At 46.8% G+C, this 72,089-nt stretch overlaps 1 protein-coding gene across 1 annotated transcript; it reads left to right on the forward strand.

Moving 5' to 3' along the window:
- Window positions 1–17,781: 17,781 nt before the first annotated feature.
- On the forward strand, window positions 17,782–59,739 carry LOC144130233 (uncharacterized). Its single transcript, XM_077664209.1, has 4 exons — window positions 17,782–17,897; window positions 47,794–47,881; window positions 49,125–49,185; window positions 58,073–59,739. Exons 2-4 carry the CDS (start codon window positions 47,804–47,806, stop codon window positions 59,143–59,145), a joined length of 1,212 nt encoding a protein of 403 aa, XP_077520335.1. The 5' UTR covers window positions 17,782–17,897; window positions 47,794–47,803; the 3' UTR covers window positions 59,146–59,739.
- The last annotated feature ends 12,350 nt before the right edge of the window (window positions 59,740–72,089 follow it).

Genomic DNA, 72,089 nt, shown 5'->3' on the forward strand with positions numbered 1-72,089 from the left:
GTCAAAGATTACCTTTGGACACACTTTTCTTTCTGCTGGCCTTGAGAAAACACATCCAATGAAAAAAACACGTGTCCAATTTTTGCCGCATCATCCTACTTCTTGAATGACGCCGCGCGCTCAAATTGGTCCAGCCATTTTTCAGGGCCTTCGCCTAGGGATCCTTTGAAAGTTGGCGGCACCCGCGGCTGCTGCAGTATGATCGGTCTCGACATCTTCGGCGAGGTCGCGGTGCTCGTAGCAGCGTCTTTTCGCTGTCTAGTGCGGTCCGGCAGTTTCCCGAACTCAGGCTCCTCCCCCTGGAGACGTCGGCTGGCTCGCTGAGCTGCTGATTCGTCCTCGGGTGCGAAGCGCCTAGGGCTGGCTTCACGACTTGAAGGGGGCGTCCGGAACATGGCGACCCAGCACCTCCACCAGATGTCACGTAGTGGTGACGGCAGTCGAAGCAGCGATGAAGACGGACGAAAGGGTCTTCTAAAAGAACTGTTTATTGAGCTGACCTGCACCCAAAATGGACTGAATCACTCGGCGGCGGCGAAGCGACAAGCGTGCTCGGCGGTCGTCGAACAGAATGCCGGCCGCTGTCGGCCGTGCTCAATTTAAAACTGATAGCGAACTTTCGAGATAAAGAGCGCGAAGTTACTAGAACATTCCAGAACAACGTAGAATCCGCTCTGCGTGGCTGAGACCAATCGAGATAAATCTAGTCGCGTCTTGAGTAGCAAACAAAGCGATAAAGTGATGTGGCGGCAGATTTGAAAAACAAACACACTGCAAATATTCGCGGATTACTCCCCTCTCAAAGCAGCATCGACACGATGCATTAAAACAAATAATGCGACTAGTAAGAAAAAAAACGGATCTTGCGAAAATAGAGCATGGAAATGCAGCGGCCTTTAGCGCGCATAATACGGCTTCAGACGGACTACATGGACAACTTCTGGTCGTACGCGGCGTCGCTGGGATGCAGTCATTGCGTCAGGGATGACTTCATAATCCAGTTCACCCAGCCGACGAAGAACCTTGTACGGCCCGAAATAGCGGCGCAAAAGCTTTTCACTCAATCGACGGCGGCGAATGGGCGTCCACACCCAGACTTGGTCTCCTGGCTTGTATTCCGCATTGCGTCTTCGTAGGTTGTAGCGTCTGGCGTCGGACCGCTGCTGATCTTTGATCCGTAATCACGCAAGCCTTCGAGTTTCTTCTGCGCGTTGAAGGTAGGCGGCAACGTCGACGTTCTCTTCTTCTATAACGTTGGCCAGCATGGCGTCTAGCGTGGTCGTGGCCTCCCTGCCATGGACGAGCCTAAAAGGCGTCATCTGGGTGGTCTCCTGCACTGCGGTGTTGTAGGCGAAGACGACGTAAGGCAGGACGACATCCCAGGTTTTGTGTTCGGCATCGACATACATAGCGAGCATATCTGCGATGGTTTTGTTCAGGCGCTCGGTCAGTCCGTTGGTATGCGGATGGTATGCAGTTGTCCTCCTGTGGCTGGTTTGGCTGTAGCGCAGGATGGCTTGCGTTAGTTCTGCTGTAAATGCTGTTCCTCTGTCCGTGATGAGCACATCGGGGGGTCGTGTCGAAGAAGAATGGACTCCACGAAAAATTTGGCGACTTCTGCTGCTGTTCCGTTCGGTAGGGCTTTCGCCTCGGCGTAGCGGGTCAGGTAGTCGGTCGCTATGATGATCCACTTATTTCCAGATGTTGACGTTGGAAAAGGGCCAAGCAAGTCCATACCGATCTGCTGAAAGGGTCTTGAGGAAGGTTCAATGGGGCTCAGAAATCCTGCAGGTCGTGTGGGAGGAGTCTTTCGTCGCTGACAATCTCGTCAGGTTTTCACATAGTGTGAGACATCGGCAGACAGTCGGGGCCAGTAATACTTGTCTTGAATGCGGCGGAGGGTGCGAGTAAACCCGAGATGTCCAGCTGTCGGCTCGTTGTGTGAAGCCTGTAGAACTTCTTCGCGGAGACAAGTAGGTACAACAAGGAGGTAGGCTGTTTTGTTCGCTGTAAAGTTCTTCTTCATAAGGACCTCATTCTGCACACAGAAGGAAGACAGTCCTCACTTGAATGAAGCGGGGGGTGAAGAAACCTTGCCTTCCAGGTGCTCGATGAGGCCTTTTAGGTCGGGGTCCGAGCGTTGCTGCTGAGCAAAAGAGCTGGGGCTGATGAGTCCCAGGAAGGCGTCCTCATCGTCGTCCAGCGGCGGTGCATCTACAGGGGCTCGTGAGAGGCAATCGGTGGGAGAGTGCTTGCGTCCGGACTTGTAAACGACGGTGACGTCAAACTCCTGGAGACGCAGACTCCATCGAGCGAGTCGGCCAGAGGGTCCTTCAAATTGGCAAGCCAGGAGAGCGCGTGGTGGTCGCTGACCACCTTGAACGGTCGCCCGTAAAGGTAGGGGCGGAAATTCGACGTAGCCCAGATGATGGCAAGGCACTCCTTCTCAGTTGTCGAATAGTTAGCCGCGGCCTCGGAGAGGGAACGGCTAGCGTATGCGATGACTTCCTCCAGCCTGTCACGTTTTTGAACGAGGACGGCACCTAGCCCCACGCTGCTTGCATCAGTATGAACTTCAGTATCGGCGTTTTCATCAAAATGCGCAAGGATCGATGGGGACTGTAAACGACGCTGAAGTTCTTTGAAGGCTTCTGCTTGCGGCGATTCCCATTTAAACGCACGTCTGCCTTCGTCAGTTGGGTCAGGGGCTCGGCGATGCGAGAAAAGGTTTTCACAAATCGTCGGTAATATGCGCATAGTCCGAGAAATCTGCGCACTGCTTTCTTATCGGCCGGCGGTTGAAACTGTTCAATAGCAGCTGTTTTCTGCGGGTCTGGGCGTACTCCTTCCTTGCTAATGATGTGGCCTAGAAACAGCAGCTTTTCGTAGGAAAAGTGGCGTTTCTCTGCTTTCAAGGTTAGGCCAGACGACTTGATTGCATCTAGTACTGTTCGAAGTCTTTTGAGGTGCTCTTCAAAGTTTGAGGCGAAGACAACGACGTCATCTAAATATACCAGACACATTATCCACTTCAGGCCTGCCAGCACTGTACCCTTTACTCGCTGAAACGTCGCTGGTGCGGAACATAGAACAAATGGCATCACCTTGAACTCAACAGCCCATCCGTAGTGATGAATGCTGTCTTCTCGCGATCTCTTTCGTCGACCTCAATTTGCCAGTAGCCGCTCTTGACGTCCATCGATGAGGAATATTTGGCATTGCAGAGGCGGTTCAGTGTGTCGTCGATGCGGGGGAGGGGGTAGACGTCCTTCTTTGTTATGTTGTTCAAGCGGCGGCAATCCACACAGAATCGAAGTGCGCCGTATTTCTTTCTCACTAGAACAACCGGTGCCACCCATGGGTTGTTTGAAGGCTGGATGACGTCGTCGCGAAGCATTCCTTCGACTTGGTCCCGGATGGCTTGTCGTTCTCGCGGTGACACACGGTAGGAGCTTTGACGGAGAGGTCAGACGTGTTGATTCGTTATAATGCGATTCATAAGAAGGGAGACGCCAAGGACTTGAAAAATTACAGGCCGATCAGCTTACTATCCGTTGCCTACAAAGTATTTACTAAGGTAATCGCTAATAGAGTCAGGGCAACGTTAGACTTTAATCAACCAAATGATCAGGCAGGCTTTCGTAAAGGATATTCTACAATAGATCATATTCACACCATCAATCAGGTGATAGAGAAATGCGCAGAATATAACCAACCTTTATATATAGCTTTCATTGATTACGAGAAAGCATTCGACTCAGTGGAAACCTCAGCAGTCATACAGGCATTGCGTAATCAGGGGGTAGAAGAGCCTTATGTCAAAATACTGGAAGATATATATAGCAACTGCACAGCTACTATAGTCCTCCATAAAGTCAGCAATAAAATTCCAATAAGGAAGGGCGTCAGGCAAGGAGACACGATCTCGCCAATGCTGTTCACCGCATGTTTGCAGGAGGTATTTCGAGGCCTGAATTGGGAACAGTTGGGAATAAGAATAAATGGAGAATACCTAAATAATCTGAGATTTGCTGATGACATTGCCTTGCTGAGTCACTCAGGAGGTGAACTGCAAATCATGATCAACGAGTTAGACAGGCAGAGCAGATCGATGGGTCTAAAAATTAACATGCAGAAAACCAAGGTAATGTTCAACAGCCTAGCAAGGGAACAACAGTTCACAATTGGCAGCGAGAGCCTAGAAATTGTGCCGGAATACGTCTACTTAGGGCAGGTAGTGACAGCTGATCCGGATCATGAGAGGGAGATAACTAGAAGGATAAGAATGGGGTGGAGCGCATATGGCAAATTCTCGCAGATCATGAGTGGCAGTTTACCAATTTCCCTCAAGAGGAAAGTGTACAACAGCATAATCTTACCGGTACTCACCTATGGGGCAGAAACGTGGAGGCTAACGAAAAGAGTTCAGCTTAAGTTAAGGACAACGCAGCGAGCCATAGAAAGAAAAATGGTAGGTGTAACGTTAAGAGATCGGAAGCGGGCAGAGTGGGTGAGGGAACAAACACGGGTTAATGACATCCTAGTCGAAATCAAGAGAAAGAAATGGGCTTGGGCAGGGCATGTAATGCGAAGGCAAGATAACCGCTGGTCTTTAAGGGTAACGGAGTGGGTTCCAAGAGAAAGTAAGCGTAGCAGGGGGCGGCAGAAGGTTAGATGGGCGGATGAGATTAAGAAGTTTGCAGGCAAAGGGTGGATGCAGCTGGCAAAGGATAGGGTTAATTGGAGAGACATGGGAGAGGCCTTTGCCCTGCAGTGGGTGTAGTAGGGCTGATGATGATGAATGCGATTCTTGGCAATTGGCGTCTGTCGCACCTTCGGGATGTCGAAAAACACTCACTGTAGCTTTAAAGCAGATTGCGGATCTGGTCTTGTCTGTTCCGGTGCAGGGGTGGGTTGATGTCGATAGTGGGCGAGTTCTCTTGGTCAGGCGAATCTTCTGCGGCGGGTCGGAGAGGGCGAATGAGTCTCGTACGTCAGATATTTCGTCGAAGAAAGCAATCGTCGTTCCTCTGGTAATGTGCCTGTATTCTTCGCTGAAGTTAGTCAGCAGTACTTCGGCCTGGCCATTGCGGAAATGTGCGATGACTCTTGCGATGCTGATTCCTCGGTCTAGAAGCAACTGCATGTTGCCCTCGATGACGGCTTCAGCGTTAATGGCTTTCCTGGCGCCCTACGGTCAGAATAACGCTTGATCGGGGTGGGACGCTCACTTCTTCCTCCTGGACACTCAGAGCAACGTGATTTTCCCGAGTTTTCATCAAAGCGATGGCTTCGTCCGTCGAAAGTGTGATCAGCTTGGATCGCAGGTCGATGATCGCTTGATGCTCATTAAGGAAATCCTTACCCAAGATCACTTCGCGGGAGCATTGCGGTAGCACAACAAAGGTCGCAGGATAGGTATGTCCTTTGACAGTCACTCGCGCTGTACATCGTCTTGATGGCGTATGCAGGTGGCCCCCTGAGGTGCGAATTTGTGGGCCGTCCCAAGCCGTTGAACTTTTCTCAGATGCGCAGCGAATGTTCCATTCATCGCCGAGTAATCGGCTCCTGTGTCGACTAGAGCGGTAACTTTCCGGCCGTCGATAGTCACTTCTAAGTCAGAGGTTCTGGCTCTTGCATTGCACGTCGCTCTTGGCGTCGGGTAACGGCTTCGTCTCGTATGCGAGTCGCGGGTGGTGCGTGTGGTCGAAGCTCTTCTGGGTGGCGGCGTAGTTTTCAAGGCAGCCTGCGTCGTGTTCGGGGTTCTCATTGTGTGCGGCGTCGGTGCAGCGAGTGCCGGTTCTTCATGCGGCGTCGCGGGTGCAGCGTCTTCATGGGGCGTGGTGGGTGGAGGATCTTCGGCGTTTCGCTCGTGAGCAACCTCACCTCCAGAGGTTGCTGCCTTCAGTTTCCCCTACGGGGGCTGGGAGACCTTCCTCGTACCGCGGCTGCGTAGCTGCGGCGTGGCGACGCAAAGCGCGAGGTTGACGGCGATGGTGAGCGCGAAAAGCGGTTCGGCGTGTACTCTTCTCGACACAGGTACTCGTCGATTTCCTGCGGACGTTGCCCGAAGCGTGGTCATGGGGCGTTAATGGCAAATCCTCGAAGAAGACCGATACGTCGGTACTTGCAGTGACGAAGAATATGGCCGGCCTCACCACAATGGAAGCACAACGGCCGGTTGTCGGAAGTCCTCCAGGCGTCGCATTTCCTGGGACTTGAGCGTCGGTCATAGGCTGGGCGGGCGGGGGCTGGGAGGCGGCGTTGTGGAAGAAGTGGCTCATCTCGGGGAGGACGTGGGGATTGTCGTTGGGGCCTGGCAGTCCTTACTGCAGCGGCGTAGGTCATGGTCTGGGGTTCTGTGGCCGTCGGGGTGCCAAGTGCCTGTTGCACTTCTTCCAGTACCACGTACATCAGAGTCGCTGCTTGTGGCTGTGGGGAGGATGGCAGTAATCGGCGTAGCTCCCCTCGGACGATTTCGCGGATAACTTCTCGCAAGCTGTCGCTGGTGATGGGCGGCGTGTCCGAACGGATTGCACAGGCAGAGGAAGGACGATTGTGCTGCCGAGCTCGGACGTCGAGAGTCTTCTCAATCGTGCAGGCTTCTTACATGAATTCCTCGACTGTTTTTGGCGGCTGGCGGACGATGCTTGCAAAGAGTTGTTCTTTTACGCCGCGCATTAAAAACATAACTTTCTTTTCCTCGGTCATCCCGGGGTCGGCGCGGCGAAATAGGCTTTTCATCTCCTCGACGTAATCGCGGACGGGCTCATTCGGAAGCTGGATCCTGGACTCGAGGAGTCGTTCGGCTCTTTCTTTCCTCACGATACTGGTGAATACCTTCAATAGTTCTCTCTTGAATAGCTCCCATGTCGTAAGGGACGACTCGTGGTTTTCCTACCACGTGCGTGCGGAGCCATCCAATGAGAACAACACGTGTTCAATTTTTGTGGCATCATCCCACTTGTTCAATGACGCCACGCGCTCAAATTGATCCAACCATTCTTCAGGGTCTTCGCCTAGGGATCTACTGAAAGTTGGCGGCACCCGCGGCTGCTGCAGTATGATCGGTGTCTCGACATCTTCGGCGAGGTTGCGGTGCTCGTAGCTGTGTCTTTTCGCTGTCTTGTGCAGTCCGGCAGTTTCCCGAACTCAGGCTCCTCTCCCTGGAGACGTCGGCTGGCTCGCTGAGCTGATGGCTCGTACTCGGGTGCGAAGCGCTCAGGGCTGGTTTCACGACTTGAAGGGGGCGTCCGGAACAGGGAAGGCTACCCAGCACCTCCACCAGATGTCACCTAGTGGTGACGGCAGTCGAAGCAGCGATGAAGACGGACGAAAGGGTCTTCTGAAAGAACTGTTTATTGGGCTGACTTGCACCCAAAATGGACTCAATCACTCGGCGGCGGCGAAGCGACAAGCGTGCTGGGCGGTCGTCGAACAGAATGCCGGCCGCTGTCGGCCGTGCTCAATTCAAAGCTGATAGCGAACTTTCGAGATAAAGAGCGCAAAGTTACTAGAACATTCCGGAACAACGTACAATCAGCTCTGCCTGGCTGCGATCAATCGAGATAAATCTAGTCGCGTCTTGCGTGGCAAACAAAGCGATAAAGTGATGTGGCGGCAGAATTGAAAAACGAACACACTGCAAATATTCGCGGCAATATGGACCCTTCACTAATTTCTTTCACTTGTAGCTTTCTTAAATCGCGCGTTCACTTCACTTCTGCTAATGTTTTTAGCTCCTCCTTTGCGCCAATGACCTCAGGCAAAGATTACCTTTGGACACAGTTTTCTTTCTGCTGTACACTTATGACCTAACTACTAAAGTTACATAAATGTGCGTTTATTTTCGGGTGGTTGTGTGATATAGATTAAACTTGGCACTGACTCTCACGTAACAGCTCTATAACTTGTCATAAAGAAAATAAATATGAAGTCTCATGTATGAAAATTGCAACTCGACGTTAAAAAGTTCAAACCTTCGAGAGTTTTTTGCACTGCCATAGTTATCCTAACTACTTTCTGGATAATAATTTACTAGAATGCGTGACCTGATACCATTGTTTACAAGTGACCATAACTAACAACTTGTCTTTGGAACTGCAAAGTAAGAACGTAGTTTGAAAAGCTCATCATATTTCTTGGTACTTCGGCCGAAATTTTATGTACGCACCATCAACATTGTAACAATTACTGTCCATTCCTTATGCTGGCAGGCAGCTTGAGTGCGGCTCGTGGACCGGGAATTCCTGCCATGCAGCACTAGTAAATATTCTGGAGGCTGTACTTATTATTCAACCCTTCCATCTCATCCGGCGTGCGAAAATATCCCCACACATCACAATATTTATTATTATAACAACATTTTGTTCGGATTTAGCCTAGAAGGTTTTCCTTTATCGTTTTTTCCATTTCCAGATCGTTGGCACACCACCTTTCAACGCTTCTATGGGTGCTAGTCATTTCCAAAGGCTTTTAAAAACTCGAACAGCTCTTCACCTTTACAAAGAAGCACAGTCAGTCGGCTTATGTTTACAAATGCATTTAAAGATGCATTTTCGTGGTGCACTGACAATTATTTTCACCTACGTATATATAGTGTTATACCATATCATAATAATACTGATATCATTGTGACATATAATTGCACGCACGATTTATTGACCAAATCAGTGCGTTTTTGTTCCTTCAAAAGAAACCACAAAAACAACTGTGTAGCACGAAATAAGGGGCTTTCTTATAGCAAAATTATACCTAAAGTATAAGATAGCTTAAGATTTGTCATAAAAAAAGCACGACAGATGTCAGAAAATTTCCTGATTCCGAAATGGCACGGAAGTTCACCACTACCAAAATTTCAAACTTAAAATTTAGGATGGCGGTAAACTGGGAACCAAATTGGCCATCCCCCATATTTTTACGCCTTAGAACATATTATTGACTCAATGCTTTGCGGATTGCAACCGACTATTTGTCTTTACCGTGACTTCCACTGTCTTTGCTTCCTTAGGCGACGCTGGGCTCCAGCTTAACCCTAAGAAGTGTCCATTCGACCGTCATCAGGTCACCATCCTCTGCCGCCTCGTTGTCGCTTCTGGAATACGTCCTGACCCGCCGTCAAATATTTTAACATTCCCAGTTTCCAAAGAATGTCCGCAGCTTTTGTAGCCTTGTTCGAAATTTTGTCGTTTCGTTGAAAAATTTGCATCGATATCCTCTTCACTCAAATACCTCGAGAAAGGTACTTCCTTTACCGGGGGACAAACCTAATCAGAAGTCATTTGGTCATCGTCACTTTTCTGGCCGCACCAACTATCTAGCGCACTATAATCAATAAGCTCTTTGTTACGTTCGCAATCACGAGAGTGGGCACAGGTTGGTGCTGCGCTAGACAAGCAGCAGCGGAACCACAACCGTGTCAATGCATACGCCACCGCGTTCTTTTTGCCGCCGAGCGCAATTATCATTCATTTAGCTTGAATTCTTGTGTGCTATTTGGCGGTTGCCAAATTCTTCTCCTGCCTATCTGGCCTGGGTTTCGCTGTCGCGACCTACCCCTACGCGCTTTGATAAGTCGTGACCTACCCCTACACGCTTTGATATCTTTCGTACCTCAAAGACCAAAATGAATGTCTGGGTCTTGATCGTTGCACTTACACGAGTGCTCCTTCAAAGTAGCGTACGAGCCCGAACGTCTGCACAGCGACGGCGACTGTCTCTCTCAACCCCTGGAGCAGCCTGATCCTGGTTACTATGATCACGGCACTTTTTTCTTCACTATCTTTTATATGTTTGACATTACGAACAAGCAACGGCAGGATGCCTATTTGCGTCTACTCATTGACTGCCTCAAATGTGACAGCCCAGTGTCACCCGCGGTTCGCTATTCAAGACGGCATATTATACCACCGCGACCTTTTTTCTGAGGGACTTCTACTACTGCTTATCGTCTCCCACCGCCTCCGTTCATCTTTCGATGTGGATCTTCAAGATCTGCCGTATGAACGGGATGCACACCGGCCAAACAGGATTGGGGCGCAGACTCCATGGACCGGGATGACCACGGTGGCGGCAATTTCGATAGGTCCTTTGAACGCGCGAGCACCCCACGAAAACAAGGATGTGCTGGGAACCTGCCTGCGTAATATTTTTCACGCTAGGCTCACGGGGTGTGGGGGGTGGCCTTCCCTTTGTCTGGTTCCTCGCAAGAAGCTACCGACGGTGGACAGTCGACTGGGGAAGAGAGGAACGGAGCCTTCCTTTAATAAACCATGTCAGACAAGAGCCTTCTCGACCGGAGAGAGCCCGCCGAGGTTTTAGCCACGGCGTCGCACCTGTGTTTGGATGGACACGTACAGGTTGGGGCGAAGTAGCAGCGGACCTCCGCATCCTTGTCGCCATTTCCCACGAGTGCCTCCACGTGCTATGTGCTGTGTTCATCTTCCTACCTTTGCCTCGTGTTGAATTGGCCACCACCTTGTGAAGGGGCGGAGCCTCCGGGTATTTAACAAGCGGCCTATGTGAAAACGAATTCTCTGGGCTGTGACGACAATGCGCATCCAATCGCTCGACGGTACGACCTTTTAGATTTTGACTGTTTGCTATTTTCGAAATCATCTAACAAGCTTCTTCAAAGCGCCAGTAGACCCACCTATTTTAGTTGCCCTAAATGTCCAGCTTCTATCCTTTCTCGACCCTTCTCCGGCCCAACCACGCTACTCTGCATCACAACAAGTGGTCATTCTACCCCTTCTATGACAACTGGCAGCAGCGGTAGTATACCAAGCCTGATAGCCCCAAATGTGGATCAGCGATGGGGATCTGAAGCAACAAGCGACATGTAGATGGAAGCTACGGGACTGACGGCGTAGCCATACTCGACAGAGTGAGTGCCCGATGTTTGTCACTCTTTTCGCCAGGCCGCACTAGCACAAACAGACGTTAGATGTGGGATTTTAGTTTTCTGCGAAATGACATTTTGGCTGTTTTCTTTTCTTCTCTTCAAGCTGGAAGTTGTAATTTAGTGGGATTAGTGCTACGAGGTGCTATCTGCGATGAAGAAGTTCAATGTAGAGGACCTCTTTGAAATTCTGGAAGATCTGGGCATTGCAGTAGGAGTAATTGAAACAAAAGCAGTGATTTGGAGGACATTTGGGCAGACTTGGTGACCGTCGAGGAGGCAGATGAGACATGGTAATTGATTCTGAAGCAAAAAAAAGAACAGGAAAGGCGAAAACTGCGAGGAACGAGAAAAATAATTGCAGGTAAAGTATAGCGAGAGACAAGCTGAACAAGAGAAACTACGCGAACAGCAGCAGCAGGAGCTCACGCGTAAAGTGCAGTTAGAGAATTGGGAAAGAGCGAGAGCCCGTCTGTGAAATTGTGAAAGAGGAGAAAATTTCATAACTTTCTTCGCAAAACTCGAGCGGATTTGTTCTAAGGAAGAGCTGGACCAGAGCTACTCGTCAATGATGTTGTATGCCATCCTCCTAGTTGATGTCGGCGGCGTATTAGCGCCTGTTCGATGAGGAGGTTGACAACTATGAAGCCGCGAAAAGCGTTCTGTGCGGGTATTTTGGTATTCGTGGGAAGGCGGATCTAAGGTCCGAAGTGATGGAAGCGGGAAGCGCTCCAACAGTGTGCCAGCGAGCCGCCTAGGGACCCCGCTTATACAGCTGGGGACGCAGCCGTTTCTCAGGGGAGTAACGGCAGGGAAAGACTAAGCACAGAAACAAACGCTAGTTCGGAAGCTGCAGGGGCAGCATTTGTCGATTTAGATACGGAGAGCAAACCCGCCGAAAACAAAGCCGTGGGACCTGCTTTGTCAGCGATAAATGACAACGCGAAGAAAGTCAAAGCGGCCGTCCCTAGCCCAGAGGCAGAGGCTGCTTTAATAAGTGAGGCTGATGCTTTCTCTCAGGAAGAGATTAGTGAGCTCACATGCCAGCGCATTGAAGGAGTCAAGGGACGCCCTCCTTCGATGCAGCTGGCAAGCAATATTAGCGCCGTATTAGATAAGATTTACTTTAGAGATAGTGCCCGGATTCACCTGAGTTCGCTGCTGAAACCCCAGGCCAGAACGCAACGTTAGTCAAAGAGTGTGGTTCAGGTAAAGTTGCGGGTGAGGTAGTTAGGATAGTGGTGTCGGATATCGGGCCTCAGGAGAGGATGGTGCTAGGCTCAGCGGAAAGTAAAGAGGACTCGGAACAAATTTCGGGCTACGGCGTGCAGTGACTCATTGAAAACGCAAGCCCATAGTTCGAATTCAAAAGGGAAATGCGACTTGGTGCTGAGTCAAAGAGCAGGGGTGAAGGGTGAGGGCACCGCGAGAAAGGGAGGTGCCCAATAGAAAACAGCTAGGGCAGTTTCTGGAAAGCGGTCGTTCGCAAGGAGAGCCCAGCCAAGGGGTAGTCCGCAGAGAAAGGACGTAGGACGGGTCCAAAACATTGTAAGGGTGAAGTCCGGTCAAAAGTGTAATCGTCCGGGACAGTCACCGCGGCATTCCAGATGCGATAGACACCGCACGAAGGCCAGACTGACTAGACGGGTTCGAACAAAGCGAAAGCCACCTGCCCCATTCTGGCGACGCTGCGGAAGCTCTCGGACGACGAGTGAAACTCGCAGTGGGCCACAGAGAAGCACGTACTGCTGTTACCAGAAACAACGCCTCAGGATGCGCGACTGAGAAAAAGAGAAACGAAGGATATTCCGGAACAGAGAATAGAATGCGCGCAAGCATTTTTTTTTTCATACTCGATCGTTCCCCTCTCGCGTTTAACTTATCAAGTGCTGGTCGGGTGTTGGAGACACGCGGCCGCAGTGCGGAACGAATCATTGTGGCGTGGCGTCCGGAGCTCGCAGGTGTCAGCATGCACTTAAGACCTTCGGTTCTAGGTGGCTGAAAAACATACAACCTCTTCCCAGACCTCTGGTGCTGTGGCCTCGCTTTGGAGCATGCAATTGTAGATAATTTTAACTGCTCATTGAGACAGTGTCCGTTGACGAGCGGAAGTACAGTAGAGTAACACATGGGCTAATGTGACGCAGTCTCTCGCGTAGGCGCTACGGGATAACTTAGAACGATAATTTTGTCAGCTTGTTATTTGATTATACAAGTAGAGTTACGTGCAGAATTAGTTTTGCAGTATGTTTTCTGTCGTATTATGTTAAGTGGTGCTATGCAAGCAATGTTTTCTGGTGCAAGTTTTGCACATCGTCAGGTGTCGCAGTGTTTGCTGTTATGAAGGATAGAAAGGAAGACCGCAATTGTGCGGGTTACAAATTAAGAATAGGTTGGGGCAAATTTTTCTCTTTCTGACTTCTCGGTGGATGTCTCCCTGCCCGGGTGACGTCCGAGATTGTTTCCACCCTACCGACCAATTCCAGAACAATCATAATTGTCTCGAAGTGTCACGCATAATGAAAACTCTTTTGAAAGGTCCGAACACCTGAACCTAGCATCCAGTTCACGCTTCGTGTTCGTTCGGGGAATTGCGGCTTAATTTCAAAGGTGTTTTGGAGGGATCTCTACAGCGTAATCACTTTTGTTTTTGTAATGGTCTGGTGGGAATAGTGGGCTGCAGACGGCACTTGCTTTTGTTGTGTGTGGCTTAGCGTTTGAGGTTCCGCTTGCCTCGCCTCGCAGAGAAATTCCCAGAGCTGGGCTTCAGACACCACTATGAGAAAAGGCCTGAAGGATTGCGGAACGAAAGCCCATTCTCACACGTCCGGTCAGCCGAGCTGCGCAGGAACAGCTCATCTTCCGTAGGTATTATCTGGCCGCGGGGTGCTTTTATGAACGGGATGCACACCAGATGAAGAGGATTAAGTCACAGATTCCATCGACCGGGAGGACCACGGTAGCGGCAATTTCGACAGGTCGTTTGACCCCACGAGGACCCCACGAAAAAAAGGATACGCTGGTAACCTGCCTGCGTTATATTTCCCAAGCTAGACTCCCGAGGGGGGAGGGGGACGAGGGGGATGACTGTCCTTCCCTTTGTCTGGTTCCTCCCAAGAGGCGACCGGCGGTGGAAAGTCGACGGGGGAAAATAGGAACGGCGCCTTCCTTTAATTAACCGTGTCTGACAAGCGCCTTCCCGACCAGAGGGAGCCCGCCTAGGTTGTAGCCACGGCGCCGCATCTGTGTTTAGATGGACACGTGCAGGTTGGGGCAAGGAAGCAGCGGAACTCCGAATCCTCCTTGCCCATTCCCACGAGTGCCTCTGCGTGTTATGTGCTGTGTTACTCTTCCGGTCTGTACCTGGTGTTTAGTTGGCCACCGTATTGTGAAAGGGCGGAGCCTTAGGGTATTTAACAAGCGTCCCAAGTGAGAACGAACGGTCTGGGCCCTGAAGACAAAGGTAATCCAGTCGCTGACAGTATGATCTTTTAATTTTTGACTGTGCGTTCTTTTCTAAATTATATAAATAAGTTTCTTCAAAGTTCCAGTAAACCCGCTTGTTTTTCTGTTTTTTTTAGAATTGCAGTTGCTTCTTTCCTTAGCCCGAAGGCTCGGACACGCTACGCGAAGAACCCGAGGTCGAGTGAACTCCTGCACCACGACACTGCCAAGTGTGGGCCTCCTCCCGCACGTACGATGGAGTTTGACCCCATTTCTTCTGGCACGGTCTTTACCGTGTTATTCTGTATTACATTGCCACTTGACAGCTGTATCAATGCAGGAAGAGATCTTGAGGTTGCCTGCTGGCGTTCTCCAGCCTACTGATTTATCTTGGGAAGCATTTTATTTTTTAGGAGTAGAGCTCCTCCGAACTTTCATTCTTCCCACTTTTGCAAACGTTGGTTCACTGAGGAAACTGATTGTGTGACCCGTTACGCTAATAAGCGACCAATGCCAGCAACTTTTTTCATCGATGTCACTGATTTCCTGTTGAAAAATATTATCCTGCAGTACGGCGCTCTGCAGGGAAAGTTACAGCCCGCGGCAGCTGCTTTTTGTTCAGGGTAGTTTACGACATACCCGGTGCTGTTACATCCAGCCTGAGCTCACAACAGAATACTATCTCTGAACGAACGTGTTTACCGATTGGCCCAAAAGGATACTGACGACTTCCTCTCTATGTATGTCTTGGCCGTGCACCACGATTGAAACACTAGCTTGACCTGAGTAACCTTTGCCAATAAATCATCTCGGCTTTACAACACGGGCTATTTCCCTTTCTACCTTGTGTTATATCGGCAGACTACACTTTCAGTGCAAACACTTCGGCCGCCTTCTATGGCCTTAGCCACTGATTGCGCGCGTGACACCATCACCCAAGTTATTTTGGCCCGCCAAGTCTCCCAAAACCGGCTCTCTGGCTCGCAGACCCACCATAAGTCTGTTTACTAGCGCCGGTATCGCCAAGTACAGAAACCCACAGGGATCTCTCATCCTCGTTTGGTCTCCTTAAGCTTTAGGGCTGTCGCAGAAACCTCATCAGTACCATGACCTTTACCTTGTGCACCGTTAAGTGATGGATGTAATCCATGAAATAATCATCCGCTGTTATCTGACATCATCCACCCGTCCCTTGACCGACATCTCGTCATTTCGCCTCAACCCGTACCATACACATTTTACGACCTGCACTTAGCACGGCCACTTAGTCTTTGCCACCATTAGTAGCATGGCTGCCGTACGTGTGTACCACGAGGAGGACGACGTGCTGTGCATGTGGGGGAAAGACGACGAGGGCAATGTGCGTTTTCCGGCACTGGGAAGCTCACATCGATGTTCGACTCTTCCACTGTCTCTCCCTTTACATACCTTCATTCGACTTTTGCAGATATATTTCTCATTGTTACTTTAAAGCATTCACAAACGATGTTCGGGTATAGCGCCTAAAGTAGCGGGTTCGTCGCCGCCACGGCAGCTGCATTGCGATTGAGGTAAAATGCGCAAACTGTCATGTACAAAAACTGCTTGCAGTTGAAAATTCCACACTGTTGATATTGTTCCCGACTCATCGACTACGCTACCTCTTAGAGCTTATTGCTCTAAATCTTCAGGTATTCATATACCTACAAAATATTTCGCTTGAGACTTCTGTCAGAAATATGTGTATAAATGATTAATGTTTTTGGGCATGTCGGGAGTCACTAGATTGCACTTTATTGCTTGAGAAAGATAGTTGCTATAAGCTGTAGTTTAGACACTGATACCAAAATTTCTGCTGCTTGGGGATAGTTGCGCCACTAAAATACCTGATGATAAGAAAACCTTTAGTAAAGTTGCGAAGCAATCTCTCGATACTGGGAAATTTTGAGACAAGTGATGAGATCCTCTGACATCTGCGACTTGCATTGTCTACTTGTCGCTGTTTAAAATGTGAATTTGCTTTATCAATACGATGAATGCAAAAATTTCACTCCGTAAATGATTTTTTCAGCCCTTCATGTTCGAGATATAAGCTAGATATACTGACGTCATCATGATTTTCTACAAGGCTAATATTATTTATTACTTCCAAACATGACTCCTCAGCATTTCTATCCAAATTTTCGCAGCGCCAGATGTAAGACGTTTGCCCTGCTAATGCAGAGCCCTTGGGAGTTGTGTTATTACGAGCCTGCTATCACGTGGCCATCAGCGTGCCTGAGGATGCACACACACCCAGGCGACGGCTGACAAAGTTGACATGGACTCGCCCCTTGGAGCGCCTCAACAATTTTTCCGCCATCAATCACAGTATATTCACCTTTTCAGGCTTGCATTGGACTACGCTCTGATGAACTGCTATTAAAATGCCACCGAGAACATTCTCGCGAAGGCAAGCGTCGACGGCGAGAACACCATGACGTACACCCCTGCGTAAAATGTATACTCCCCAGGGGGATTGCTTGTGAAGCCTGCTGCTTGCCTCGCTCTGCATCTTCATCGATAGTAATCAATCGAAAGAGAAGTGGCTTCACGCCCTCAACATTCCCAAATTTTTAACAGCCAGGTGTTCCAGGGAGGACCGTTAAAACGGCTTAGACGTGAATTCTTTCGGCTGTATACATTTAACAGTTGCTTTACGCGCCCCTGATAATGTAGCTCCTTAGTTGAGATAGAAAAAAGTCCCCACAGCGCTAATTGGACTTGCCTGCATCGAGTAAGCGATGACTTTGTTTCGTGTTCTCTATAACGTGGGTATAAAACCACTTCGTTCTACTGCCGCGGCGTCGCCGTTAAACTCAATTCGGTTCAGATAGATACAACACACACATGAACCACGGTGAGGGAAATCGGGCTCGGTGGCCTGAATTTAAAGTCTGCCTATCCGGTCTTAGATGTTTGGTTCGTCTATTTGGTTTCACATAACCTAATGGTGGTTTGGCCGCTGTGTAGATTTGTGCTCAGCGTTTACGCCCTTCAATTGCGTCATAGCAACGCGTAGTTTAGCGTCCAGCTAGTGAAGAAATTCGAAGAAATTGTTAATTTCGCAGAATTTTTTTTCTTACTCTATTATTGAGACGTAAGCCACAGCACTCATCTGATTGCAGGAAATTTAAGACGCATGCTTTGCTTAAGACTGACAGGGAACTTCGCGACAAGAAAATGTCACATTCTATCAGGACGTCGAACCTCGGAATAAAGTTATGCAAAGTTAAAGCCCTCGCAAAACTTCAGCCTACGAAAGAAACCTATAATGAGAATCCAAATCTCCAACTGTCCGAAGAATTTTGTCACGTGGCCTACATCAGGCAAATGTGCTTCACATCTTTATCGTCTTGATTTATTCAAACGATATTACGATATATGTGTCTGGGGTGTGGTATAAAAATTTCACCTTTGTCTTCTCTCAGACATTTTTCGGAAGCAAGGAGTGAGGATAAGCAGCACATTGCGCGGTTTGGAAAGAATCGTGATTCTTAGATGAACTCGACAGTTCTGGTCACTGGGAGCAGTGGTGAGAATATTTTTTCTCTCCCTCTCTGTGAAGCTTACAAATGCTTAGGCCTTCCTAATAGTTATGCCTTCTCAGAACGTTTACTTCTTAATGTCGTGAAACAGTGCTAAAGAATGTGGATATCTATTTTCCTTCTTCACATTTCCTCTCCTTAAGAACTTCTTTATAGATATCATGAGTCTAACCTACGCTCAGTGTAGCAAAAAGCCTCTCCCATATCACTCCAGTTAGCCCTGTCCAATGCAGGCTACGGCTGCATTTTGCTTGCAAACTTCCTAATCTCCCATCCTAACCTGACTTTCTGCCGCTGCCTGCAAAGCTTGCCTTGGCTGGGAAGCCGGTACATTAACATTACTGACGATCGGCGGTCTTTCCGTCGCAATATAGGCCCTGACCATCACCATTTCGCTATTTTTATTTCAAAAGGATGTCTTGCATTGCGTTTTTTCCCCGGCCCGCTTGGCTCTCTTAATGTCTCTACCGTCACGCCTATCATTTTCCTTTCCATAGCGCGCTGACCTGCCCTATTATAACTACAACCCTATCGTTCGCATCAACGTTTCAGCGCTTAGGTGGGCACTGCAAAACTGCCAGTCATGATCTGAGAGCACTTGCCATATGTACGCAACACCGTTCTGATTTTGGTGGCTGTTGTACTCTATTGGTCCTAATCAGTGCTCATTACCTGCTTGAAGCACAAGCATTCCGATACAAATTTCAGCACTTCGCTGCCTATCGTAAGGTGGTGTTCCTTTCCGAGAGTTTTCATCATTGATTATACTTCTCCATATTAATTTTTCTACTCACCGTTCTGCTCCGCCTGTCAAGAACATTGATAATTTAAAACTAAGTCTGACGCAGCGTTTTTCTTCGTCCGCTCATTTCATTTTCAGTTCTTCCTCGACCTGCTCTAAGAAAGAAATTACTGACTGTGCTTTGAATTCTTGCACTCAGTTACATAGCACGGCTATGTCTCCAATGAACAGGAGATAACGAAAGTGTGCGTTCATTAACTTATGTCCCTATCTGTTTCCAATCCGGAGCTCTGCGTACCTCCTCTAAACTCGCGGTGAATAGCGTTCATTTTGCTTTTCTCCGCATGACACACTCTGACTGGCTGCCACTAAATATATTTTGTGCAACACACACACACACACACACACACACACACACACACACACACACACACACACACACACACACACACACACACACACACACACACACACACACACACACACACACGCACGCACACGCACACGCACGCACACGCACACACACGCGCACGCACACGCACAGACGCACACACACGCACACGCACACACACACACACGCACACACACACAGAGACACACACACACACGCACGCACGCACGCACGCACGCACACACACACACACACACACACGCACGCACGCACGCACGCACGCACGCACACACACACACACACACACACACACACACACACACACACACACACACACACACACACACACACACAGGCACGCACACACGCCATGGCCCAGTTGGTTGGGCGCCCGTCTCGGCTGCGGGAGGTGGTTGGTTCGAAACCCACCGCCGGACACCCACCGGTAAAAATTTGTACAAGCGTCCACGCGCCTGGCGCCCGGCTTTCTTTAAGGGTGTTCGCTTGGGAGAGGCTCGTAAACCCAGCTGCGCCCCTCGGGGGCGAAGCCCCAGACTCGGACAACCTCGCAGCCTGCTAAAGGTGGTGCCCCTTCGGCCAACGTGGCTCGAACTTTGATCACCTGCAGCACACACACACACACACACACACACACACACACACACACACACACACACACACACACACACACACACACACACACACACACACACACACACACACACACACACACACACACACACACACACACACACACACACGCACACAGGCGTTGCGTCTTCGTAGGTTGCAGCGTCTGGTGTCGGTCCGCGGCTGACGTTTGATCCGCAATCGAACAAGTCTTCGGGCTTCTTGTGCGCGTTGATGGGAGTCAGCGACGTCGGCGTTATGTTCTTCGGTAACGTCGGGCAGCATGCCGTCTAGCATAGTCGTGGCCTCCCCGCCATGGACAAGCCTAAAGGGTGTCATCTGGTCGGTCTCCTGCGCGGGGGTGCTGTAGGCGAAGACGAAGTAAGAACGGTGTCCCAGGCCTTGTGTTCGGTATTGGCATACATGGCGAGCATACCGACGATGCTTTTTTTTTTCATGCGATCGGTCAGTCCATTGTTCTGCAGGTAGGATGCAGTTGTCCTCTGGTGGCTGGCTTGGTTGTAACGCAGAATGGTTTGCCTCAGTTCCGTTGTGAATGCAATTCCTCTGTCCGTGATGAACACATCAAATCGCCGTGCCGCAGAACGCACTCCACGAAACATTTGGCGACTTATGCTGCTGTTCTGTTCTGTAGGTTTTTGTCTCGGCGTAGCTGGTCATGTAGTCGGTAGCTGTGATGAACCACTTATTCCCAGAAGTTCACTTTTGAAAAGGGTCCATAAAGTCCATGCCGGTCTGCTGAAAGGGCCCTGAGGTTGGTAAAATGGAGTTAAGAAATCCAGCTTGTCGGGTGGGAGGGGTTTCGTCACCGACAATCTCGGCAGGTTTTCACATAATGTGCGACATCGGCAGACAGTCGGGGCTAGCAACAGTTGCCTTGAATGCGATGGAGGGCGCAAGAAAGCCCCAGACGCTCTGCTGTCGGCTCGTCATGTGACGCGCGAAGATTTTCTTCGCGCAGACTCGCAGGTACAACATTGAGGTAGGCTGTTTTATTGTTTCACTGCGAAGTTCTGATTTGGTTTGGTTTATGGGCGTTTAGCGTCCCAAACCGACTCAAGCCATAAGAAACGCCGTAGTGAAGAGCTCCGGAAATTTAGACCAACTGGGGTTCTTTAACGTGCACTGACATCGCACGATACACGGCCTCTAGAATTTCGCCTGATAATTCGACTGCCTAGGTTGGTGTCGAACCCGCATCTTTCGACTCAGCAGCCGAGCACCATAACAACTGAGCTACCGCGGCAGCGTAAACTGCAAAGTTCTTCTTCACGACTACATCATTCTGCACATAGAACGAAGACAATCCTGACTTGAGCGAGGTGCGAGGTGAAGAAACGTTGCTTTCCAAGCACTCCATGAGGCGTTTTAGGTCAGCGTCAGTGTGTTGATGCTGTTCAAAAGAGCTGGAGCTGATTAGTCCCCGGAAAGTGTTCTTATCGTCGTCCGATGGCGGTGTATCTCCGGACTCTCGTGACACTCGGCGTGAGAGGGCTTGCGTCCGTACTTGTAAACGACCTTAGGGTGGTTTCTAGTCGTGTAGGAGTACCAGGGTCATTTAAAAGAAGAAATGACGGTTAGTAGCAAATAATATGTGATGCCAGCGGAGTTGTGTGAGCGGTCAGAGCACGTTTATAGGTGGAGACAGCTGACATCACAGATCAGAAGCGTCATTTTGTTTCTGTTAGGACGTGAGGTAAGACCGTTCAGCGCTTGGAAGGAAGAGTTGGGTTGGTTTTGCGTGCAGTATGTGTTAAGGATGCGTAGACTCACGGCAACAAAGAAATTAGTAGTGAACACGTGCTCATGTTTTGGCGTATTCACAAAGGATGTGTCGCGTTGTGTAGGGGCAGATCTTTCCGGGCGTATGTGGCAATCATACTGGAAGTGTCAGCGGTTTGTTGTGCACCACGGTATCGTGGCGCAATGCTTGCTTGAGTGTAGGCATCCAAGTTTATATTTGATACTTCTTCGTTGGTTTCTTGGAGTAAAATGATGCCGGGCCGCGTTTTAGTTGTTTGAGTTAGCTTCAAGTCCTACACTCTGGTGGCCCAAAAAATCCAGTAACGACAATCTCGAAAGTGCGAAAACAATTAAGTAGATGATTAAGCTTGTTTCAGGGTCCTCTGCAGTGCGACTTCTATATTGATTACACGGGTTAAGAAATGCGCTTGTTCGACAGCCGACGAGAATTATTGATGGTGCGTAGCCTCTTGACGAGAAGGGAGTTTGTTTGGGCTAGTTGCTTCTTCCATAGCAAAGATTCAAAACATGCTCGTTGCCTCAAAAGCTCAGAGAGCTTCCGAAGAGCGCATTAGAGAACGGGCTTCAGTAGTTTTTTTTTTATTCGAGAAGTGTGCCATGAGGCATTAGTTGAAAAAAGGAAGGGGGGGGGGGAAGGAATGCACGGGATTGAAAGTTAAAAGAAGGAGTGAAGAACCGTTGCGCTGAGGTAGTCGCAGAGGTTGCTAATGAAACGGTTGTCCATAGTCCACTTCACGTAGTCACTTTCGCGGTTCCACCGCAGGCCCACCTCCTTGAGGAGTCGTTTTCTGATAGCAGCCGTCGCTGGGCACGTCCACAACAAGTGCCGCACATCACAAATGTCCGGTGCTGCGCTACAGTGAGGGCACCTGTCAGGTGCTGGCAGACCTTTGGCACGCCACCGATGACGGACAGATGGTGTCAGAGCCGCCCCTGCCCGAATCCGGCGCACGGATACCTCTTCCTGCCGAGTAATACTACGGGGGAGAGGGTGCGAACACGGAGGAATTAGAGCGCGTGTTCGCTGGCGCAGAACTTCGGAATCGGTAACATGGGACAGGAACGGATCTGAGGGTAGAGGGGGAGGCGGCGGATCGTCTAATGTATGAAGATGAGTCATAGCATCCGCTTGAATATTATGTGGATCCTGGGCATGGCCGCGAATTCAGTGTATGCGCGCAGGACATGGATACTTTGCGCAGAGCACATGAATAGATTGTGAAATCTGGAACGTTCGTCGAATAGCCTTAAGCTGTTTAAGGGCGGCGCGGGAGTCAGTGTAAATATGAACTGTATTGAATGTTGGAACGAGCGGAAGGGAAGCAATGGCATTATAAATGGCTTGAAGTTCCAGTGCCATGGGTGTGCACGTATCCGCAGTATACGTCGCGCGAGAGTTGAGATGCGGATGAGATGGACTATACACAGCAGTAACTCCCCTCTTTGCAGAATGTGATGCATCCGTGTATAATATGCACCCTTCAAGCAGATACGCTGGTGATACCGACGGGGAAACAGTGGGGCGATTGTCAGTGAGCTGGCAATAGGACCACGGTGGAAGCGTCTTTAAACGTTGAAGTTGGAGAGACTGTTTTCGAGCCCTATTTGCCACCCGTTGGTCGATGAGTTCACTGAGTGTATTAAGTTGGGCGAACTCCAGTAGCACAGGTATGGGTGTAAACGAGGTAGATATGTTATGACACGCATAGCCTCACGATTGATAGCTTCAAGGGAGTCCCACTGTCTGCGGGTGAGACGTTGAAATTGTGCCTGATAAACTATCCGTGGCTGAAGGATAGAGCGCACAAGCTGGCGGGCTGTATGAGCACGTGCGCCACCAGAGCGCATAGCTATGCGACGAATCAGACCTAGAGTAGCGTGAGCCGATTTACGGGTGGCTGTCAGCCACGGAGTGCCAGTCCCAGATGTATGAAGGAGAAGACAAAGAATACGAACAGTTTTTACCTAAGGAATCAGAAAATTATGCACTGTAAAATTTAAAGGGAGAGCTTTCCGTAAGCCGGCTTTATTTCCAATTCGAATGAAACATGATTTAGTAGGAGAGAGTGTTAGACCCAGTGGTGGGAGGCGCGATGTCAATACATCCAGCGCGTGCTAAAGGAGCGACCGATGAATAGACGCATCTGGATGACAACACCACAAGGTTATATCATCGGCATACGCAAGCACGCGGATAGAAGGGATGGACTCTAGGGCTCAAACAAGAGCAATTAAAGCCACATTAAGTAATGTGGGGGCGAGAACGGAGCCCTGCGGTACTCCTCTATTGGAAGTGAAGTTACCAAAGGGCTTTCCGTGGACACGCACGCTGAAGGTTCGATATGCTAAAAAGGCGTGAATGGAGAGGAGGAACCGTTGAGGGAGACCAAGAGTTTGAAGGGAGGCAAGAATGGCAGAGTGAAGGATGTTATCATATGCCTTTGTTTTGTCTGTAGCGATTGCAGTTCGTGCAAGATAACTCTGCGGAGAGTGGTCAAGCGCGTCAGCAGCCAAAGTAGCAAGGCAGTCCTCCGTTCCAATTTGTGGGCGGAAACCAATTGGGAATCTCGGTAACAATCATGGTATTCCAGCCACCACGACAAGCTTGCGGCTAGAATGTTTTCGTAAAGCTTGCAGATGGTAAGCGTAAGGAAAATTGGACGAAGGGCCGAGAGAGATACTGGAGGCTGACCTGAATTGGGTATTGGAACCACAATAGAATGCTTACCTGTCTCCTGGCATGACGCCAGAAAGCCACACTTCGTAAAAGTATCAAGTAGGGTTTCCAAAGCCCTCCCTTCCAAGTTACGGAATAAGGAGTTAGGTATGCCGTCGTGCCCGGGAGTAGTAGTTTTTAAACGTTCAATGCAGGCCAGCAGCTCTGCCATGGTGAGGTAAGAAGAAATCCCATCGGAGGGCTCTGTAGCCGATAAGTCAGGTGGAGACGTAGCGGTGCAGTCATGGTTTGGAAAAAATTGACGGGCCGCTTGTTGTGCAAATGTGTCCTCATCCACATTTAGCGCGAGGCGAATGCTCTTTGTGTAATCTGCAACCTGAGAAGGGCGCTCCATGGCGCGAAAAACTCTCCAAAGATGTCGATTGCCCTGCGTAGAGGACAGGCGGGCACACCATGCAGCCCAGCGTTGCCTGCCTAGCAGCTTTGCATAGCGCCGCGCTCGTGCGGTAGCGCGGTGAAGAGTAGGAAGAGCCGATGGGTCATCGGGGTGACGAGTAAAGATCCGCCTGGCGACGAACGAAGACGACCCAAACCCGGACATACATCTCTTGAATCTGTGGACTTGAGTAGTTGCTGGAATAAATATAATAATTGCGATGTGGTGTTTGTGATAATTATCTGCGTGCCCTGCTTACCAGCAAGGATCTTTACGATTTAATGGACGTCGCTTTGCCCTCCCCATAGGCGCGCAATTTTCAAATGGTGCAGGAAGGCGAGAGTAAGCGCGTTTTTGAAGCTCTAAAAACTGAAATCTCCTATTGCTATCGGCAGGACACACATATCTTGTGCAAGCAAGCATCTAGCTGTAATAGATAAAAAGTTAGCAATTGGAACTTGTCAATCACTTGACTTAACTTGATTTGACTGCTTTTTGACGTCCACGAACAGAGGTATTACTACGCCCAAAAAAGCTTCTTTTCTCCGCAAAAACCTATTTTTTTAAAATTACTGATGTGCATCTATGAAACATCTGATAGACAGCCCATGCAAGGTTTTACCTTGCCATTTGCCACTGGGTTGTTGGCAACGCGAGCTTGAGTATGCAAATGTTTTGCAAAGAGGCAGCGGCGGGAGCGGCGGCAGCAGCACCACCAGCGTGCGCCGTGAGATCGTTGCACTGACTGTCGAAAAGCACGAACTGCCATTTTTGCTTGTTCTCTTCCGGCTCTTTTCACTATGAAGGAAGTTTGCAAATCCCATTGCAACCCGGTTGAGCTGTGCTGACTACAGCCTGTGTCATGCGTCCTGGAGCTTCACAGAGGAACCATTGTCTCAGCTATGACCGCCGACGCACGCCACAAAATCTGCCCATTCGTCTACGCCCGTCATTGGCCCTGGCGCACTCGTACAGAGAAACCCAGACATCTCTAGCAAATCCGATGTCCACGATGTTGAGGATTCGCTTGCTGGCGACAAGCGGGTAAGCGACCAGAACCGGTGGGACGAAGCCATTAAGCCAATAATAATTGTTTTTTGGGGGGGAAAGGAAATGGCGCAGTATCTGTCTCATATATTGTTGGGCACCTGAACTGCGCCGTAAGGGAAAGGATAAAGGAGAGAGCGAAAGAAGAGATGAAGGAAGAGGTGCCGTAGTGGAGGGCTCTGGAATAATTTCGACCACCTGGGGATCTTTAACGTGCACTGACATCGCACAGCACACGGGCGCCTTAGCGTTTCGCCTCCATAAAAACGCAGCTGCCGCGGTCGGGTTCGAACCCGGGAACTCCGGATCAGTAGTCGAGCGCCCTAACCGCTGAGCCACCGCGGCGGGTCCATTAAGCTAAAAAACGTCGCGTTTTACATGTCGGACGTGGGCAGCCTATGCTACAGAAACCACGAATCAGACTTCACCACCGGGTCTGCCGTTCACACGCCTTTTACGATATCTTTGGGCGCCCTGCCGTGCTTAAGCTGCACGTCTACTCACGGCTGCGAGTAAAATCTTAGCTGCAGAGCGGATCTTTCACCAGTTACTGCGAGGGCATAGACTAGTCCACCTATGCAGAGTGGTTGATTATGTCCGAGGCGGACCTGAAAAAGCGCACGCGTTCTTAAAGGGTTCGAAGCTGGCATATTTCAGACACAAATCGCCCTGAGCACCGCCGCTCTGGCCTACATATTCACCCTGTGCCAGAACTATGATGAAGTGCTCAAGCAGCGCATTTTGCCGCCCTCATTCACAGTCCAACTCGACGCGCTTTCTAGCGCTTTCGCCACTAACAGCTCGCAGCTTGGCGAAATTAGACTTTGTGTGTGAGGACGAGACTTGACAGGTGTCGCATTTTCACTGTGATCACGGACCTCCTTCCAACCTTCAGACCCGTCAGACTGTGGCTGACGAGCTAGTCTCCAAAGCGCTGCCCCCTGTTCATCCGCAGACTCCTGTTGCCGACACTGGGACGACGTGTTTCTCCCGTTCTGTGCTCCGACGAAGCTGCTTGCCTTCCCCAGCCGGTTGTCTCCTGCTCATGAGGACCCTTGGCGCGCCCTTGAAAACCTTCCTAGTTGTTTGGCATGCGGTACCACAGGTCACGTTGCGTGGGCCTCTTCGATTATCCGCCTCTGGCTGCCCGCGGGCTGCCAGAGCGCACAGCCAGGCGCTCGATTTTCTCGGGCTGCTCAGCGCTCCTCCGGTGGATGTCCAGAACGCGTTCGTTTCTCTCTGCCTTGGCGGTTTCGTGCGGCCAGCTAGAAGCCAGACTCGTCAGTACAATTTTGTGTCGGCAGCGCTCGGGCAACTAGTAAGCCACGAAGAGGTAGTATATGGTAGCGGGAAGCGTGCGCGGCCTTTTTTATATGGACTAGAAGGACCGCGGCTCTTCATGTGATGTTTTCCGCGATGCAGGCGCTTGTTTCGACTAGACCGCGGTGCATATTGTCTGCGTCGCCTGCAATGGCGCCTTTTGCCGCTTTTTACCTATTTGTTTTTCGTACATGTGCGATCGCAGTTTGATCATCTCACTACTACGCAACCACAAATGCTTGCTTCATATTACTATCGCATATAGTTCTGATTCACAAAATATTTCCGCTGTTATTTTCGTGCGCCCGGCTGATATTGCGATGGTGTTCGAGGTCTTTCACGAGAGCGGCCGCAGATTTCAGCTCCGAGTATGCGCTCAGACGAGCGCATATATCCATGAGCTGAACAAGTTTGGCGAGGTATATAGTTGAGCGCGATACAAGAGCGTATGGTCTTCATTGAGTTGTGCGAAATGAAAAGGCGGATATGGTTTGAGATACACTTGATTGATTGAAACATGTCTTTTATTAAAAGTCTTCACGAGCACACTGCTCGATGCATCTCTGCGCACGCATATATGTGGCCACACAATTAACTGTCGCTTACGGCAACCGCCTAGGAGAGTGCTGATTCTGGCATCACCAACAGCCGTACATACAGCTGGATGCTCGTGCCTTCTGCCACATATGCTTAAAATGTCTCCTCATGTTTTGCTCATTAAAGAGAAAAAAGAATCACCCAGCACGGATTATCATGCATGCATACGCGGTACGTGATCGACGCGCAAGTCCGGATTGTAGTGCCTTTCATTCGAGTGCCAGTCCTCTGCGGAAAAGCTGTAGCGTTACAGACACGATACGCAGCTAAATTTACACTGTAGACCCGCGTGTTCCAGATGAACATTCAAATCAGCTGATCGCTTTTGTCCAGATTACTCGTGCATTCCTTGCTGTCTGGCAGACTACAGTTGATCGGAATTAACGCACCCCAATTCATTTCCGATTACAGCCCCCAGGAATTAACGAACGTAGAAATCACAACGACCACAGCGCAGAGTTAAGCACGACGCACGGTCGATCGTCTGCGGTCATACGTGTACGTCATACTTACTGCATGTGTACTAAACAAACACGCGATAACAAACACGCGACAGCGTGTCGTCTGGTGAGCAACGCACGGGCAGTTTTTCCCTCCGATGTTGTGCGGACTGAAAGACGTTAAATTGCAACTGCTCATCGCATGCTTTCTGAGGATTTCTCGAAGCTTACGCAGCACTCTGTGCACCGAAGGCACACGCTAGCGTTGTCGTCGCCGATATTTACGGGTGCGAGCAAGATAAGGTGTTTGTTCTGTAGTCTGCGGCAGCCCTCATTAAGTTTAGGTCGTTCTTTTTGACCTCAAGCAGCCTATTTCTGCCGTACGCGTTCGTAGCAACGGGACGCGCAACAGAACGCGAAGTTATGAAGGACACCTCTGTCCTCCGTGATCAGTGTATATTTTGCCGCCGTGACTGCCGGCTGCCTGGTTCCGGTGGCCGCCAGCCAATGTGAGAATGATGCGTATTCCGGTCAGGGGCGATCTGCTCGCAGACAGCGGGCTGCCCGAGCGCGGTTAATCGAAGAGGCGCACTGTCGTTGATCTGTGCTCCCACCTGCGGATGACCCACGAGCTTGTCTAGATGGCGCCGCTGCTCCCGCCACATCCTTCGTCTCCCGAACAGTTTGATGCATACGATCGCCAACTGCATGCTTGCAGCCGTTCGCCATCCCTGCGCCATTGCACGGTTTCGCCGATCCGTCATTCTTCCCCGACGTCCCATCAAAACTGGTTGCCACAGTTTCCAAGACAAGACTTTCGTATTTGGCGAAAATTTTAGGGCTTCGTTTGTACCCGAGCGATGTGCTCGACTTTGTGATGGAGGCCTCATCGGCTCGAGCTTTGTCAATGTGTCGCTGTGGTGTATGAGACGCGTGTGAAGCTGTGCCGCAAAGTTCGAGAAGTGACGATGCCGCTAATTGTTTTTTTTTGCCTCGTACAGCCTATAGGCACCCTCTGGGCACCTCCACAGTAATGGTGATCATTCACTGCTCTTTATATACCTTCTTATTCGTCATTCCCTCATCGTGCTCCCATGACATCATTTTAGGTTGGGACTTTCTCTCGCAGCAGCAATGCCTTTCTTAAAACTTTCGTTTCTTCTTGGAGCAATTTCTCGGTGTCTGACGACATCGAGATTCATCCTGCTCGTCTGTCCCCATCATTTGTCGCCTGCCTCGCCGCACCTGACAGCGGTGTCGTCGTCACAAACGTCCGACGTCTCCATCTCTGGCCACTGTCGGCCTCTGCCATTCGCTGTGCTCGTTGTCTAAAACGCCTGCAGCATGATACCGGTCTCGAGCCTTTTTTTGGGCCCCTGCTTGTTTCTCTATGATGAATGCCTTGGACATATTCAGTGCATCGACACCTTGCTCGTCCCCGAAAGTTTCACCGACTCCTGTTTCCTTCCTACTCAATCTCTGACTTTGGCAGCATTTACTGCTCCAGCCACAGCCGGCACCTTTGCTCGTTCTTTCGACGTCAGTATTCCCAGAGCGTAACGGGCCAAGCTTCTTGACTTACAGGACAAGCCTCGCTCCTCTTTCGACATTGATTAAAGCCGATTAGTTCGCAGATACACAGTCCCATGAGATCGATACCGGAGTCAACATGCCACTGCGTCAACACTTGTACCGAGTTTCGGCTAACGAGCGGCAGATTATTCTCAGTCAGGTGGACATGCTTCCGTGTGGCCTAATTAAGCCTTCCAGTAGTACGTGGGCCTCTCCGGTGGTACCAGTGAAAAACAAGGTGGCACAATTCGGTTGTGTGTCGACTATCAGTGTTTTCACAAGTTCAGCCGCAAAGACGATTAAACGCTGCCCCGAATCGCTGACCGCTGCTGTCTGCTTAGAGGGCGCGGAATTCTTTTCATCTTTGCACTTGCGATATGGGTATTCGCCGATCCCTGTGGCGGGCGCTGACCATGCTAATATGGTTTTTGTGACACCAAATGATCACTACGAATTTAACATCATGCCTTTCGGTCTTCGTAATGTCCCGTCTACTTTCGATCACGTGATGGACGCGAAATTATTGAAGATTTCGCTATGCATGTTTCTCCAGATAAGCAATGCGTCAGCACCCCTTCGGTGATTTTAGGGAGAACTGAATTAACTTACCACAAGAATAGTAATCTTCCACTGTTGTAAAGGCACGTGTTGATCGTTTTTTTTATCATATATATATATATATATATATATATATATATATATATATATATATAATATAATATTGAGGAAGCCGACAGTCACCGACACCAAGGTGAATAGGGGGATGTTTTTCTTTTTTTATGTGTTGTGCTTATCAGTGGGATATTATAGTACTTAGATTAATAAATTGCTTAGAGAAAATTACTTATAAAGCAGCAGAAAGAACAACCATGCCGCCGGTGGGATCCGAACCCACGACCTCCGAATATCGCGTCAGATGCTCTTACCAACTGAGCTACGGCGACGGCTGTCCAATCTGCTGCTGTCGTGGGTATTTATGTTCATTGGGTGTAAGCGAACCTTGAGAGTGTTCACCAGCGCCACCCTCCACCATAGCGGCGGACGTAGCACGTCCTGTAATACCGCGAGCGTGACGTGGAACGTCATCTAACGGCGAGGGCGGAAACTGTGCGAGAGCCCTCTTCGGCTACCTATGGCATCAAGACTGCCAGGACCGAGACCCTCGTTAAGCTATTAGGAGATAAGTTAAAGGAAATGAGGGGCCCGTGACAAACTTATTCAGGAAGCCGACAGTCACCGACACCAAGGTGAATAGGGGGATGTTTTTCTTTTTTTATGTGTTGTGCTTATCAGTGGGTTATTATAGTTCTTAGATTAATAAATCGCTTAAAGAAAATACTTATAAAGCAGCAGAAAGAACAACCATGCCGCCGGTGGGATCCGAACCCACGACCTCCGAATATCGCGTCCGATGCTCTTACCAACTGAGCTACGGCGACGGCTGTCATTTCGCTCTTGTCAGCGCCGTGCGCTCTTCCTTCTTTTGTGTATAATTTGACGTTAATATGTGTGTATATTCATGCATCTTCACACAATAAACAGTTGTTAGAAAGCACTTTGTCCTGTGTGTCTGTCCCTTTCCGTGTTTTGATAGCGCTCACCAATACCTTCAAGGGTGCATTTCCAACTATCCCCAGTTGTAGCTCTTTTGACTCTTAATTTCCAGTACATCGGGCTTGAATGTTCCTCATCTTCCTCCCCTACTAAAAGTGCACTATTTCGTCAGAATCATCGCGGAAGAAAGGTTCTGCACCCGTGCTCGCTCATACGCCCTCAGCCATGGATTTCCAACCCAGTTCTGACTGCTATGCTTGGAAGTATGGCCTCTGCAGAAAAGACTTCCAGACGGCTCTGCAAGATGCTTCGCGCAGAAAACTGGAAAAACATACGGCTCTTCAGGATGCACATGAACGTGATATGCGCGACTTTCCTGGACGAAGAAGCCGCTCGACAGATGACAAGGTATTCCATCCAACACGCCGAAGCATGCGGCGAAAAGCTATGAAAAGCCAATTTTGCTAGTCTTAAAAAAAACAAAGAAACTTCTGTCTGACGATCACGGAGCAACCAACATTTCGGGGCGCACGTCGCCTTAACAGGTGAGCAACACCCTAGACAAGGGACGAAAATTTGCACTTCAACCGAATCCCGGGCCGGCTGAGAACCTCGCAAGGATTCATGGAATAGAAGACAGATGTCCCGACAAGGAAAGAGCCGCACGCAATATTGAAGCAGTGTGAGCCATCAGAGAGGTTCAAGCCACGAGACAACACTACAAAGGATATCATCACCTCTCTGAGAGACAACAGCCTCTGCCTGATGACTTCGGACAAGACGGTTCGGTTCGTGGTTATTGAGAGAGGCGTGTATCACAGTAAGGCTTTGTAAGGACTAAGAAAGAACTTTGATCCCGCCAAAATCAGCAAAAAAAATTGCCAAACTGTCGGAGCAGTGTCGCTTTGAAAAGCGGCTCCACTGGAAACGAAAAGCTGCAGAAACAGATCACAGAGTGCAAGGCGACCTGTCTAAAGCCTTTATTCACAATCAAGACGCACGAAGAAGGCATGCCTTTCAGGGTCATTGTTGAAGACCGAGGGACCTCCTTGTACGCGGAATTTTAAGGTGAAATGTTTTTGCAAAAAAGGAGGCATAAGTATTGGATCTTGTTTGCCACCTGTGTTGTCCGCCATTTTTTTGGCACAGGGTAATCGGAAGATATCGAGCATGCTAAATACGCATAATATATTAGCTTCCTTTAGGTACGTTGATGATTACCTGCTTTGCCTTCCCAACAGCCTAACTGACTCCATAAACGTGGAAGGTATTCTTAATGAATGGAAGAGTGCTTTTCCTGGCCTTCAGTTCACATCTGAAACCCCGAAGAGCTGTCAAATTAGATGCCTAGACCAGCTGGTGACATGCAGCGACAACCACACTTGGTGGGCTTACAAGCCCAGGGCAGAAATACCACTGTTGCGATTTTATTCTGGTCATTCTAAAATTGTAAAACGAGCTGTAGCAACTTCTTGCGTGAAAGTAGCTATAAAAAAGTCATGCCCCCACTCGATTATTCACAGCATTGATCAACAGATTTCCCGATTGAGGGCTAGCCGCTATCCGGAGCAGTTACTTGGCGGCATTGCAGGATGCGTACTAAAGGAAGTTACTGGGTTTCATATGACTAAGAAACCGAGCTATGAGGGACGCATCGTTGTGATGCCATACATTCATAACATCTCCCACGGAATAAGGAAGACAGCTAGCAAGTACGGAGTTGAGGTGCTTTTTTCAGCTCCCAGGAAGTTCATTGAAATGTGCAAAATGGTCAACGAGCGCTTGTGTTGTGCACTTCTTCTTCGTCCGTCATCTATGTTCGCGCTGTATTTTTTCCTTTAAAATGTACGTAACCCAACTAGCCCAACTTTCCATCCTATTACAGAATGAAGACGTCAAAAAGAAACCTTGGTGCAACGTCAAACACGCCATCACCAATGTAGAGTGTGAAGAAAACGTCATTTGCAGCATTCCGCTTAGCTGTCAACGAACCTACGTAGGCAAACGGGTAGATGCCTGAACAAGAGGCTCAGAGAGCAGGGAAAATTACGCGAACAAGTTGCAAAATCCGGGAATCTCGCACCACATTGCGCACACTGCAAATGAACTCCGATGCCAAAAAACACTAAGGTAATAGCTAGGGCCAGAAACAGGCGGGAACGCGACATTATCGAAGCTTTCGCTATGCATGTTGCTCCAGATAAGCAATGCGTCAGCTCCTCTGCGGTGTTGTTAGAGGAACTGAATTAAACGACCTCAAGAATAGTAATCTTCGGCTGTTGTAAAGGCACGTGCTGATCGTTTTTATTTTATGTATATATATTTTTCCTTCATATCGCTCTTGTCAGCGCCTTGCGCTCTTGCCTCCTCTGTGCATGATTTGACGTTAATATGTGTATATAGTCATGTTTCTTCAGAGAATAAACAGTTGTTAGAAAGCGCTTTGGCCTGTGTGTTCGTTCCTTTCCGTATTATGATAGCGCTCGGTAATAGCTTCAATGTTCGAATATAGGACTGCCATTTCTTCCAGCTCTCCGCAGGCTGTGTTCCCTGGGAACCAACCATGAAAATCCCATTGCAATGTATATTAACATACACCTGGCAGGCTGTGATGCCGCCGCAATTGCCCGTGGTCTAGGTGGATGATAAACAAAGCAAAACAATGGCCAGAGTATCACTTGCGCAAGTAATTCAGATTTCGCCTACTGAGGATAATCAATCGTCATACTGTTTTTCTAATATTCACTCTGGATGCCCTGTGAGAGCGGTCGGATATATTAAGGACGTATGATACAAAGATTAACTTGGGCTAAGATACTGTCACGCGATTGATTTATCGCGTTGACTGCACTTTTTTTGTTTCAATAATATACTCTTTGAAAGGATTCCATTAATTATTGACGGTTATGTATTGAAAAAAGAAATAGGAAGATGTCACGTATGGCGAGTTCCGGTGTCTGAAACATAGCTCTCGTGGCACATGACTTTGTGTTCTGCGTAAAATAGCTTTTCTTTGATTGGTATGCCAAGTTTTTTTTCTGCAGTGCAAATAGATTTTGTTTCAGCATAATTTCTAGTGGAGTCGATGAAAAAACTGCAAGACAGTTACGATGAAAGTGTCTTCTGATGGCACCGAATCACGTTTCTTAACGTTTTGGTCCCTCCCCTTAACCGAGGTCAGCAAGCATGAGATTTTACAAAGCGGGAATGCAGTTGCAGGTAAACGGTACACGTGTAACAAAACAGAGAGCGAGGGGCGAATTGCGGTTCCAGAACGCGCTATTGATTTGTGTGCTTCACAGAAATAGTATCATTTTTTAAGTGATTTTGAGACTTCTCTGTGCAATAAAATTTTTTATGGGCAATAAAAACTTTCTAACACGACGTTTTTCTTCGACTTCAATATGAGAAAAAGAGTGGTGAAATCGTTGGTTGATAATTCTCTGTAAGTACGGTAACTGAAGATTGCGGCGCGTAAACCAAATAATGCCCACTATTACCATTCAGGCCATTTTCACGCATTCATCGCCCAAGCGAGGAGGACGAATGTGAACCCAAACCGTGCGTTACTAGGTAGTCACGTGCAGATGTGGGCATCTTCACGAGGGTGAGCCCTCATTAGGGCGTCGTCACCCTCACCTCATTACAATTTCGCAAGGTGACGTGAGGGTGAGGGAAGATGGGCGCATGAAAATTCGTGAGGACGAGGGGAGAGAGGAAAGACATGATGAGGTGAGGGCGAGAGTGGTGCTCCATACCGTATTTTGGGCTAACATTTGTTTCTCTGTGCAGCCGGTTATGAATTCTCTTGTTAGAGTGCGGCAATACAGATGAACGATGTGCGCAAACTATTCGACGAACCACATAGACGGGAGAAACACAAGGACTGGCGCAACCAACGTTGCGCCAGTCCTTGTGTTTCTCCCGTGTATGTGGTTCGTCGAATAGTTTGCGCACATCGTTCATCTTTATTGCCATGCACCAACTAGCCCCAACAGAAGTGTTATTAGAGTGCGGCAGTTCTTAGGGTGAGGCTCCCTCAGAATACCTAGTTTCTGCAGTCTGGAGGTACGCTAAGCGAACACGAAAGGCGGGCAGCCGCACGCCTTCTCCCTCGCCGCACCCATGTTGTCAATAAAACAAACAAACAAACAGAAGCATGCACGAGCAGCCAAAGCTAAGCTTCGAAGGGAAAGGATAAACCCAAGAAACTGGAGAAAAAGAGGGAACTAAATTAAAAAAATAGCCACCACACTTAGTGAGCGAAGCATTACAGAGTCAGTAACCCAAGGAATATAAACAGCTAGCATACCCCCATCTTCAGCAACTGTTCAGCTACTCAAGAAACTTCTTCCTGTGCCATTCATATATCCTCAGCAAGCCATGTCCTTCCTTACCGGCTGCACTGGAAGACATCATTTAAGACAGCTGAGCTTCAAGGCATTAAAGAAGCTGTTTCGTATATCCTGCGCCAAGCCCTGGCTGATGGGTTACCTTTACCGACTCCAAAGCATTTCTGCAGATCCTGTCCAACCTGCCGAAGACAACCAACCATCAACTCGTTTTTCTTGGCACCGAGTATTTACAGCATTTGGCTCATGGAGCAGGCCATTCCATGACATTTCAGTGGATACCAGCGCACTATGGCACTCTGGCTAGTGAAACACAGATGAAGCAGACCGTAAAGGCCACCAACATCTCTGATACATTCGGACTTATTCACGAAACCTGGTGCGTCCCCAAATGGATAAAAGATTTGCTTCCGAAGAAAGTATCGGCTCTGGAGCTTTTCGACAAACCACTAACAATTTCTTAACTCAGTCTACCCACATGTCAGATCAAGGCTATATATATAATTGGTTTTTTGGGGAAAGGAAATGGCGCAGTATCTGTCTCATATATCTTTAGTAGTAGTAGTAAAAACATTTATTTTCACAGAAGGAAGAGTAAGGGAGTAGGGTGTTGGGGATAGATAGAAGTGGAGCTGCAGTGGTCGGTATTCCCTAGTCCAGGATCCCGTTGGCCTCCGCCGCTGCCTTGGCCCTCGTCACCAGCATAAGCTGTGTGCTCGGGTCGGAGTCAGCCAGGAGGGCCTCCCACTGCTCTAGACTAGGGCTATTTATCTTTGGTAGTAAAGGGCTTTTTTCACAGCCCCAGGTGGCGTGGTACGTTGTGGCGTAGCCCCCACACCACACGCACTCTTTCGCATATCTGTTCGGCCACATTTTATGATACATGGCTCTGCTTGGGTAGGTGTCTGTTTGTAGTCTTCTGAGCGTGGTGGCCTGCTCTCTGTTGAGGATATCCGCCGGAGCCGAGTACTTCTTGCGCGCTCCCAACAACGCCTTCATTGCCTCCCCGTACGATTCTGGCGTGCTGAAGGGTTCGACCGGCAAACCCGCCCTCCGGTTCGTGAACCCTCGGACAACGGTGTCTGCCATGAGATTTCCCTCAACCCCAGTGTCAGGGACCCAAATGATGGTGTGTTGAATGTGTGTGTTGTTTGATCCATGTCTGTGTTGGTTTTGTGCGAAGAGAATCCTCGCGGCTTTTTGGCCGATCCTGCCATCTCTGTATGCCCTCGCTGCAGCCTGAGAATCCGTCGCTATCCAGTAACTCAGTCCCTGCCGATGGGCTTCAGTCAGGGCTAGAGCTATGGCGATCTCTTCCGCTGCTTGTGTTGTCCTTGTGCGCACTGATGCACCAGTAATTATCTTCCCATTGGCGTTCACTACTGCTACCGCCCTAGCGTTTTCCTTCGTTCTGTACTTGGACGCGTCAACATACAGAACCATCTGTTTCTTCTTTAGGAACCTGTCCAACTCCAATGATCTCGCCGCCCGTCTTCCTTCGTGGTTCTTCGGGTCCATGTTTCTGGGCACTGGTTTAACCAAGAAAGTGCTCCTAATTTGGCTGTCAATGTCTGTCTTGTCTTCGCCCTCGCCTTCTGCCGGGTATCCTAGCTTTAGCAGTAGTGCGCGGCCAGTGGCTGTTCTTTTAAGTCTTTCGAGTTGAAATCTGAGCATAGTTTCACTGTGCTCCTCATAGGTGCCGTACACACCCATGTTCATTACCTTTTCTGTCGAGGCGCAGGTCATGACGCCTAAGGCTTGCTTATACGCCTTTCTGATGCATGTTTCCATTTTGTTCTTTTCCAGGTACGGAAGCGCGTACGTCATCCTCGGTATGATGAGCGCAGAAGTGATCCGTAACGCATCTCGCTCCTTCACCCCTTTTCTCTTGTTCGTAATCCGGCTTAACATCCTGCATATCTGTTTCGTGGAGTGTTCCAAGAGCTGGATGGTATGGTCTCGTTTGCCTTTCTCCTGCAGCCACATTCCCAAGATGCGAAGCTTTCATATATCTTTGGACACCTGAACCGCGCCGTAAGGGAAGGGATAAAGGAGGGAGTGAAAGAAGAAAGGAAGAATAGGTGCCGTAGTGGAGGGCTCCGGAATAATTTCGACCACCTGGGGATCTTTAACGTGCGCTGACATCGCACAGCACACGGGCGCCTTAGCGTTTTTCCTCCATAAAAACGCAGCCGCCGCGGTCGGGTTCGAACCCGGGAACTCCGGATCAGTAGTCGAGCGCCCTAACCACTGAGCCACCGCGGCGGGGCTCAGATCAAGGCTCCCATCCAGACTTCCTCTCCATCCGGAAGCACTTTATCACCGATTCCGCCTGAATGCTGCATTTACGAACGGCTTGCAATACCATTTTCGTGAAATGAACAGTCCACTTTGCGGCATCTGCGGCTCGATCGAAACTGTGGAAAATATCCTGCTTCAGCGCCCTGCAAATGCTGTATGGAGAAGCTCTCCTGAGTGCCTCTATAGCACAGGACAGTGTTTTAGGTTCCTTATCCTGCCTTAGGAAATAGAGACACGCAAAAAACTTTTTTTACGTATTAAAATGACATTGGGCATCATGGCAAGCTCTAATTTCACCTTGCATGTTACCCTTGTGCATTCTTTGCACAGTGAACTTTCTTAGCTCACTGGTCAGACTATGCACTTCATCATTTTATATGTTTCATCATTGTTCGTCGATTCACCTTAATACGCATTTTAATGTCCGCGTTTTATCTTGTTCCCTTTTTATTTCTTTCAATTTACTTTTCCCACATCACTCCCCTTCCGTCTTTATCCCCACATTCCTTTCCACATGGAGAGTAGCATTCCGGGGATTTTTAAACACCGCCTAAATTTGCTGTTTTTTCATTAATGAATTCCTCTCTCTCTTTCTCGCTTCGTTGCATGTATACCATTAGAAATGCTGGCAACGACACGATTTTACAGCATGTTTGCAGTAGCCGCGAGTTAAAGTGCATGCCGCCATCTGCCAACGAACTACATTGCCAGGTTCAAAGTCCGTTATTTCCCCAGATTTAGCAGGCGTCTAAGCAGCTGGCAGTACATAAATTTTTGAGTCAGGGCGGCGTTGTTGCGTTGCCCACGGACAGGCATGGGCTCAATGCGCACCTTTCTCGTTAGAGCCAGCATAATAAGCGTACACCGCCGGCACCACCGCACAAATATATATCACTAGTGAGCTAACAAAAGGATATTGGCGGGGCTGTGCGGTCGGCAGCCGGTCCAACGAGAACCGTGGTACAGCAGTCAGTATTTTCATTATAAGCCGCGCGTCTGTCAGATTATCAGTGTGTGGAGTAAAACATGTAAAAATTATACCTGTTAAGGCTGTTGGACTTCTATGTGTTAAGCCTTGTTTACCGGAACGACGTCCTATTTAAGGTCCATGATGTTTCGAAAAACTGGCTCAAACCCAAAAAATGCTTCTACGAAATTCGCTGTCAAATGAAAGTAGGTAGGTGAGGAATATTTCCTTATACACTGCCAGTAGTTCAGTAAAGTCGTTTCTTCTTTCTATTTTTGATAGAATTCGGGTATAGGAAAACGATGTCGCTAAGTCTGGTGGGCGAAGCCAACCGCCGTGTCGTACCATGGAAATAAAGCAGCAGCTTAGCCACCGTGGTCTGAACCCTCACTCACTCCACCTTGCATTGCGCTCGGCGCTAAAAAATAAAAAGTTTGATTGCTGTCCAAATATGAGGAACATGACTGTAGTTATTTCTTCACCTGGTAAGATGTGTGACCACGTAATCGCACGCCTGATTTTATGAATCAAATTGCTTCCTGGCATTATGGAGAATTGATACTCGGCGTTTGGGTAATGCATAGACGTGCAAGGAAAAAAAGCATTGCCAGTTTAGCTTAAGGTTAACCACAAATTTTCGTGCGATAGCACCATTAGCCCTGGTTTTGCAAGGTTTGTGCGGATTTTATATGCTTTTACTCGACCTGAACTGCCTTAGTTTGGTTGATATATCATATGACGTCAGTTTGCGTGATATTGCTTCATTTCAGACTTTTACTGCGTATAACTGGTCATTCTATACATTCACAGATCCCCGAAAGCCTTGATTCAACTCCTGGCGCAGTGGTAAAGCGGTTAAGCTACGCGCCCCTGCCCTGCGATGGCAATCGCTGCCATCGGTGGGGCTTGTGTGATCCAGATTGTTGTACGTGAGGAACCTCTCGTGACAAATCATTAATTGAGCTGCTACGGTTGGCAATTCGCTCACAATCCGTTGGGAAAGCTGTGATGACGTCAAAACGTCACATGTACAAGGAAGCCCATGTACCAGGAGCAGGCTTCGGACAGACAGACAAGCGATTTTCGGCGCAGTGCAAGCCCTAGCTCTGGGGCACTAAAAGGGTACCCAGAGAGATCGTTTTCTCGAGACTCGGGGAGTTAGTGATTACCATGATTCAGCGCAAATACTTTATTTTAGTGACCCATTTTATTTTCAAGTGGTCTGAATTATGTTTTACTTAAAGAGAGAGCACAAGAGCCTCACTGCAGCGGAAAGCCAGCATAGCACCGTGGGAAGACACTAAGGAAATGAAAAACATTGCGGGGGAGCGTGATTCAAGCCCGCGGCGTCGCGAACAGATCTCCTTGGCTGGCCGCTGCATGAGACCACTGCGCAGTCCCGCAGCTTTTTTAAACATGGCATATATTACATTGAAAATATAATCTATTTACATTAACAAACTTGTTTACGAAGCTTTTAGGAAACGCCACGGTGGACGTTTCCTAAAAGCTTGAGGTGGACGCGGTGTGTATGAAGTGCTTCTTCCCTGGGAAGACGTGGCGGGGATGGGTACGCATAGTTTGCCGTACAGTAATCACATCTAGCGGGAGACGATCTGGTTTTTCTACTGTTTCTGATGCAGAGGAACCCTTTGCGACGCCATGGCATATTCGCAGGCAGCTTTTCCGCGCAGCCTGAATTGTCTTGCTTATTGAAGATAATCTTTGAAGCACCAGTAAACAGTAGTGCAAGGTTCCTTCAATGTACACTTTTTCAAGAAGAATTATTATTCGACAGTTGCTGCCCCACCGATTCTCGCCTGATCCTGAATGCTTGCGAGGCTGTATTGATCATTTAACCGAGCTTTCTTTTTTTATCTGTAGTGCTTTTTTGCCAAGATTTTTAGTGCTAATTGACAAAACAAATTAACGAAGAAGATGATACATGTGCTGTGTGTGGTAAATATGCAGAAACATTAGAACACCTCATCCTAATATGCAGTGGTATCCATCCTGATGTCGATGCAGGCACAGTCACTCTTCCTGAGGCCTTAGGGTTTAGAGATAACAATAGTCATGTAAGTAAATCTGCGGTGGAAATTAGCAAAAAGTGATTGGAGGATTGGTGGCACAAAAGCAGAGAGGTGACATAAGTTTTAAAGTTTAGGAAGACTTTTTTTAAAGGGAATGGCGAATTGTATTAACAACTTACAACAGGGTAAACAAAAATAAAGAAAAAAAGTGAGCATAGTGGCAACAACCACTGCCCCGTTTCAAAGGGCACGCTCCTACCTTCCATCCATCCATCGTAGCTTGTGAGACAAAGTCTCCCGTAAGGCTCATGCGCAGAGTCGTACAGAGTGGGCAGGGGGCAACTGAATTGAATGGGGAAACAGTAGGCAGGTCGTTTCCAATCCGCTGGGCAGGTTGCCACCTTCCAGGGTAGGCAGGTTGTGATGACGTCGCAAGGGGACGTGACATCTTTCGGCCAATAAAGCATTTTCGTGCAAAATTTCAGTTAGCGATACTCTCTGTGTGGACTGTTTGGGTCGCGTGACTCTAATGATGTCATCAGAGAATTTCGTTAAGGAGAAAGCTGAAATTTTTTTCTGTGCGACGACAACCTTAATGTTACCGCATTACAAAGGAGCATTTAGTACGGTGTTCCTTATGAGATTGTGCAAACGTTATTTTTTCGTAGAAGCACGGAAATTTCCGTATCTATCTCGACGCTCCTCTAGAGAGACCGAGGTGGTGTATTGTTTAGAGTGTTGTTAGTTTTTAATGAATTCACGCTTTGCCTTATTCCACCGCATACAACATTACGCTAAGTGGTATTCTCGCTGTCTGTGCCTCCATCATACATAGTTATGGATACTGCCTACCAATCAACCCTTCGTACATCATTGAAACGAAGGTTTTAAACGCGTAAGCACTCTGCACCGTCATCACTCATTTTCCTTATGAAGCACTTGTCAACCTATATCCTGGCTATGTACGATCTATATCTCAACAAAGGCCGGGCGTGCGGACGCCAGGTTTGCAAGAGAGAATCACTGCGTTTAAATTGGATGAACACAAATGACAGCTGTAGTGACCGGTTGTGGATAAGGTGCAAAACTTTTTCACTTAAAGAGAGGTTGCAGTTTTTATTTTCATTATTATCGGCAATAGTGTTCCTTCCAGATATGTTAAAGTTCATTGTGTTCTCACCTCTCCGTGTTCGCTGTGCGGCAGAGGAACCGGATAGCAAAACATGAAAATAAGTAAGTACAAGTAATATTCTTAATTAAGAACCTTCCGTCCTAATATCTCGTGACTGCCTTTGGTATTAATTCCGGGTCTAAAGGAAAATATCGTTTAATTCCCCACACTGACTGTCATACTTTCTATCAACACTACCACATGGCGGAAATGTAAGCTGTCAAAAAGTGCACAAGGAATACAATAAGAACAAGAACAACGCGAAAATGGCCGGCAAGAGAGAAGTACACAAAACTTTCCCGCAGTTCTTGTTTTCATAATGTCGGACCGCGCTCTTGTGGCAGGAAGGCAGTCGAGCCATTCATGAAAACCTTGCGCTCCGAGTGGCTGTTAAATATGCCATGCAGCGAGAGATGCAAGAAGTTTAACAATATCTTTCTGGGCCCTTTACTGCATCATTTTATTTCCTAATTTTTTCCCCGCAGTGAAAATAATAACACATTTTCACACAGCCTTCTAATGGTACATTCGTTTTCGTTTCAAATACACAAAATAAGTTGTCTTAGATATCGATGATAAAAAAAAACATGCCGCAAGAGCCTGAAATATTCACGAAAACTCGCTATAATACTAAGTTTGGAAATGCATTATCGATATAGTTCTTGTATCTCCCGCACTGCAATATTCGGCGTGAAGTACTTGTTACATGTACTGAGTGTTGCATCTCTCAGTCAAAATCTAAAAAAAAGCTTTCGGCGTAACCATTCTTTGGTTGAGGATCAATTTTAGCTCAGAGATGGCGTTTGGCATGAGTTTGTTGCTAACTACTTTAAGGTAGGTTACATGCCAGGCCCGTTAAGAGCCGATCAGAACTCCGCATATTCTTCGGCACTGCCGAGCAGAAACACACGGTTTTACAACAACTGTACTACGTGCGCCAACCTTTCGGGCCCGAAAGGTTAGGGAGACCTTTTCATATCGCGCGTGGCGCTCGTCTGCTTTTTCTCATCCGCCGTTTAGAAATACCGGCCCTGCCAGTAGAGCTGTTATGAAAGCGTGTTTTGCGGTGCGGCGTTATAGTAAACGCTAGTGACGTTTGTTACGTATGCATTTAGGCAAGCACCAAACACAACCGTGCAAAAAGGAAAACATGCCGCAAGATGTCACTTCTGAGAGAATTTTGGTGCGAAGAACCTAGCAGTCAGGGCAGGACAATTGTTCTGAGATTTCCTTTGAGGGACGTCCCACTTGGTACATTGCGAAAACAACACAGGAATGTTTCAGCTCTGCGATGGAAGAAACATCCTACGTGAAGTGTCGGGTACCTTTCTGACAATGTCTTTGAGCGTGCTGTCTGAAACGCTTGCCTCATTCCTTAATAAAAGTTTCGTCTGGCGCAGAAAAATTACTTTCCCTTACTTCAGACCTGAAGCATGCTTTAGTTTTGAACAATAACATGGGCTCTACGCCATCTGGAGCGGTCTTGTTGGACAGGCTCACATTTGCTTGAGAAGGTACTGCAATGAGTGCTTTAAGTGCTCTGTGCAACATATTGGTTTCAGGACGGTTATCTCATTACAAACACTTTCCAGAGACAGTATTTGAAGATGAACAGCCCGGAATATAATTAAACTTTGCTAAACGTAAAACTTCAAACTAAATTCAGCATTCGTATATATTTTAGTCAGCCGACTTCGGCGTAATTTGTTACGTTTTTCAGAACCACCGCTTCAAAAAAAAAAAAAAACTGTTGTGCTGATAGTGAACGCTGAATATGCTGGCTGCAAGAAAAAAATACTGAAGGCAAGGAATTCGTTTTTTTTCCTCACGGTTATTCCGCGAAACTGCCACCTAGGAAAACTTTCAAGCATAATAGCTAAATATTTGCGGTTTCAGCAAAATTGTTCTAAACTGAGCCCCGAAACCTAAGATATTAATTTGCATGTCGTGTCCGACGTTTTAATGCAAAACTAGAGAAATTAGGACTAAGAAAATGCTGCGGAATTTACCTCTCTTGTAGTATTGCGCCTCACTTATAACCTCTAGATGACTCCCATCATGACGCTTGTTATAATTTTGATATTAACATGAGTGAATGAGAAGAAGAATGACGAGATATCTTCTCAACCTTGCGGTCACGTGCACAACCCTCAGGTTACCGAATTATTCTCGCGTCTTTCACGAGCACAAAACAGTCTAGCAAAGAGTGCAACGGCGCGAAAAGAAAGACTTTGAGAACGTGAATAAAGGCGCAGCGAGACGCAACACGAATTCTGTAGCTCTTAAGCGCAAACTGCATGCGCATCAGATAACCTATTTAGGCGCTGCATACATACGTGTGCCCGAGATATAACCACTCTCATGTTCCCCGTGCACAAAGACAAATGTCCTCTAATGTGGACGAAATATAGTGTTCTGTGGGCTGAAAAACTGCGTGCAGAAACGCTTAATATAAGGCAAGCTGTTTAGACGCTGAAATTTGTGTTGTGAATAGACACCCTCGAGTTTTATTGAAGCTCAGACATAGTATCACTCATTTGGTTATTTTTTTGCAAACATAAGTGCAATAAACTGGATAAAATGTGTTGATGCTTGTCCGTAACAGTTTCATAATTAAGAACAGAATGAATCTGAAAGTGTATGACTGATGCCTTGAAAAAGGTTTGAGTCGAAACGTGGGCGTATAATGATAGAGTAAAAATCGGGTTATGATTCATTGCAGAAGGTGGAACTTTTTCGTTTAGATCTACACCTAAAAAATTCAAAACAGTTAAATTATTTGACAATAATTAGCGCCTGAAGGAAATAAAATGTTAAAGTGCCGTTGTTAGCGCGAATCGCGTTGCCCGTGCATGAATATTTTTGCAATTGCTTTATTAAACATCTTCAAATGTCGAGACACATAAGCGTAATTTTTTTTTGACCAAAGTAATAGTTCAGTTTATCCTTGAACAAAAGTAATTCTAAAAAAAAAGCACTGCTCTTATTGTCAAATGCCAATCGGGAACAGTGACAGGTAGGTCAAAAGCTCACGCGGTTGCCTCCAATGAAGTGCACGACGTAGAAACTGGTTATCTCGTTCAGATCAGTTGAGATTTTCAGATAGATGTCTGCGCAGGAAATCCTCGCTTTGGAAATACTGACTCTGGCAGCGTTTTGTCCTATATTGTCAATTGGCCTCTCCGTGCCTGGAACATCGAGCGCAAGCTGGCAAGCGTATACTACCTCCAGCGAAGTGCTTTATGAACGTGTTAAATGATATGTAACATATGTTGGGCACATTTAAGCGGGCACTTGTGACTCCAAAAACGGTACACCATATGTTACATACCTCACTGGTGGAGACATGGAGCAAAATTGTGGAAGTACCCGCGCTACAGTTAATACATAATGAATTTTATTACAGCTTGAAAGGTTTTGTATTTGGTACCTCGATCACTTAGTGCGAAGAGTTTATCTTGGTTTCTACGCATTATTTTAAGACCTCAAATGCAAGCCCCATGTCCTAATCAGAGGAAGCAGTTAGTACGAACCGACTCTTAACAGAGTAATTTATAACCAAGTCTAAAATTTTTTGAAAAAGCGAGAATTTAGGACGCAGTTCGCGTTATTATTTACGCAACTAATTGCAATCATCTCAGCTACTTACAACAAAGTTACAGATTCGCATGATCGTAGTGTTTTTCCAGCGGCCCATGTTTATAATCAAGTTGAAAATGAAACAAAATCTCGGCATAATACTTTTACAGTGATCAGTGGTAGTTTTTATTATCAAAGCTAAAAAAACAAAATTTTCATATTCGTGAAACATCACTCACACTTGCACGCAGATTTAATGTGATAATGGGTAGAAGCAGGAAAATTCTTACGAGCAACATATCAGGGGATATTGTTTTGCATAACCTTATCGAGTCTGTTTGCACATCAGAATCAACTTTTAGGGCTACTTTTACACCTGCTAACATAAAGCTGTTCACAAGCGTTTGTAAAAAAAGATCAAATATTATGGTACCTTTTTACTTTCATGATTTGCCGTGACATCATGTCTTCCTACTGAACTTGTCGTTTTATAATAGCAGTGCAGTATACTCCACTTGTTACACACTAAATTTAAATGCATACTCCGTATATGAAGAATTAATGTAAACGCGCTAATTACCCCGTAAAGACATAGTGTAGATTGAGAGAGAAAAATAAATAAGAAGAAATAAGCTTCTGCCGCTCGCTCATGTATCGCGGGTGTAATCCCAATTACAAAAATAAATAATATGGCCCTTGGACAAGTAGGATTTTGCCACCGAAAGGTGGAAATAAATGAATAAGGTAATGCTACTACAGCGACCCACAGCCGGGGGAGCGGGCCCGGGTAGACTAGCCTGATCTCCCCTGGGATGTAGCAGAGGGGATGGGCCTAAGGAATAGGATGAACGGTTGTCAGGAAAAGGGTTATGGGAATTGGGATGGGAATGGGGACAGCGAGTTTTGCTCTAATTCTTCAGTTACCTCGACTCCATTACTTTCCTGCCATTACTGGCCTGGAAATACAGGGGAGGCGTCAAGATTGCCCAAAGTTCGGGCCCCCCCTCACGGGATGCCCGACCACCCATTCAACGCAACCCGCTTCGACCTCCGGAGACAGGGGAGCCTAACTCGGGGTCATCTACTTGGGGCCCCTCCACGAGGGAACTTCCTAAAACAGACGTTTGGAGACAGTAAAAATACATGGAGAATTCGGCAGTTTTACTCGCCAGATGAATAAAAAGCGCCTTTATTTTGTTCGTCTCCGCGTAAAATGTGGTAATGTTATTCTATACAGTTGATGCTGATTTACGGTTCCATTCCCGTTAATTCTTGCAGTTACATTGCGTTATAAATGAGCCAAAACATTGTTTATGAAGTGAAGAACAACGATTATTGTATTTGTCTTTTACTTCTGAAGTTAATGCGGCCTTGCCGTGGCGTAGATGGTTCTTCATCAGCTTCTGCGCAACAAAATTTCCTGAAAGCTCAATAACACGATGACATCGTCAGAGTGACGTTACCTGACTTAACCAATCAGTGAGCACCACGAAATATGCAATTCTCTACGAAATTTTCTGATTGGTCGAGATCGGACACGTTACTTTGTAACGTCACAAGTACCTGCCAATCGAACTCTGAACAAACTGCATAACTGCATACTCTTGTTGGAGTGAACTAGAAGAGAGAGTGTGTCAAAAGAAAGCTTCGTTTAGAAGACTGCAAGCTATTAACTATCTAAAAATGAAAGTAAATAAATATTAAACAAATATTATCAAAAAGACGCCGCACAGAGGTGATACGTTGTGACGAAAGAACGTGAAAATAAAAGCGTGCTTTTAGGTTATACGTACCTTCACTTGATAACTTAAGGTTACTCATTTGCGACTTGTTTTCAAACTTGCTACTGGTCCGACTAATGAAAATTTCCTTTTTCCCTCTGGCGGAGCGAATCGGCGCATAGTGCGTGCAATGCCCTAATCAACAATACTGATGGCCAATTAAAGAAACTTCGTGGCACGTATCATTTTGGTTCAAGTAAATAAATTCGTTTGAAGACTGCAGTCTATTAACTATATAAAAATTAAAGCAAACAAATGTTAAACGAAAGGTCCTTAAACTTTAGGTTCACGGAAGTAATCTGCCTACTTAAGTGGTGTTCATACTTGTTCTATTTATACAAAAAATAATCTGTTCAGTGTATGGACTGTATGAGAGGCGATAAAATTTTTTGCTTCCCAGGCATCGTCTCTTATTCGGCTCTAATACATTGTGGTTCACAAGCGTTGCTCGCGATGTTCATTGTGCTCGAGACTGACGTCTGAAGCGCTTTGTTCTCCTGGTGCACAGGTGGCCGTGAATGCTATTAGTCCTCAAATTTCAGCATCATCTCGATAGCCGCTGCTCACCACGCTCTGGAGTGATCCCTGCAGGAATGGTCGGTACATACGCTTTTAGCAAATCATGGTTCAGGTGAATGAAAGAGTACCTCTTTTTTTGCCAATGCAAGGTCTTTGTCTAATCGCTAAAGACAAGAGTGCAATATTAAACTGTGCCCAGTGATATAGCAAACGAGCTTATAGTTGCCATGAGTAAGCTCTTTTCAACGCAAAGTACTTCTGTCGCAGTGTAAGCTCAGAGATAAAACTTACTTTGCGTTTCTTAGTCTCCCTTTTTCGAATGGCAGCATTCAGAATTGAGCCTGAATTTTGATATACATGTCCGAAGGCAGACATGCGCTAATAAAAAATCCTGACCGATTGAAAAAGGCGTAGGCTGTTGGAGGGAAGTATAAAATCAATCGCATATAAAACGCGCGCATACCCAGGTACGAGTTAAATAATGAAGTTTTATATCCATTTCAATGTTAGATTGCCAGTGCAGAACATAATCATGCTGGGAACAGCGCTAACAAAGGACAGAACGAGAACACAACAAAGGCGGTGTGTTATGTTCTCGCTGTGTTAGCGCTGCTCACAACATATGATCGTAAACCAAAAAGAACCACTCTCCACTCTTATGACTCTTCGCAGAACATAAGTATAGATTTAAATGCCATCATTAGAGATTTATTGGTAAGAATTCATCTTTGTACATCGCATTCACCTGCTGTAAGCTGATCGGCTTCCATGATTACAAGTATGATTATTTGCGTCATAAAGGACGGTACCTCTTCCGCCTATATACAGGTGTTTTCAAACATGGTGAGCAATGTTCGGACCATCATGCCGGACTTTGCATTTACAGCTTCATCAGGCAGTGAGGTGAGCTCTACGAATAAGTGATCATATTTCAAAGACAGCTAAGGGTGTCTGTTCGATTCAAATGAATTCACTAAACGATTCACTGGCGTCTAATAAATGCTACTTGTAACAAGGCGCAAAACCGAAACTTGTGATCAAAAGTACCTCTTTGCGGAAATGTCCGGCAATCACTACTAAAATGGTTCCTGTTATCGCATGCTTACAGCCGTGCAAACGCTTACTTCCAATCCCGGTGGCATCCGCAGTGGTGAAAGATTTTCATGGTAAATGTGACCTCTTTAAGCGGTGTTCACTGTTTCACTTCCATTAAAAGTTACATTGTTCTATGCTTCTTGATGAGCGCAGTAGTTGTTTCAGTGTTTACCTTCTAAGGAAGTAAAATTCTACCATTTGATAACTGGCTCTTTTGCTTTTCAGGTCACAAACGCACTTTGCATTTTTATGTTAAGCGCTGCTTATGCGCGAATACTTGCGATAGGTGAGGATGCCTGGATGAACATATCATACGCCTTCGGCGCTCTACCTTTATTGCCTTGTGTTTGGTGTAGTTATTCAAATGTGCTTTTATTGGCGCATGCGGAAGCTGCATGTGTCTACCCGACACAAGTGGCAACACAGCTAGAGTTGGTGCTACTGACAATCGTGACGTGATTTGGAGGTGGGAATATACTTATTTTAATACGGACGCAAGAACACAGTTTGCTTTTTAGACGAAACAAAAATGCATCGCTTGCCCCAGGAAGGCGTTGAAGGGTTGAGAAATCGCCTAGCTACATCCCACATTTCATATACCAAGCTAATCATTTTTATTTAAAAGGGCTAATAAACCACATAATCTATCGCCTGGCTGTACAAGGCCACCTGATATATCAAATGCGTTGTCTTCAGGCAGGCACTCCAATAGGTGGGTGAAGGGAGGGGTTAGGGGCTTGAAAAGGTGAGAGGACAGGAGAAAGAATATCCTTATTCGTATGCAGGAGAGGTAAAAACATAAACATTAAAAACGTAATCAGACGCACATACCTATCTGTTCCTAATCGGTCTGATGAGTAAACCTGCAGAAGGCTTCCGCAATGGGACTTTTGACATTGCGTTGTTCCCTAGTGACCACTTGCAATAAGCATAGCTTAAACAGAATCGTTTGTGCAAACTACTGAGCCTGTTGTTTGTGATAGAGCGTCCTTTTTGTGCTTTCATATTTAGTTTTGACTTCTGGACTGCATAGAAGGCGCACAGATCTCTTTCATTCGAGGATTATTCTTAATTCAAAGCAACACGCGTTTTTCACATCTGCATTAGACGACGTTTAAGCAATGGACAGGGTTACAAGACGAGTCACTTAATGCAAAAAGAAAGGTGAAAAAGATCTCTCCAGAACAATGTGCGAAATGGTGTAAAACTCGCCATGGGATGCCGTCTTATTAGTAATTACAAACAAGTTTTTGACATGTAGATACTGGCGCGTAGCCCTATAGCGTTTTGCTTCTGCTCACAGCCGCCGGCACTCAACTTCATCACTTTTTGAACCGTGATCGACCAGATTATTCTGGATTGATTGCAGCTGCGCCCAACTGCTTCTATGTTATTCAAGATTGTTCTAGGTGGCTTCTGTATTATACCTCTATAGTTCTTGGCCACCATTAAAAGGAGCGCGTGCAGAGAGCAGGGCGATTCTGCTGTTCGAAGACCGCCGCCAGTGCTCTGTTCTTTGTGGGCGAACATCAGCCCAATGAGGAGCTCTTCTCAGCGCCACTTTACTCTGTTCATCATTTGTCCATGGCGGTGCCTCAAGCACGTGACAACTGGTCGACATGATAGACCGTGGTCTCGTCATTGTCCCGAAGATAGAACCTTGTGTCGAATCATCAGCACTGGGTCTGTAGCAGCACCGAGAGCTGAATACCTTTAATGGAGCATTGCACGGGAACTCTCAAGACTGCGTGTACCAGTTTTATTGTGCGGAATTTCTGAACAGGTGGGGCCAACAGACTAAATTTCGATATGTTTTTCTAGCAATCGATGGCCCCGCCACAACATGGTTTCACAAGCATGAGACGTCGTTGAAAACGTGGGATCTATTTAAGAAATCTATCTTGTCGACTTTTATAAGTATCGCCAGCCGTGGAAGGGCTGAGATGCTGCTCCAGTCCATACACTTGCTCCCCATTTTTATAGGTGCTTGCAGAAATAACCAGCATTTCTATATGCGCATAAAAACATTTCAGTAGAACAGCAAGCCGTGTTACTAAACCGATTAGTACAGGAGTTACTTCTTGCAGATGAAGCCCGCCCTGAATCCTCGCTGAATGTGCCCAAACGTTCGTTGACACTTACTGAAGAGCCGTAAACGCTCACAATAGGCACTTCAGCCGAATGCCACAATAGTGCCCACTTTACTTGGACACTACGAAACCTTCAATCGCCTGGCAGCATGCTTTCCGACGAGTCGTAATAGATGAACTATGACGACCGCTGCCATCTTGTCAGCCTCAAGGAGCTACTGGATTGAATTAATTACAGAAGCAAGTGCAGCTCCTGATCAGATGGGGAACCCGGCACAGACGGCCACAGCACAAGTTCCACAGGCAATGACCTACGCCCCCGTGTTTCACAGTGAAATCATCCCATTTGCTATAACCGAGAACCTTACGTTCCGGGAATATAACTCTAAACTAGTCCCACCCGCATCACGAAAATCTACCAAGCACGAAGAAATGCCACCTTGGAGACCGTCTCACAACCGTTTGCTCTGCATTAAATTTTGTGAGGCCGGCTACATTATTGGCACTGCCAGTACAGGCGAATGGGACTTGATGATATATCTTCTGATGTGTCACCACTACGCCTCGGCCTTCTCTCCCATGGAATAAACGTATACCTGCGTCGTGAGTGGCTTGTAGCTGTGCAAGGGTCATGCATTGAAGGTGGCCAGCCACCAAAGGAAAGCTCAAGAATGGTGAGGAGGTCGCTTGCCGAAGAAACGACTGTTGTCTTCCACCGCCGTTGACATAAGACCGCACCACATGTCGTTCGGCGACGTCGCAAATGAAGGGCAGCCAAAAGTGGCGTGACGCTGCCGCACGAAAGGAAAATGACGCGTCACAGCTACACTATCAAAATCCGCCAAAGAAGTGACCCCACACCTGAGACAAACATGGAACTCGGCAGCAAGAACCCCGACCTGGGGCCAGATTCTTGCGTGGTTGACTTTCCGAACAAACGCTTTAGCCGACGCGCCGACCAATCGTGTGAGTCGAAATCAACTAGATGGGAAATCCAACCAGAGGAGACTCTGGATTCTGGAAGTGGTTTTTCCTGGCCATTCAATAAATTCTCAGTTTAAAATTGCAGCGTACTGTGTGTGGAGAGTAGAACATTTTCCTCGTAACGCAAGAATATGACGACCGCTTGAAACTACCTGCAAATGCGCACCACTGCAAGCCACATTATTACAGCATACGCGCGATGCACAGAACGAGTGAATATCAAGGGACATATCCTGCTACCTCCGTAGTGTTTAAACAATACGGTCGCGATGTTTTCTTGGACATGAATCTTCATACCAAACAGCAGGTAATCATCGATGCAAGCTGATCACGTTTCCATATTTCTAAAGCGCTAAAGACGAAGAGAAAAGAAAACGAGGCCAAACAAACATGCCGCTGACTAAGAACTTAACAATGATAATATTGTGTTCACAGGCGTTAAAGAACCAAATGTAGCTCTGGTCGATCAAGCCTTCAGGGTGTATGAACACGCCTCGTATGGATTGATGTTAAGAAAGAAGCTGCAGAAAGGAAGATGCACCCAGTTTTTGTACATAAAGATCGTGTTTCAAGATGCACATTCTGCTAGGCATATTGGCCCTGGTTAGCCAAGGCACTTCTAAGGTATAACTGGAGGCATTCTAAGGCTGTCAAGCAGGGAGTGGTGGCCAGGCGTCTCAAGGCGTCATTGTCTAAATCATGCCCTGTCAAAATTTAGGGTACTTTCAAAACAAAAATTGATCGGCTGAAGGAAGCGGATTTTCCGGGAAGTCACGTTTGTGCTATTATTAAAAAAATGGCTGGGAGAATTGAAGAAAAGGATTATTGCAAATTAGGGAAGCAAACTGCGGCTATCGCATACGTGCACAGGATATCGAAACCTTTTTAAAAGATCAGCCATGAGCATGGGATAAGAGTGGTTTTCAAAGCCGAAGATAGGCTCAAAAGGAATTGCTCAGTGGTCAGCAGACGGTTAAGTAACGACACCAGGAGGGAGTGCAGTCTTCGTCATGAAGTGTCATTTGTGCCCTGCAGAAAAGGGGTAGTTTATAAAAATTTCTCCTTCCTGTAGTAAGACGCACATAGGGCAAACTGGGCGGTGTGTGACATGTGGAAAGGAGCACCTGGATTGTCTGGGAAAACCTCCTACGTCTAATCTTGTTCTGCACTGTCGAGACAGCAGCCGCTGACAACCCGGTTTTAAAGGCACAAGAATGGTATATAAATATCGCAACAAGCATCACATGTGGTGGTCCAAGCATTTTCTATTATTCAAGACGGTGACGTGTGCGTGGCCAATGCTGTGACGACTCTGCACAAAAATGAGATTGCGATCCTGCGATCCTGCGATCTTTGATTCTAAGGCTTGATTGACTACAATAGCGCGCTGTGCAATCTTCATCTTCTATTTTTGTTTTTAAGGGCTGGGGCACGTGCTGACCTTTCACGCTGGTGTCGGTTGAAAATTTTATCGTCTTTTTTTAACTTCAGCAAGTGTTCGTTGATTGTTCTTGTGTTCTGCAGCCTAAAATTTTTTTCCGTTTTGAATAAATCATTCAGTTATTAGCGCCGTGTTTGTCTTGCCTCGTTTTCTTTTGTATTCGTATGTTGCGCTTGTAGAAATATGAAATCGAAGAAAATTTCTGAACTTTTCGACCTCCAGAAGAGATCATGGTTTCGACTTACGAAGAAATTCCTTCGAAGACAACTTTAAAGCATCACGTTGCCCTCTTGTCTCAGATGAACTCATCGCCGCATCCCGCTCAAACGTCATGGTTGCTGCAGTTGCCAAAGCTGCAAAGACTATCGACCACCATCGAGGAAAACATTGAGCTCTTTGTAGACCTAGGAAGATTTTAACAAGGAGGCGTCGCCGGTTTCTGGATTGCCCGAGCTCAAATGATTCTGAAGAAATTTAGCAAAAAATATCTCCAGCTCAAAGAAGAAACGACGATTGCTTCCCTAGACGAAACAGTCGGCGTTTGGTACGCATTCGCAGTCCCTGATCCATCGGAAGAGACTCGCATACACAATACCAGATGTTCTTCTTCGTCATAAACCAGGCGCTATCCCTGCAGAAAAATCACGTATGCACACTTCATGAGCGATGCAGCGATTGGTTTTCGTGTCCTTATAAGAATAATCTATTTCTGAAATATCTTCCCATTGAGAGTAACTATGGTATATCGCTCAGTTCAGTGATAACCAAATCTTTTAAACTGTTAAGAACCTTAATCTAAGCCACCACGGTGGCTCAGTGGTTATGGTGCTCTGCTGCTGACCCAAAAGACACGGATTCGATGCCGGCCGCGTCTGTCAAAATTCGATGAAGGCAAAATTCAAGAGGCCCGTGTACTGTAATATGTCCGTGCACGTTAGAGAACTCCAGGTTGTCGAAATTTCCGGAGCCCTTCACTACGGCGTCCCTCATAGCTTAAGTTGATTTGGGACGTTAAACCACCTTAAACCAAACCAAACTTGATTTTAAGACTAAGTAGAGTAGCGTCGCTCAATTTTATTTGCTAGAGTGCTTCGTAGGTACGTTTTTTCATTAAACGATTTTAGAGTCACGTGAAATGTCCTCAAACTTTTTTGAGGCCTTATACCAGGCTATTAATACCTCTTCAAAAAAATTATAAACCTCCCTCAACATGCATAGGCCCACTTTGTATCTTATCCTGGTGCACATCGAATATGTCATTAACAACTAATTCTGGCGCACACACATCGAATATGTCATTCACAATGCAAACTGTTCTCTTCTTTACATACGCAGAAACTTCCCTCAGGCTCCTCTCCCAGTTCATGTCACTTTTCTGTCAGACATTAATATGGTGTAAGTCAGAATACGGATCATCAATATGGGACCCTGCACAACTGACTTTAATCGATGCTATAGAATCAGTTCAGCATTGGTCAGCTCGCTTCATCCTTTTCAATTATTCTAGCACGGCCTCTGTTTCTTTAATGTAATCTGAACTTGATCTGACCATTATCGCATTTCAAAGAAACATTTCAGTCGTCAGTTTTTTAATAAGACACTAAAACTGGAATTTTTTTTCTTCAGCCCCATCATACGTTTCTCAATGTGTTGATCACCAGCGTAAAGTTGCCATCCCTACTTGCAAAACGAGTGTACTTTTTAACACTTTCTTACCTAAGACCAGCACTTCGTGGAACCACCTCACGCCCCATGTCACCTGCATTAATGAAGCGTCATCCTTCATGCCGCGCATAACCCGTTATATTGTCAAACTAACGTCTGCATCATATTTTTTTGCTTTGTGTCTGTGTCTTTACTACGTATGTATATATATTTTTTTGATTTCACACCCACGCCCTATATAACGCTGTGTTTGCCCTGAGCGCATTGTAATAAATGAATAAATTCCGCCGTTTTTAGCCAAAAATAGCCACTACACCGTACTGCTATCTAGTAAACCATCTTCATCGTGTTAGAGAAAGAGCAAATCTGTTTAATGACCAACCCAGAATTTAGCCTGCTTTGATATAATGCTGACTCGCTAGTCTTTGTTGGAAGGTGTTCGGGAAGACAGGCTGAAAGACCGAGGCCGCACCTATTCTCTATGTTCGTGGCTTTCCTGGCATGTTTTTCTCTTAGACATAACAAGCAGATTATTCTTTGACGTACAGTGCAATAAATAATCTAAAAATAGAACTTTACTTTAGCATTAAACTGGGGTAGCTTACTTCTGCTTAAGACTCCTTAGAAATAAACCTTGTCTCCTTAACCAAGGATGTACCTCAAATTAACGACAAGAAAACAAGTTGCTTCCATATCTTTATTTCAGTGCATTTCTGCTGAATAAAGTTTTAAATGACAGCATCATACGTGTCATAGATAATTGACCATCTGCATTGAGTGCATAGACCGAAGTTTGATGTCGTGGCATAAGTTATTTAACTCTTGCGCTACATATGTCTTCATAACAGGATCTGAGCTATTGCGCCGGTCTTAAATTGCTTAATATGTTGCCTTGCTTCTGATCTGTGAAATTCTCAATGCGCTTGCATATTTCGTTGCCAATGTTTTTTATTATTTTTAAGATGGTTCTTTCTTTTTATGACAAACACTCACGTAGATGTATCAACTTCTTGCACTTGCGTTCATATTTATTTATCAGAAAGGGAAATCTTATGTCAGGTAAATCCCTACAATGATTTGAAAGTTTCCTCCAGGAATTGACCGTGTGCAAAACTTAAAATACAGTTTACGTTAAAAAGATAACCGACTTGTTTCTTCGGAAAGTGAAAAGCTTTTCTTAGGCAGCGAGCAAAGAATATGGGCACTAGAAATTTTTTTTGTACATCAGTCAAGTACCTCTTCCCATGGCATCGAATCACCTTGTGTGTAAACGAATTTGCGAAATGCCTAGCTAAACCCGTTTGAACATTAATACCCTAGGCTCTTTAAGCAGGCGATTCTCGTGACACGGAATAGATGCCAGGATCAGTCCAGAGTGATCCGACAAAAAACTTTATGGCATTTCACTTTTTGACGCTTTGAGGTTTATTAAAGGACAGAATATAATTATGGTGCTGATTTTTAATGCTCAGCTGGTCATAGTCGTGTTGTAAAATACTACTCAGTTTTAGCCAGATGCTAAAATTTCAGCGCAGCAGGCAGATTAATCAAGAACGAACAAGGAAAAGACGGCTAGAGTGGCTCTACTAAAACAGGTACAGCTTTCCTGATTTTTAATAATATAGCGCGAGCGTCGACCCAACTGCTGGTAAGCGCCTTATGACGGCGATAAGCGTGCGACTTGGCGAGAGTTCGCGCACGCGCGCGAAGGGAGTGCTTCGTCTGCTACGCTGTTTCGATCACGAGAGCACATGCCTTGCCTCAATACATAATCGCGAAGAACAGGCGGTCAGTAGAGCACATGTTCATGACTAAGATGTGACACTGAGACGAGCTTTCTCTCTTTTTTACCTATTAAAGGAGGATACGCTGGTGAAGCATAGTTAAGGAAAATGAAAGGAAGGAAATAAAGCAGCACGTGGAAACAATTGCCTGGAATGCAAACCGTCTGATTTGTGCAGCTCTCTTGATGTGGGAACACAATAAATGAAGCATTAACCAGCGGTTTAATCAGTCTCTCAGTGTCTAGGCGGTATAAAACTGCTTATCAAAATCAGATCGTCTGCAATGGTTTCCACGTGCTGCTGTAATTATTTCCTTTTATTTTTTCTTATATTAATGTGCTTCGCCAGCGCCGCCTCGAATAATAGGGGGAAAAGAGGAAAAGCACGTGTCAGTGTCAAATCTTAGTCAAGCACAAGTGCTCTACGGCCCGCCGGTGTTTTAAGAACAGATATTGAGGCAGGGCGTGTGTCCTCGTGATCGGAACAGCGTAGCCGATGACGTTCTCCATTGGTAAGCGTACGCGAACTCTCGCCGTGTTGCACGCTTATCGTCGTTATAAGGCGCTGACCGGCAGTTTGGTTGACGCTCGCGCTACATAATTAAAAATAAGGAAGGCTGTGCGGTCTTTGTCAAAAGCATACAGCAAAATGGGTCTACCTCTGAGCTCTGCAGTGAGTCTCCTCTTGCATACACAGAGACTGTAATCTCACGAAGGCAGGAGGAGTTTAAGTCCTAAACGCTCCCAAGCTTAGGACTGACAAATATAGTAGAGACCAAACCCCTTGGGCAGTATATTTTTGACGAAGACTGCATAGTTGCCACAAATCATCCAAAAGGCACCACGTTGAGTTTATAACTTTGCCACTGGATTAACGGCAGGAAATATCAAAGCGGTCGTTAGCTTCAGAGATCCACTTTTTTAAATGTCATTCTTTGTGCTCAAATGTTTCAGATTCTGGACCGCTGAAAATTTCTTTGCACTTAATTGGCTTGAAATAATCTACTGACGTTACCGTTTAAATTTCTTGCTTTTTTTCTCTGGTAGGTTCGGGATAATTGGTCATTGATTTCAACAATTAAACCATGATGTGCTATATTTCGAGGCTCTGAATGACTTAGTTTCCTCTGCTGATAAGTTAGACAGCATATATTTAGAGAGTTTCCGGATTTCAGATGGCTGAGAAAACCAAATTCTCTCTTTTTTCTAGGTTCACACGTTTTGAGACCTGACGGGGTTACATCTCATGTTTTGAAGAAGCAAAAACTGGAGAGGCAGTTCATATCCCCATTGGACTGGATTACCAGCTACACGAAAGAGCTATCGCAGAACAATTTCTCTGAATTTTTGAACTTACTTTTTACAGATTTTCAAAGTGAATCAAACGAAACAAACGTTCAAAGCCTTTTTCATATTTTTGACACCAACTCTGACGGAAAAATATCTTCATCAGAGTCACACAGAATGTGGCAAGACTGGGTGGAAGTGGTACTTTGCCCAAAGTATGCCATTATAATTGTCGATGTGCAAAATGATTTTATTGATGGAAGCCTGTCTGTCAGAAACGTATCCGACAATCAACACCCTGAGTGCATTGTTCCTGTAATTAACAGCATTTTATACAACCTTCAGTGGGACCTGGTTGTATATACGCAAGATTGGCATCCCGAAAATCATATTTCATTTTTCGAGAACAAAGACAACCGCACGTTTCATAATAGCAGCAATTTAACCCGTGATGAGGCTAAGGTATTTGACACAGTGGTGTTTCAAAGCAACAGGATTCAGTCTGGTGCTATGATGCAAACTCTATGGCCCAGACACTGCGTGCAGAATACCTGGGGGGCAGAACTACACAAGGATTTGATGGTCATTAATGGTTCTATAACAATACGCAAAGGAATGGACCCAGATGTGGATAGTTACTCTGCATTCTGGGATAACCAAAAACTCAACCAGACCGCACTTCATGCTGAACTAAAGGCCCGAAACATAACTGACGTTTTAATCTGTGGAATAGCATATGACGTCTGCGTGAAGTCTACTGCACTAGATGCTATAGAGCTAGGGTTCCGGACCATACTAATGGATGACGCATCCGTTGGTACTAGTTCAAAAAATACAATGGCAGCGAAGTCTTTACTGCAAGAAAAAAACTGCATTTTTGTGAACAGCTCAGACGTAAAGGAATTGCTGACGGGAGAATCAAGGCCGCTGCAGCTGGGGCTCCAGCTTGCAAAGTCCATAGCCAGCAATGCGTCGTTTTCGAAACTGAGAAGGTGATTTTCCTCGTTATACAACATTGCGGCTGTATATTGTATATTTCGTTTTCGTCTGTTTCGATTTGTATTCACTCTGCAAAGATATTTCGAATATTCGCACACCCCTAAAAGAAATGTTATTATTGTATAAAAAGTTAAAAAAGGGCATTAAGAATATTTACAACTCATACGGGCGCTCTTCGATCACAGAGCTCCTGAAGTGAAGTGAGTTGTCATCCGTGATGCAATGGCAATACATGGCGCCTAAAAATTTTCTTTAAGCTTATAAACGTTCACTGCAAAATTGAAACATAGCGCAACGTCACTTTTTCAGCATGTTTTGCTACACGACAACGATTTTCACTGACAATAACGCAAAAATTACTAAAAGAAATTACTCTCATTTTTAGTTTTTTTTTCTTGAAATATTAATGACTGCAATAATCTAGCTTACCAACGACATTGTAACCCAAGGAAAACTGACATTATTTGAGTCGCACTTGTCATATTGTAGCGAGTGATTACATTGTGTGCTCTCATTCTAGCATTCAGTGTGTTTGTCGCATTATGCTATTGCTCGTCTTTGCATATAACGAGTGACCTCATTTGTCTTTTGTTATGTACCGCTGCATATTGTACATATCGTTATCTATTTGATTTTGTATGGCTGTATTTTGTATATTTCATTTTCTTTTATTTCAAATTGTACCCATCCTGCAAATATCCTAGAAACAAGACTGCAGAGTTAAGAAATAAATGAATGATTGTCTTCACAAAATACATGCAACCAGCTTGGTGACTGGTGTCTTTGGCGCTTGGCTCCTGGTGCAAGGTCACGTGCTTGATCCCAACCGCAGCCCATGTATTCAATAGACACAAAATTCAAAACCTTCCGGGTGCTGTGCAATGTGAGCGCGCGACGACGAAACCTGGATGGCCGAAATTGTTTGGCAACCATCCTCTACATTACACAGAATGTGTCGCTTTGTGTTGTGAACTCCGCAATTCTACTAAGAAATGTTCGGAGACTCTAATATTGAAAATATTTATACGCTTCTGAGCCGCGACTATCATACGCGTCCAGATGTGAGAAAGTCCGCCACTTAAAGTAGCAAGAACAAACCGGTGTCTTAAACAGGACGGGTTCTCCGTTCAGCACTGGCAGTTCATTTTCTTAGAATCATCTTCTGTGTCTTCAAGGCCGAGAACGTTGTCGCCGCTCTATGGCATGACAGAAACAATTGCGTGTACTCAATCGTAGCTACGCTCATGCTGCACGATCATTATTGTAGGGAAAACAAATCCCCACTCTCATTACCGAACCGGGGTCATGATGTATCCCCTGGAGATATGTGGAACTTGGTTCGTTCCACCCGGCTGCATTTCTGGAGTCTCACAAAGCTGGGCTGAAAGTGAGTCTTATGAATCTTTTTACCTCTCGGGTATTATTTTGAGCTATGAAAGGCGTAAAAAAGGCAGATTTTTATGATATGTAAGCAATTGAAATCATAATTTTCGGACACTCTCCGTGATTTTATCGCCAAAAAATTGCCTATAGAACTAGTGTTAAAAAAGTTCGAAAACTTAGCTATCTTCACTCTTCAACCAGGGGCAATTTGAATATATGGTAGCCTGCCAAAACCACTGCCAAGAACCCTGCTCTAGATAAGCCTTCGAAGAACACATTATTGCTTTCTAAACTTTCCAAGACTTTGTTCAACGTCCTGTATAAAAATAGTTCGAGCTAATTTGCTGTTCAAGACAGTCGACAATTGGGTCCGTCGCCTTCGCAACATTCTTCACGTTTGCAACGCTATTATAACGCACAAAATTTCACGTGATAGCGTTACTGCCATGTGTATAAAAAGTAAATTACAGATGATGTTCATATTTGCCATGAAATTGACATGAAACCAAACGCACGTTAAAAATACAGAATAAGAAATATCAAATACTTACCTATAGTATCAAGGTGTATTGTTGGGTAAATTGGTGAGACATTCTGCAGAAAAACATCGCGAAAAAACACAAGAGTAAGACAGACACACAGACTCAAGCGCTGAGTAAACAACAGAGTGTATTTAGTGACCGATGCACAGACGCGGAAAAGAGGTATCGCTGGGCCATGCAAACTCCAGCGTCTCTGCAAAAAGATAAACTCTTCTGGCCCCTGAAGGGTTGTATGCGGCAAAAGGCATGGGAAGCATTTTGTTGACTGCTGTACCGAGGTGCCCTTCTCTTGCGGAACTTCGTATGTTGATCATACGGGGCACTGTATAAATGATCGCCTCAGGGAGCACGCTTCATCCATGGAGGACATTGTTCCCAAAAGCAACCTGGTCTTACACTATCAATCGTGCCAGAAATGCTTCCCCCTTTTTCAACACTGCAAAATTCTCAGATGCTACGCAAGGGATTATCATGGGCCAGAAGCCATCTGTTTAATTATCACGCCACGAACAGAACTATCTTAACTCAGACTGACGTGCTTGATGCCCTTGCCTTGACGTCGCTGCTTTTTCCTTTTTCTTCCTTTTCCGCCCCTGCGCATCAGTGATTTTTTTTCGTGTATTTATTTCGCTCTCGCACTAAATACACTGTTTTTATTCGGCGCTCAAGTCTGTCTTTCTTAGCCCTGTGTTTGTTTTTGAGCTGCTTTCCTAGAGAAAAACCTATAGAACCGTCTCCACGCAAGCAATCAATACCAATCTCATGTAACATCTCAAAGAGAAATCTGTCGCAATGCTCACGTGTGCGGGTACAATTAGAGGAAAAAACACGGTTGACAGGAATGATTGAGGGGTATATCTGGGCTCGCAGGCCGGAGACATTACAAGGAAATGAAAGAATCGTGTTCCAGCAAGGCTTGTGAAAAGGCCGTAGCCAATGCAGAGCACTTATTTAGCTTTCATTCTCGGGAAGAAAAACATTCCTACTTTTATTGTAGTTTGTGCGGCGACAGCTTGCGAGCTTGGGTTGAACTGACCACGAAATTGTGTTCAATGTCTACATCAACTCCATCACTTCCGCTCAATGTGACGTCTTCTTTGGAAAAACCTTGTGAACCTTTCCGGAAATCATCGCCGAAGCACTCTGTAACTTTGTCATCTGTATCTTTGTAATACATGTAACTTTGAATCTCTAGCAAAAAACTTTGGCATGTATTCTGCACAAAACGAGTTGCGTAGCTGGCTTCATGTTGCTCATTAACTCGTCTGGTGTTTTGTGCACGATCTATGAACCTGTGTGATGCCTTTACGCATGTGGTGAATGTCTATTTGCACCTCCTTGTTCTCTAGTAATTGTTCCAACCCCTTTTTATTTTTCCATGATTTAGTAATGCGGTAAATTGAACTCATCTGTTTATTTATTTTATAAAGCACCAAGGCAGGGTATGGTCCATTACATGAGGGGTGGGCATGACCGTCACAAGATGACGGCTTCAATCATTTTCTTAAATCTGATGGGGTTGGAAGGTGTACGGCTTCCGGCAATAGATCACTGAAGTTCCGAAATGATCTCACCAAAATCCTGAGATTTGAAGTAGCGTTCGCTGGGAGAAAGGAGAAAGCGTGCTGGAAGGTCTTACTTCCGGAAATCCGGTTTGGTATCTAAGAGCAGAAGTTCAGTCGAGGCGAGCAATAAATCAGGAAGGTGTTGGGAGATTAGCATGGCGTGCCGAAGGCAAAACAACAAACGAGGCAGTACAGGTGGATTTGGCCTGGGCATCATTAGAAGCACGGGATTCCCAGGGTAAAATATTAAATGAAGAAAGCCTCAGGAAGTTGGAATCTAAAAGGTTGGCCGCTAACATATTCGAGTACTTATACAGAAAGAGCTTTAACTCAGTGGCGGAATGTGACAATAAATCTCACCAGTAAACATGCAAGAAACAAGAAAAAATAAAGAGCTTTAAGGGGGGGGGGAGAGTTAAAGCGAGCATAAGGTAAAACTCGGCAACTTCAATGAAAAAAAAAACAGAGTGCAGAACAATATCTGAACTCGAAAAGGCGCATGAGGCAGCAATCGGTCCATGATTACTCAGGAGGCAGTGCTCTATTCTTTGAAGACACCGGTGGGTACCCCATTGCCACCGGGTACCCACCGGTTTTTAATGGGTACAAGATTTCCCTCGGCCTGGTGCTCGGCTCTTCTGGGTGAGATGCTTGGGAAAAGGGTCTTGACCACAGTTGCTCTGATGGATCAGTGATAAGTTCCGCCGTCAACAACGTTAAATCCGCCTCGTGTGGTAAAAACCCATTTTGTGTCCCTTTTTTTTGATGGCGCAGCATGCTGAACTTCTTCGAGCACATTCTCATCTGCTGAACTCCCTAGAGCGAGCTCATTTAAATTTCATCGAACACCAAGATCAACTCATTTTCTCATCTAAATCATGAACCAACTTTGCAGGCTGAGTGTTCGAAACTGGTTTTGCCCCCCCCCCCCCTCCCCCCGTGGGGTTCAGTGGGGTTTGCGGAGCCTCTTCCAATCACACACCCCTGAGGAAGCCGGGCGCCGAGCCGGGGGACGCTTGGGCCCATTTTTGCCGGTGGGTGGCCGGCGGTGGGTTTCGAACCAACCACCTTCCGCAGCCGAGGCGGACGCCCTAGCCCCTAGACCCCACACATGCCCAGTGTGGGGTACTCCTGTACAAACAATTGAATAGATTTAATAGGATGTGTAGGTATTAATTCAAAATTCGGTGCAGGCACAGTCACTCTTCCGGAGTCCTTAGTGCTTAGGATAACTTTGGTTATGTCAAATAATATGCGGCACCAGTTAGCAATAAGCGATTGCAAGATTGGTGGCTCAAGTTCACGGAAGTGAAATTAGGAAAATAGTGCAGGATTGAACAGTGTATTTAAACAAAATAGGGAATTCATAGAGTGCAAAAATAAAAATTGTACCTGAAGAAAATGGCAAATTTATTGAGATTAATTATACCGTTAGCACCAATAAAATAACATAAAGAATGAAACCAGGCATGCAAATACTGCAAATATTCGCGGCATTACTTCCCTCTCAAAGAAGCTTCGATCCGATTCTTTAAAACATAAGGCTACTAGAAACAAAACAAATTGTGCAAATGAACACCGAATGTAGAAACACAGCATCCACAATTTTTAGTGCGTATAATTGGGCTTTAGACGGGCGACATGGACCACTTCTGGTCGTACACGGCGTCTCTGACATACAGTCATTTCGTCAGGACGGCTTCGTAGTGCAGTTTACTTAGCCGGCGAAAAACCTTGTTCGGGCCAAAAAAGCGGCGCACAAGCTTTTCACCTACACTCTGTCTCCTAGCCTAAAATTCCGCGTTGCGTCTCCCTAGATTGTAGTGTCCGGCGTCGGTCTGCTGCTGGTCTTTCCCTCATAATCGGGCAAGATTTAGGGCTTCTTCTGTGCTTTGAAGGTAGGCGGTGACGTCGACGTTCTCTTCTTCGGTTACGCTGGGCATCATGACGTCTAGCATGGTCTTAGCCTCCCTGCCATGGACGAGAATAAAGGCGTCATCTGAACGGTCTCCTGCACTTCGGTGCTGTAGGCGAAGACCACGTAAGGCAGCATGATATCCAAGGTCTTATGTTTGGCATCGACATACTTGGCGAGCATATCTGCGATGGTTTTGTTCAGGCGCTCGCTCAGTCCTTTGGTCTGCGGGTGGTACGCAGTTGTCCTCCGGGGGCTGGTTTGGCTTTAACGCAGGATGGCTTGCGTCAGTTCTACCGTGAATTCAGTTCCTCTGTCCGTGATGAGCACATCGGGGACGCCGTGTTGCAATAGATTGCACACTACAAAAATTGGGCTACTTTTGCTGCTGTTTCTTGCGGTAGGGCTTTTGCCTCGGCGTAGTGCGTGAGGTAGTCGGTGTCTATGATGATCTACTTATTTCCAGAGGTTGACTTCGGGAAGGGGCCAAGCAAGTCCACTCCGATCTGCTGAAAGGTCCTTGAGGGGGATTCATTGGGGTTCAGAAATCCTGCTGTTCGGATGGGAAGAGTAATTCGTCGCTGACAATCTCGGCAGGTTTTCACATAATGTGCGACATCGGCAGACAGTCGGGACCAGTAAAACTTGTCTTGAATGCGGCGGAGGGTGCGATAAACCCGAGATGTCCAGCTGACGGCTCGTCGTGTGAAGCCTGAAGAACTTCTTCGCGCAGACTTGCAGGTACAACAAGGAGGTAGGCTGTTTCGTTCGCTGCGAAGTTCTTTGCCAGGACATCACTGTCCTGGCAAAGTTGTCGAATAGTTAGCCTGAGTTGTCGAATAGTTAGCCTCCACCTTAGAAAGGGAACGGCCCGCGTATGCGATTACGTTCTCCAGTCCGTCAGTTTTCTCAACGAGGACTGCGGACAGGCCCACGCTGCTTCAGTCGGTATGAATTTCAGTCTCGTCTTTTTCATCAAAGCGCCCGAGGATATTCGGGGCTCTAAACGACGCTGAAGTTTCTTGAAGGCTTATCGTTGCGGAGCTTTCTATTTAAATGGCACATATCTTTTTGTGACGTGGGTTAGAGGCTTGCCGGTGCGCGAAAATTTCTTGACAAATAATCGGTAATACGCGCACAGTCCGAGCAACCTGCGCCAAGCAGTCTTATCTGCTGGTGGTGGAAACTGTTCAATAGCAGCTGTTTTCTGCGGGTTTGGGCGTACTCCTTTCTCCCTAACGATGTGGCCTTGAAACAGCAGCTCTTCTTAGGCAAAGTGACACTTCTCTGCTTTCGAGGTTAGGCGGGAGGACTTGATGGCGTCTACTACTGTTCGAAGCCTTTTAGGTGCTCTTCAATGTTCAATGGTAACAATGTGATCTAGATGTATCAGAAACATATGCCACTTCAGGCTGTCAGCACTGTATTCATTACTAGCTGAAACGTCGCGGGTGCTTAAGAAACCAAATGGCACCACCTTGAACTCGAAGAGGCCCACCGGAGTGATGAATTCGGTCTTTTCGCTATCTCTTTTTTCGAACTCAATTTGCCCAGTAGCTGCTCTTGAGGTCCATCAATGGCAAATACTTGGCGTCGCAGAGCTGGTTCAGTGCGTCGTCGATGCGTGGGAACCGGTAACCATCCGCGTTTGTGATGTTGTTCAAGCGGCGGTATTCAACGCAGAATGGAAGTGCAGTGTCTTTATTTCTCACTAGAACAACCGGTGCCGCCCAGGAACTATTCCATGGCTGGACGACTTCGGCGCGAAGAATTTCTGCCGCTTTGTCTCGGATGGCTTGTTCTCTCGTCGACACTCGGTAGAGGCTTCGGCGGAGAGGTCGTGCGTGATGGTCGGTTTTAATGCGGTGTTTGGTAATCGAAGTTTGTTGGGCCTTCGGCGAAAACGAAAACCACTAGCTGTAGCTTCGAAGCCGATTGCGTATCTCGCCATGTCTCTTCGGAGTCAGGGCTGGGTTGATGTCGAAAATGGGCGAGTTCTCTTCGTCAGACGACGCTTCTGTGGATGGATCGGAGGGGGTGAAGTAGTCTCGTGCGCCAGATGTTTCGTCGAAGAAAGCAATCCTCGTTCCTCTCTCAATGTGCCGGTATTCTTCGCGGAAGTTAGTGAGCAGTACTTCGGCTTGGCCATTGCAGAAATGTGCGATGCCTCTTAGGGTGTTGATTCCTCCGTCTAAAAACAATTGCATGTTCCTCTCGATGATGGCTTCAATATTATTAACTTTCGTTGCGCCTGCGGTGATGATGACGCTTGATCGGAGTGGGACGCTCACTTCATCCTCCAGGACACTGATGACAACGTGATTTCCATGAGTTGTCATCGAAGAGCTTGCCTCATCCGTCGAAAGCGTGATCAGCTCGGACCGCAGGCCGACAATCGCATGATGCTCATAAAATTTAAAAGTAAAATAAAATAAAACTTCAGGTCCTTCACACCACCGGTTTGTTATTTTTTGTATAAAATCCAGCGCAAGACAATTTCCTGTACTTTGCGTTTTGCGCATGATGGCCTTAGGCGCCTATGTGTCATAAAACCCAACACAAACACACACAATCATTAGGCAAATTTATGCCCACGATCACCTCGCGGGAACATTGCCGTACCACAAAGAAGGTCGCAGGATAGATGTGTCTCTTGGCACACACTCGCGTTGAGTATCGTCGTGATGGCGTAATGAGGTGGCCCCCTGCGGTGCGAATTTGTTGACCGACCCAAGCGGACGTTACTTTCCTCAGCTGCACAGCGAATGTTTCCTTTATCACCGGGTAATCAGCTTCTGTATAGACTGGAGTGGTAACGTTTCGGCCGTCGATAACCACATCTAAGTCGGATGTCCTGGTTCTTGCGCTGCACGCCGTCCTGGGGGTCGGGTCACGGCTTTGTCGGATATGGGAAACTTGGGTAGGGCGGGTAGTCGAAGCTTTTCTCGGTAGCGGCGTCGTTTTGAAGGCGGTTGGCGTCGTGGTTGAGGTTTTCATTGTATGCGGCGTTGGTGTTGGCGGTGGCGTCTTCATGCAGCGTGGTCGTTACAGGAGCTTCGGTGTTTCGCTAGTGAGCAACCTGACCTCCAGAGGTTGTTGTCTTTAGTTTGCCATACGTGGGCTGGAAGACCTTCCTCGTACCGCTCCTGCGTAGCTGCGGCGTGGCGACGCAAATATTGGATTTTAAGGCGATGGTAAGCGTGAGATGCGGTTCGACGCAGGTACGAGTCGATCTCTTGCGGACGTTGGCAGAAGCGTAGTCGTGGCGCGTCAACAGCAAATCCACGAAGATCGATATGTCGGAAGGGGCCATGACAAAGAATGCGGCCGGCCTCACCACAATGGAGCACAACGGCTGGTTGTCGGAAGTCCTCCAGGCATCGCATTGCCTGGGGCTTGAGCATCGCTCATAGGCTGGGCGGGCGGGGGCAGGGTGGCGGCGTTCTGGAACAAGTGGTTTATCTCGGAGAGAGCGTAGCGGGTGTCGTTGGGGCTTAGCAGTGCCCGCTGCTGCAGCGTAGGATTTTGTGGCAGCCCGGGGTGCCAAGTGCCTGCTGCACGTCTTCACGCACCACATCCATGAGAATCGCTGATTGGGGCTGTGCGGAGGGTGGCAGCTGTCATCGTAGCTCCTCACGGACGATTTCGCGGATAACTTCCCGCAACCTGCCGCTGGCGGTGGTCATCGTGTGCGGTGGAATTGCATAGACATAAGCAGGGCGTTTGTACTGCCGAGTCCGGACGTCGACGGCCTTCTCGATGGTGCAGAATTCTTGCATGGATTCCTGGCAAACAATTGGTATAAACTGAAGTTTCTTTTCCTCAGTCATATCGGGTTCATTGCGGCGAAAGAGGCGACTCATTCGTCCACGTCCCCGCGTACGGGCTCGTTCGAAAGCTGGATCCTGGACTCGAGGAGTCGTTCGGCCCTTACCTTCCTCACGACACTGGTGAATGTGTTAAAAAAATCTCTCTCCTGAGTACCCCCATGCATTAAGGGAAGACTCGTGGTTTTCATGCCACGTGCGTGCTGAGCCCTCCACTGAAAAAAAGACGTGCCCTATCTTAGTCGCATCATCAAAACTGTTAAACGATGCAACGTGCATAAAATGGTCTAACCATTACTCGGGACTTCACCTGGAGAGCCACAAAATCTTGATGGCATTCGCGGTTACTGCAGTACGATTGAGGTCGACGTCTGTGACGAGGACATGGTTGCCGTTGTGGCTTCATTTTATTGTCGGGTTCGGTCCGGTAGAGTCCCGTACTCAGGCTGCTCTTGCTGAAGACGGCGGCTGGCTCTTTTAACTGCTGGCTCGACCTCAGGTGCGAAGTGTTGAGGGCTGGCGTCATGACTTGAAGGGAGTGTCCCTTACACGGGCGGTAACTAGCAAGCTCCAGCAGACATCACGAAGTGGTGACCGCAGTCTGGAGAACAGAAAGGCAACCAAAATCACGTCTAAGCAGAACTCTTTATTTGGGCTAATTTCCGCCCAGAATTGACTGAATTTCTCGTCGGCGGCGTGGCAGCAAACAAGATTTATTCAATTGTCAGCATACTCAAGCAACTCAGGTCCAAGAGAAGACAAACATGTCCATTGAAACAAGCCTTTTCATGCAATGCTTGTGATGCAACAGGGGAACCGCTCTCCAGCGCGTTCAGAAACCAAGCATCCGTAAATTTCAAGCCACGAGTTAAATATCTTCGCGTTTTGATCGAGTGACTGGATCGTGTAAACATTATATTCATCTAGTGCACGTTGTGGGCCTAAGAGTTAGAGATTCACGCCGGCAAAAAATGAGTGTGCTTCCCAGTCGGCAAACACAGATTCCAGTGGAGCATCTGCCAAGTAGCCTACGGAAAGCTGGATGGCGGGCGGTCCAATGGCCTCTTACAGTGTATAATCCACAAGAGCTTCACACCAATGTGAGAGTAAGAATGAAATGAAGAAAAAAAGGTAGGGGAGAAGGGGCAACTGACAAATAATGAAAATGGGCAAGAAAAGAATTATTAGTAGTCTACCGCACGCATGTCACTATGAAAGTGCGGCTTCAAACACCACCCTCCTGTGGTGGACGTGTATGTGGCGGTTGGACCATTTCCAAAGGAAAACTTGCTCGCCCAGAGTAAACCGCTGGGAGTCCAGGAAGCTCCACAGCAAAGCTCTCAGTCGTGTAAGAATGGGGTATAACTGCCGATGTGGCCGCCGAGTGTAAAAGGCCACATTTCTGTTCTTCCACAAAATGAAGTCGATTGACCTCACAACCAAACGTTCGAAAGCACCGGAGGTCTCGCCGTGTGCCATGACGACGCTGAGAATGCCCGTGTGGCTAACCGGTGGAAAGTGCGCGTCACAACTCAGTCGTCTAGTGCGTGCTCTGATGTTTCTAAGTGACCTCATTTGACGCACTTGTCGTCTGGTAAAATTCCGAACCGAAGCAGCCGCTCTTAAATCGTCAATGCTCTCCACTGGACACGCCAGCAGAAATCCCTGACTACATCGGCTAAGTCGGGGCCGTGGACGTCCTTCCACATTGAGTGGTACGTTTTTCCTCGATCTGCGTCCGGTGGCAGCGCAGTAAGACAAAACGTCTCGCACCGTCATGATTTGGCTATCTCATTCCAAGCCCATTCGAGGGGCACTTCCTCAAGCTGTGTATACATGCGCGCTGCTGCGGCGCCGCACGGCAAAGGGTCACTACGGCGGGTGCGCTATTGCCAAGGTCGCGAGACACCAGGAAACGACTGTGGCTCCCTAGCCAGTACAAGACCAGATGTCTACCCACATAATCTGCCTGACCTACAAGGTGCACGGTAAATTTGGCGCAACAATTTCTGCAGAACGCTACCAAGCATGGCATGCTCCATCAACGCTGTAGCACGCGACGCGCAGGCGGGCTCGCGAATCTAGTTCGGTTCGGGCTTCCCAGAGCCAGCCAAACATCAAAATGTGAAATTAACGCACTACTAGTGAAGGAGACAGTGTGACGCGTGCAGCAAAATAGCTTGCTGCACAATGCATACATACATACATACATACATACATACATACATACATACATACATACATACATACATACATACATACATGCATACATACATACACACTTACGCGCACGCACACACACACACACACACACACACACACACACACATACATACATACATACATACATACATACATGCATACATACATACATGCATGCATGCATGCATGCATGCATACACACATACATACATACATACATACATACATACATACATACATACATACATACATACATACATACATACATACATACATACATACATACATACATACATACATACATACATACATACATACACACACACTTACGCGCGCACACACACACACATACACACACATACATACATACATACATACATACATACATACATACATGCATACATACATACATGCATGCATGCATGCATACACACACACATATATACATACATACATACATACATACATACATACATACATACATACATACATACATACATACATACATACATACATACATACATACATACATACATACATACATACATACATACATACATACATACATACATACATACATACATACAAAGTTTTATTCTCCGCAAAGAAGGGGAAGGAGGTGGAGGGAAAAGCCGTACATTTGCGGCTTGAAAAATCCTCCGACCCCTTACAGTGTATACAGCAGCACAGTGGGGCAGTAGACAGTCACATTTTTTGTTGCAAAGAGAAAAGAAAAACAGCACTGTATCGCATCAGGCAATAAAATAAGACTTAAGAGTTTCAATAGAGCAATGAATTTGGACGCCTTGAAAAAAAATTTTTTTTTCGAAAATGAAACAGTGTAATGTAATTGAACGTAAGGATAGACCTTTGCATTCATTCATAAAAAAGGAGTATGAGTAGCAAAATATTTGTACCTATTAGGAAGAGACATATTGAATAGATCAGCACCTTCTTTTTCTGCAACATTCAATAATCGCGGAAGATTATACCGGAATGTTTGTTGTCCATAGGCAGTGCGACATTTTGGAACTTTCCATCGTTCTGGAGTTCTGGTGCTGTAGGTGGGTTAATTGGGTCTTAATTCTGCCAATTCCGTAAAAACTGTTTCTCTCTCGTTGGACATTTAAACGATGCTGTCTGCATAAATTGTATTCGTATATATTTCTTACATTCAATAAATTAAGCGAAGCAAAGATATGTGAAGATGGTGCTGTGTATTCAACGTTTTCAATTATTCGTACTATTTTTTTTCTGTAGCCTTTCAAGCTTCAACACTTTAGGTTTTGTTGATCTTCCCCAAACTAAATTAAAGTAGTTTAGGTGGGAGTTAAAGAGAGCGTTGTAGACCATTAGTTTAACTTTTTTGGAAGAATATAGCTGTTGCGATTTAAAATTCCAGTTATGCAGCTCAGTGTGCTGATTAGACTATCACCCTAACACCTTGACAGTATCTACCACATCAATGGGTGCGGATCTAAACATTACGGTTCCTTGTGACGAAATT

This window comes from Amblyomma americanum, chromosome 4 (genome assembly GCF_052857255.1).
Source record: "Amblyomma americanum isolate KBUSLIRL-KWMA chromosome 4, ASM5285725v1, whole genome shotgun sequence".
Taxonomy (NCBI): Eukaryota; Metazoa; Arthropoda; class Arachnida; order Ixodida; family Ixodidae; genus Amblyomma; species Amblyomma americanum.

What these genes read in the sequence shown, in the direction of transcription:
- LOC144130233 (XM_077664209.1), top strand. Translation starts at nt 47,804, where the DNA reads ATGCTATTAGTCCTCAAATTTCAGCATCATCTCGATAGCCGCTGCTCA. An exon ending in GAGTGATCCCTGCAGGAATG is followed by an intron (nt 47,882 to 49,124) that starts GTCGGTACATAC and finishes TTTGCTTTTCAG; the next exon opens with GTCACAAACGCACTTTGCAT. An exon ending in TGCGCGAATACTTGCGATAG is followed by an intron (nt 49,186 to 58,072) that starts GTGAGGATGCCT and finishes TCTTTTTTCTAG; the next exon opens with GTTCACACGTTTTGAGACCT.